General features: G+C 39.6%; 1 protein-coding gene across 1 annotated transcript; it reads left to right on the top strand.

Moving 5' to 3' along the window:
* The first annotated feature begins 34,198 nt into the window (after positions 1-34,198).
* LOC140070978 (mucin-5B-like) lies at positions 34,199-63,944 on the top strand. The gene is made up of 51 exons (XM_072118150.1): positions 34,199-34,356; positions 37,003-37,134; positions 37,283-37,345; positions 37,673-37,934; positions 38,022-38,136; positions 38,225-38,315; positions 38,868-38,974; positions 39,362-39,578; positions 39,804-39,929; positions 40,126-40,243; positions 41,889-42,027; positions 42,167-42,274; positions 42,935-43,004; positions 43,094-43,231; positions 43,314-43,478; positions 43,815-43,909; positions 44,606-44,732; positions 44,979-45,234; positions 45,363-45,409; positions 45,571-45,671; positions 46,210-46,361; positions 46,454-46,592; positions 46,681-46,791; positions 47,302-47,481; positions 47,563-47,802; positions 48,083-48,239; positions 48,353-48,481; positions 48,656-48,800; positions 49,706-49,749; positions 50,072-50,272; positions 50,355-54,032; positions 54,136-54,395; positions 54,726-54,900; positions 55,485-55,735; positions 56,090-56,273; positions 56,368-56,581; positions 56,843-57,021; positions 57,236-57,305; positions 57,545-57,645; positions 58,138-58,169; positions 58,669-58,846; positions 58,937-59,041; positions 59,559-59,599; positions 59,691-59,816; positions 59,905-60,003; positions 60,404-60,523; positions 60,611-60,709; positions 61,119-61,238; positions 61,396-61,435; positions 61,765-61,882; positions 62,892-63,944. Exons 1-51 carry the CDS (start codon positions 34,296-34,298, stop codon positions 63,139-63,141), a joined length of 10,476 nt encoding a protein of 3,491 aa, XP_071974251.1. The 5' UTR covers positions 34,199-34,295; the 3' UTR covers positions 63,142-63,944.
* The last annotated feature ends 8,145 nt before the right edge of the window (positions 63,945-72,089 follow it).

Raw genomic sequence — 72,089 nt, 5'->3', positions numbered from 1 at the left:
AGTTCAACGCAGGGGGAATTTGACGAGCATATGCAAAAAATAACACAACATATCACCGATATGGAAGATAAAATTGCGGAAACAAAGAAAGTCAAGTTTCAGAGAGATGAATATGATTATGAGAAACAACAGGTATATGAATGGGGGCGTTGGGAGAGACTTCCACAGACTCCTCGCTCTATCCTGAGAAAACCCTACAGGAGACGTCAACGGGATAATATACAAAGAGTAGGCTTCGTTTCCTCTGACCAGGACTCTTCTGAATATTTAACACAAGAATCAGAAACGGAACAAGGGGATGGAGCCCCCAGAGCTGCCTCATATTATAAGAAGAAAAGAAACAGGAGGCCATCAAAAAACGTAGAGGGGGGCGGAAACACCGAAGGAACAACTGGCATCCCTTCTTGGACTCTGAGAAGCAGGAAACCGAAATAGGTGACCTAGATGTGGTAAACCTATCTAATCATGTCCTCTCCCAAGATCAAGTTAGACTCTTATCGTTGGGACTTAATTTTGTCCCTGACAAGGACTTTGACATCTACTCAACTATATGTGATATTAACAAGTTTATTAGAGACCTAACTGTTAAACGCCACTTTTTCTCTGTTGATGATTCTGATGTGGGTCCACAAAATCACCAAGTAAGTGCTAATGAATTTATACCTTTTACTTTTAAAGATCAATTCACATTACTGAATTTGATGAGTCTTGGTGATGATGACATGTCCCAAAAATACGAAAGAACTACAGGGGACTTCAGAGTAAAGAATCCGAGGTTTTACCCTGTAAACTCTCGAGCCGATTGTATGGACCTGTTCCAGTTGAGGATGGAACGCGACCTAAAGAAATTAAAAGAGCATACTCTTCGTAATGAACCCAGGTCGCATAACCTTCCACCTCCACTCAAACAGGCGCTGACACAAATCACTAACTGGCATGATATCATCATTAAAATGTCGGACAAGGGGGGGTCAGTTGTCCTGATGGATAAGGAAATGTATAGGGATCAAATTTTGTTATTACTCAATGATCCCGACACCTACCGAAAATTGCGGGAAAACCCGACTAAACATTTTAATGATGAATTTAGGAAACTGTTGGAGGAAGGCATTAGCCTAGGGGCACTTACCAGGGGTCAGACTGAACAGATTTATGTTAAAGATCCAGTGGTACCCATTATCCATGCCCTCCCCAAGACCCACAAAGGGTTAATACCACCTCCCATGCGCCCCATTGTATCAGGTATCGGATCCCTAGGTGAAAACTTGAGTAGCTGGCTTGACTGGGTACTACAACCCCTGGTACGACGGGTTCCTGGTTTCCTTCAGGACTCACGCGATGTCCTGCAGGCATTGGATGGTTTACACTGGGGTGACAATTTCCACTGGCTTAGTTGTGATGTGGTGTCATTATACACCTCTATTCCCCACAGTGTAGCTCTCAGGGCACTCCAGTTTCATCTGGACAAATACACCAAGTATACCCTTGAGTTTAAAGAATTTGTCATTCTAACCTGCCAGTTTCTAATTACACATAACTATTTTATGTTCGATCAGACTTTTTACCTACAGACCAAGGGGGTTAGCATGGGGGCTAAGTTTTCACCATCATTAGCTAACTTGACCATGTCTTGGTGGGAGGAGCTTACGATCTACTCCCCTGATAATCCGTTCCTTGACTGCATAGAGTGGTATGGCAGGTACATCGACGATATTTTGATCGTCTGGCGTGGAGGGGTACCTGCCATACCACTCTTTGTTGACTATTTGAACGACAATACTGTTAACCTGAAATTCACATTTGCCACCCATCCCAATGAGATTTCCTTCCTTGATTTAACACTCTCGGGTACCTGTGGGCATGGTGTTGCCACTAAAACATACCGCAAACCCACGGCTGGCAACACTATTCTACATGCCAAATCCCAACATCCACCACATACAATACGAGCCATTCCAGTGGGGGAACTGACAAGGGCCAAGAGAAATTGTACCAATGACACTACATTTCATACGGAGGCGATGAGTATCTGTAATAGACTTAGGAATAGAGGGTATCCCAAATGGACATTGAAGAGAGCCTGTGGTCAGGTTATTAACAGGGACAGACGTAGCCTTTTGTATCCACAACAACCTACCTCAATTGAAAATCGAAATCTTGCCCCGGTTCCAACGTTGGTTTTGCAGTATAGCCCCCAATTTAAGGCTATTTCCAATATTGTCCACCAACATCTGCCCCTACTTAAAACAGACCCCAGTTTGGAAAGGATTCTAGAGGACGGATGCAGAATTGTCTGCAGAAGAGGCCAGAGTTTAGCTAACATTTTGTCTCCTTCCCTCTTTTCCACCACAATGACTCCAACCTGGTTGGCTACACAGGGCTTTTATAAATGTGGTGCATCCCGTTGTCTGACGTGTAAATTTGTGATCCATAAAAAGAAATATTTCGTTTCCAGCGACGGCGAGAGAGAGTTTCCTATTAGGAAACTTTTGAACTGCAACTCAATAAATGTCGTGTACATCATACAATGCAATACATGCAATCTAATGTATGTGGGACATACTACCCGCAAATTTAAGGTTAGATTTTCAGAACACTTACATGACATTTTGAACCCCACGGGACGTAATCTATCCGGAGCATCACAGCATTTTGTCAGGGTACATAATGGTGATACCCACACACTGAGTACATATGCTATAGAGAAGGTTCATAATAATATCAGGGGGGGGAACATTGGGGCCCGCCTGGCCAACAGAGAGGCGTATTGGATTTTTACCTTGAGTACGTCCTCCCCTCAGGGTTTGAATATCAAAAGGGAACTAATGTACCACTATTTTCCCCTTGCTATGTATTGACAGCCTTTTACGTTCCTCTATGAATATCAATATTTAATAAGGTTATGCATGCTGTTGTCCTAAGCCACATTTTAAATACTTTGTATACTTATTGTTTTTATCTCACTTACAGACCTGTAACATGATGTGGGGGAGTCTCCTCGGCCACGCCGCGTGGTCTCCCATGGTGGCCGCCCGGGCCTTCGTCCTCGTGCGGTTTTCTGTGGGCCTCCGCTGCGATGCCGATAGAAGACCTTCCAAGCCCCATTGAGTTATAACTTCTGCAGGTTATGCCACCCTGATACCCGGCACTTGACGCAGTTGTGCATTGCTACGCGACCGTCGGCTGGTCATGTGATCGGAGACCATGTGATTTGGACGTGTCAGCTGATACGCATCACATGATCCAGCCGAACGGCAACTATTGAAGATTGCACGAAATGTATGGGGCAAATTCTTGCTTTATTAATATCACTAACGCCGGTCCAATGAGGTATTTCATTTTTATTGTTCACACCATGTTATACAGGTTCCGGTACATTTGCTGTCTGCTCAAAGGGCGGCACCGGATGTAACGGAGCTCCACCTGGGGGGCGTTACTTTTGAATACTTGATTGTCTGTATCACTATATATATGTGGGTTTTAAACAATGTGTGTTAGCCATGATTAAGGGCAGGTTGCCTGCCTGAAACGCGTAGGCCTTGTGACCATCTGTCTGAGTGGATCTACTTTTAAGATGGAATTTGAATAAAGATACCTGGTGTTTGAAGACTGGCTGGACCGTATACTTCTTCCGTTTCGTAAGTTAACTTTCCAGTGAGTATAGATATGTTCTTTGATTGATTTCCAGTAGTTTTGCGAGTGATCGCATTGCCATAGGCCATGCCAGAGGTCTGTATTTGGTTCTGAGCACTTCGGGCATGCTGTTAGCCTATCGGGTTTGGAAGGTGTCTTGGGTATGTTGAAACATAGTAGGCGTGATGTAAAATCCTAAAGAAGGTTTCCCTCCATTGTTCGCTCGCCACACATTTTCTGACTTTGGCCCATCCCTTCATGCTACCCTCATAGACTTCCCTCTCCGGGAACTTTCTAGACCAGCATTTTCCCACTTGTAATTGGGCCCCTTTAAGTAACTGTGCTTTTATACTTGTGTACAGTGAGGAAATGGATCGAATACTCTGTGGGGTCCCCATGAAGGATGTAAAGGAAGTCTCTGAAGCCTCTTTTGTTACATCAGCTACTCTTTCCCTGAGAAAATGGTGTAGTTGGTGGTGTGTAAATGTGACGCACCCAGTCAGTGTGTATTTATCCTGCAGCTCCTGTTCCGTCAACCATTGTGGTTCAGTCTCGTGGAGTAAATCTCCTACCTTCCTAATTCCCTTTTCTTTCCACGGTCTGTATAGAGCGCTTTAAGTGCCTGGAGTGAATTCTTTATGTCCCCATAGGGGCATGTGTTTAGTTTAAAGAGGAGGAAGGGGAGAGAGTATAGTTTGCACACGTCTTTCCATGCTATCAATGTGTCTCTCAATACTACCGAGGCCTTTGCCATTGTTGGCCATTTATTGTATTTTGTGTGTAAAAGTGATACTAAATCATGTGGCGCTGCGAGAGCTGATTCTAGTTCCACATTGGAAAATTTGTTCGTAGTATGGACCCAATCTATTACGTGGCGAAAGAGGCTCGCCAAGTTATAGCACCTTATGTTGGGCAGATTGACTCCCCCCTCCGATTTATCCAGCATAAGCTTTTGGGCTGTTACCCGGGGTCTCTTCCCCCTCCATTTGAAGGACTGGAATGCTTTCATGAGTTTGTCTACATCAGAATGCTTTAATAATATTGGTATGGTTTGCAGTGGATACAGGAGCCTGGGGAACGAGATCATTTTTATTAGGTGACATCTACCCAACATTGTGAGTGGAAGTTGTTGCCAGCGCATTAATTCTGCTAGAATTTTCATAATGAGTGGTGGGTATGTTATATGTGCATGTGCCCACTTGATGTCAATGTTATCAGGGGGCCAGTCGGGCCCTCTATGGTGCGCGCAGAGGTCAAGAGCTTCACTTTTTGTTATGTTTATATGTAAGCCTGCAAAACTCCCGAATTTTCCTATGTGGTCTAGTACCCTTTGGAGTTCTTGGGCCGGGTCAGAAAGAAAAAGAAGTATGTCGTCTGCGAACATAGCTAGTTTCACTTCCTGGTCTCCCACCCTTATACCTCTGTATAGGTCTGTGTCCTCTAGTACTCTTGCCAGTGGTTCTAGTGCTAAATCAAAGAGCAGTGGAGATAATGGTCAGCCTTGGCGTGTGCCCTTTTGCAGTTTAAATGTGTCCGACAGGAATCCCGGGGTGTGGATGCGTGCTTTGGGATCATTATATAGATTTCTGACGAATCTGTAAAATTTACCTGAGAATCCAAATTTTTCCAGTGTCCTCCACAGCCAGGGCCACCTGATGTTATCGAAGCGTCTAGTGTCACTAAAACTGGATGTTCCCCCGGCTGTGGACTGGACTTCTTCTTTTATTGTAGCCCAAAGAGACATCTACAAACAGGTTTGCTCTCCCAGGAGTCTCAGTGGTTGCACACTCAGCAATCTGAAACTTTTCCCCCATTCTACGTGTCTGTGGTGTGATAAACTCTCTAAGAAATTGCTAGCTCTGATTATGGGGCCTATCAATATTAAAAAATATGTTGTTCAAGGGCGGATATTTTCAGCTCCATCCATTAAAAATGAAAGCTGGGGATTTTCCTTTACAATAATATCTTGGTTGTCCTCATTGTCACTTTACATACTTTCAGCTACTCTAATCTCAACTTTTACCCAGAGAAGCCAGGTATTCACACTGTTACCATGTTGTTCTGCAGGATACACATACATGTATGACTCACACAGCGGCTGTAAATACACATTTTTTATAATTAATTTGTTTTTATTGTATAAAAGTCAGCATAAAGTCAGTGTGTCACGTATTATATTGTTATTGTATTGCTCAATATTTTTTCATCTTTCAGGTTGTCATGACAGTGCTACTGTATACTGAACCATTTTATCTTAGTGCCAGGCAGCGAGTGATAGATGAAAGTAATTTGATCCCACCAAAAGATATTCACAGACCAGAGATGGTTAACTTTTCAAGAGCTTTTCCCACTTAATTTCTAAAGTGATGCCATTAATTCATAACCAGCAGTGGTCTTACACCCTGACACTTCCCAGTGCTTGTTATAGTGCTATTTAGAGAACCTATCAGCACATTTTTCATAAATACAGCTAGTGGCAGGATCCCATAGAGCCCTTTATACTAACTAACACCTTCTTTTAGCTAAAAATTGTGGCCTCCTTGGGCTGACATCATCACAGCTCCTTTAGCACCTTAACATTAGCAAACTGTATCCCATGCAAATATATGTTCAATAAACTCACAACAGTCTGCTTGGAGACATGGAGAGGAATAGAAGTCTGTTGGGGCATGCTGTGATTTCATGTGATATTTGCATGGTTTGCTAATGTTAGAAGGCTAAAGGACTTGTGATGATGTCACCCTTGTCCCATGACTGGGACTGCCGCATGTTGAGAAAGCATGGGAATAATTTGCTGGATTCAGCCCGAGGAGGTCACGCCCACCTCAACTCGCTATAGATATGCCTGGATACTAGGTAAAATTAACAAATAAATTATATGGGAATTTGAGGGGAAAAAAAATTTGCTAAAAGAATGGAATCTGTTGGTTAATAGAGCTCTATGGGAACCTGTCTCTAGCTTTATTTAAGAAAAATGTGGTGACACCTTCCCTTTAAGCCAAAAGAAAACTACTTAAAGGTCTATTGCCAAATGTTTTCAAAGTTACTACTATACATTACTATACATAAAATTTCAGTTTCCTATGAAATATAATTTACAAAACTTGTAAGAGACTAATTTTAAACTGAGTTTATAGAAGAATCAGTTTCTACAGATTTTGTAATATCTATGCTCATTCAGATTTCAGCACAGCTGACAGGAGATGCACAGCTGACTGTGATTTTGTACTTTCTGTGTTTGCTTTCTGTCCTGCACTACTCAGAAAATTGCCTTATTTCACTCTTGGTTGCCTTAATTCATATCCACCACACCCGTCTGTTTCCAGTTAACTTTGTTTTGGGCTGCAGATGGTTAAGTTAACTGTGATGGGCAGATGTGTTTTACTCACATTTCTCCCCAGCTAGTCTTGTTTGCCTGGATGTCAGGGGACTGGTTAAATCACTTTCTGGATTGGGACTCGGATATCTCATTGGAGGATTGTCTTCCCACTTCCCAGAGCATATTATAAGCATTTTTTGGAGGATACTAGTCTTTTCTGGACTTACATATTTTGTGATCTTCTTCCCCCCTGCTTGTCTTCTAACCATCTGATTCTGTACTGCATTATCATCTTGGTTCTGATCTGTATCTGTATGTGTTTTGTCTGTAACACAGGAAGGGAACCTCAACTGGTTATCACCTCTTGGGTAGGATAGATAGATAGGTAGAGAAAGATGGGTGGGTTTATCTTAAGGTCTGTCCATTTCTAGTTTTTCCTCCTCCATCTTATTATCTGTTTCCAAGAGTTTTTAAAGAAATTTACAAATGATCTGTTGGATAGGTCAACAGCGCAATGTCGGGTGGGATCCGACAGTGCCAGCACCATGAATAAAGTGTTGAAACCTGGTGACATTCCTGGCACCTTTCTTAATAGTTTTGCATGTTTGTGATAATAAAATAATACTTTTGAAAAAAAATAGATGCAAAAAATTAATTAAAATAAAAAATTGGATCAAAAATAACTACCACGTATAAGCCGACCTGAGTATAAGCTAAGGCACCTAATTTGAACACAAGAAAACTGGGAAAAACTATTGACTCAAGTATAAGTCTATGGTGGGAAATGCATTGGTCACAGCCTCCCCTGTATATAGACAGCAAGCACATGCCCCCCAGTATATATCAATCTGCACCTTAGTATTTAGCCCCCCCTGCCCCCTAGTATGTAGCCATTAGCCCCCTAGTATATAGCCAGTGCCTGCCCCTTGTATACCGCCAACAGCCCCCTTTTTTATAGCCAGTGCCTCTCCCCTCGTTTATAGCCAGTGCCTGCTCTATCATATATAGCCAACGCCTGCCCTCTTGTATATAGCCAGTGCCTGTCCCCTCATATATAGCCAGTGCCTGTCCCCTCATATATAGCCAGTGCTTGTCCCCTCATATATAGCCAGTGCCTGCCCCTTGTATATAGCCAGTGCTTGCCCCCCAATATATAGCCAGTGCTTGCCCCCCAATATATAGCCACTGCCTGCCCCTTGTATATAGCCAGCATCCCCCTACCCAGCATAAAAGAAACAAAAAATGCTAAACTCACCTTTCTGACCCCCTGATTGTCCTCTTCTGTCTTCAGCTCCGTCTTCGGGTGCCCTCGTGGGGCCGTCGCATATACCATGACATCAGCCGCTTGCTGACATCATAATGTGTGCAAATGGCGGTGCACACACTATGATGTTGCAAGCTGCTGATGTCATAGTGTGTGCAACGCAGTGCAGGGAGACATATAGACGGAGCAGGAGCTGGTGAAAGAAGAGGAGATACAGGGGGGTCGAAAAGGTGAGTACAAAGTTTTTTTCGTAGATTTGAATATAAGCCAAGTTTGGGTTTTTCAGCAGTTTTTTTTGGCTGAAAAACTCAGCTTTTACTCTAGTATACCATAGTAAAGAAAATTTAGCTTTTTGTTCATGGGAAGTGCCATTGTATGAATGTAGACCGAGCCAACTCATATTAATCACGGAAGCGTTGTATTTGCCAAAAACTGTATCAGCTTATGTCAAGAAAAGCCCTAAGTTCATCTACGTCAGGAGGACATTTGTTGAGTTTGGCGTAGTGACATTTTTCAGATTTGAGATGATTCATCTTGGAATTTTTATGAACCCTCAAGAAGCCGTATTACTATTTTACTACTCGGAAAACATGTAAAAGTTTTATTAAATCTTTTGCTCTAGAACAAAGTGTTTAACTTAAATATTTTAAAATCTGTAAGAGAAACCCCCTTTTATGGTCATTGGAGTTTCCTAGACATCAGTGATTGGTTTTAACTTTAACTATGCTCTCCTTTATTGCTATATTCATGTCTAGTGTTAATATCTATAGTATGGGATCTGAAATAAATGCTGTAAATCTGGAATCTTTGACCTAATAAACCACTACAAGTATGTTGTGAAGCAGGTTTAAACCTTGCAGATCATGTTCCGTTTTATGGCCCAGAATAATAGCATCATCCAGGAAATCAACTTTGAAGTGAGATGTAGCAGGATTTTATAAAGTCATGGAGGTAGAGAGCTCCACACTGAAGTCAAGCTGTCCTATCCGTCTGTGATTAGTATAATTCCTGAGACTTATGGAGCACCGGTGAGTGTGTGCCTTATAGTCATTTCTAGTAAAAGAGGTGTCCTGAAGAAAGGAAAGCTTGACTTCAGTACTTAGCTCTCAACTGCATTGACTTTATGCAAACCGTTTAGTTAGCTGCTTGAAAAGATGGTGGTAGTGATTTATAAGATCACTTTCTGCCCAAAGGTTCCCTTTTAAACAACATGGAAAATTGCATAATTGATTTTACTGGACAAAAATATCCCTTCTAACCTGCAAATTAGCCAGTCCCAACATACCCTACCCGACCCATTTATTTTGGTGTTTTTGACTGTTTTGGTTTTCTTAAAACTCTCATTTTCAATCATCGTGGGAAATTTATTAAGACTGGCATTTTGAATGACAGTTTTAAACCATTCCCACCTATAAATATGGAGACAGCTCACAGGCAGAGCCCTCTCCATATGGGGTGGGTGTTTGCTACATATTGCAGCAAAACCCACTGTTAACACTTTGCATCCGCCTAGCACAGTGGTGGCGAACCTATGACACAGGTGCCAAAGGTGGCACTCAGAGCCCTCTTTATGGGCACCCTTGCCTTCACCCCAGGGTAGAGTTTGCCAGACAGGACTTAAGGCCTCTTGCAGTCCCAGGCAGCTCAGGACCCTAGAAGGAAGCTACAATGATAAACCAAACTTCTTCTCCTTCTTTCTACTGTATTGGTTACCTCAGATGCCTATACAATTTAAACCTGTGAAAGAGCAGGGAGTCAGAAGTTACTGCTTAAATTGTCGCAATGACACTTTACAAAAAAAACCATGGGTATTGGTTGTAGTTTGGGCACTCGGTGTCTAAAAGGTTTGCCATCACTGGCCGGTGGCTTCTTAGCTATGATTGTTGCTCCCCGTTACAATCAAGGACTTGTAATTTCAGAAGATCTGTTCCAATGTGCCAGTTGCACATTATAACAGATCATGTACAAAATCTCCTTATACCACCATTCTGTATTATGGCAGTACAGTATATGGTATTATTGATCAGAGAAACTAGGATTACAGGACACCAGGCCTGAAATATAGTAAAAAGTCTTTTTTTTTAAGTTAAAAAAAAAATTACAAATCACCTCTTTACACTAGAACGGATATAAAAATAAATGGTAAAAATCATAAACATGTCAGGAATCGCTGCATCCAAAAAGTTCCAACCTATTAATATAGAAAAACAGATATTCATAGAGGTGAACCCCATAATAGAAAATAGCACCCAAATGTCCAAAAACCACTTTATAGTTATTTTGCAACTCATCAAAATTTTAATAAAAAGTGTTTAAAAAGTTTTACAGTCGTACTAAACATCATCATGTCCTGCAAAAAGTGACATCTTAGAATGAAAAGTTATTAGCATCTGAAGATGGCAAAATTAAGACATTTTTTGTACAAAAGGTTTTAATTTTTAAAAATCCATTTTCACACAATAAAACCTATAAAACATTTTATCCAGTCATCGTACCAACACAAATAGAGGGGAGGTGTCACTTGGAATGAAAAGTGAAAGGTGTGAATACAGAGTCCACAAGAAAATGGTGCAAATTCATTTTTTCACCAATTTCACCACATTTGGATTTTTATTTACGGCTTCCCAGTACAGCCATGGAATATTAAATACCATCACTGATTTTTGAAAATAGGGGAGCAAAAAAAAGAAACAAAAAAACAAAAAGGGCTAAAAATTCCCCCAGTCTGCTATAGTCTCTTAGTAGAACTTCATTGATTGGGACATAGGAACAGGTCTGAACTGGCAGAGTGTTTTGGTGTAGTCTCCACCCCACTTCCCACCCAAAGTGGTTGCGCGGATCGGACAAGCCAGAAAAGGTGGGGGGAGGGGGGGGGGAATTTATGTGCATTCTTTGCCAGATCTGGCAGTCCCTATAAAGAATCTCCCCCATTGTGTCAGGATAATAAAGGATACATTGCTTGTGTGACTTCTAGTTGCTCAGTCCATACACCACTATGGAGGAATATAGGGCTGATAAGGGAAATGAAATCTGGCAAAAGCCCTTTATGTCAATATTGATAGGAGATAAGTTAATAGATAAGGTATGAAATGTTACCAACCATGAATTTAACTCAATTCCACACCTCCAGCATTAATAAAGGTGCAGTCCAAATAAGGTACAGGCAAAGAATTTACAGGTGTTGAATATCCACTTGCACTTTAGTTTAACTCTTTAATAAGCATTGAAAATGAGAACTGCAAATACAATTATCTTGGATTACAGTGCGTGTCCTCCATTGCACACATATTCAGTCAATCTACTTATGAACCTGTTTCATTTTCAGCATTCACAATTTTCTAAGCTTCTGAAATCTCCCAGCATTCCTTGTTGGGACAATAACTATACTGCCCTGTGTACTGTGAGAAACATTGGTATTGTGTTGTGAAAAAGTGTATGTCCCCTTTTGGATTCCTTAATCTTTTGGATGTTTGTATCACTTAAATGTTTCAACGCCCCACAGCCCCTGTTTCCTAATAACTGGTTGGACCCTTAGCAATCACTTACCAACATTGGAGAACTGAACATGAATCATGTTTTAGGGTCAAGCCACAACATCTCAATTGGATCAAGGGTGGAGCGTAGAATAGGCCACTTCAAAGTCATTATTTTGCTTGTATAAACCCATCCAGTGGTGGACTTGCTGTTGTGGTTTGGATAAATGTCCTACTGGATAACCCATTTGCACTTCAGCTTGAGGTCACAAAAAGATGGCCCAAAATTCTCCTTCAGGAAATGTTGGTAGACAGCAGAATTAATGGTTCCATTTATGAGAGAAAGCCTTTGAGGTTCTGAAGCAGCAAAACAACCTAAGGCCAACACACTACGACACCACCATAAAAAAGAAATTGGGAAAATATTGTTGCATGGCAGAGTTCCAAGATGAAAACCACCACTGAATAAAAACAACAGAAAGACTTGTCTCAATTTTGCTAAAAAAAACATCTTAACAATCCACAATACTTTTGGGAGAAGACTCTGGACTGATAAGACAAAAGCTGAATGTCCAAAGTGATGAGTCGTACCGAACCGCAATCTTTGGGTTTGTACCAAACACTGCAGGATTAGGCCTGCAGAACATGGTTCACCCAACCTTCAGTAACATCCACAATCACTTGGTGACCGACCACAGGTGTCCGGATTCCAACCAGGTTTGGCCAAACATGCCGGGCATGAATACTGATGGTCTGGGGCTACTATGCTGGAACTGAGGTACATGACGGGAGCAAGAAAACAAGCTGTGAACATGGGAGACAATGAATGAGATGGTGACAGGGGATAAGCCAGGGCCATTATGTACAAGGCACAATGTCCCTTTACATATAATCAATGGAGAATAATTGTCATAGAGCAGTGGTGGCGAACCTATGGCACGGGTGCCAGAGGTGGCACTCAGAGCCCTCTATATGGTCACCCTTGCCATCACCCCAGGGTAGAGTTTGCCAAACAGGGCTCAAGGCCTCTTGCAGTCCCAGGAAGCCCAGGACCCTTGAAGGAAGCTACAATGATAATCCTAACTTGTTCTCCTTCTTTCTACTGTATTGGTGTCCTCAGGTGCCTATACAATTCAAACCTATGAAAGAGCAGGGAATAATAAGTTACTGCTTAAATTGTCGCATTGGCACTTTGCAAAAAATATGTGGGTTTTGGTTGTAGTTTGGGCACTCAGTGTTTAAAAGGTTTGCCATCACTGTCATAGAGGATAGGAGAGGTACAATATTAGTTACAACTGTTTTTATTACAGGCCCTGTTTTTGGAGTCACAGGATCCAGTCTTTGCATTATTTTCTATAAATAGATTTTCAATCAAATCATGGCGGAAAAGATTACTATTTTTCTTTTTTCTGATTTATTTATCTGACTAGGAGCAGTCTTACTGCTCTGTACCGAAATGTAGACTGAAATGTCAATATGAAAAATGCATAACCAAACAATAGCTTATTTTTCCATCCAGTTCTAAAGTAAAATATTTGGATTAGCCGATAGTTTTTATAAAGATTACCTGAGGTTTTCCAGGAAACAGAGAAGTTATTTTATTTTCACTCACAAAAATCTCTTAATGCACAGAATAGGAATAAATACAGTTCCGTATAAAATAAGTTCTTTAGGTTTGGACTTCAGTTGAATTTGTACATAAGTTGGAAATGGTATATTTTATAATTGTAGCTTGTAAGTTAAAAAAAAATGTTGGATTTTCAAAATTTTGTGCCGTCATGGGAACAAGGATTATCAATAAAGCTTCATTGTAGACACCTTTTAGCTGATCATTGCAGCCTAGGACTAAAGTAAAGCACTCGGAGATCTTCACCAGAGATCACAGTGGTCAGAGAGGTCTGTCTGTAACTAGGGGTCGTCTGTAAGCCTGTATATGATTGCTAGGGATCCAACCACTAAGTCCCTCCAGTATGGAGTCTAGTTCCTTGAATGAAGCATTAGTACAATGGGACTGTACACTTTACTAGGATATTCTCAGCTGTTCCAAAAAGGTAAACGGACACACACCTATTAGACAGTAAACATTAAATCAGTTTTAAAACTCAAATTAAAGGCTTTGTACAAGAAAAAATGAGTTAACAAATTTGGTACTAAGTTCTGTAGTAAATTAAGTTGCACTTCTTTTGCAGTGATCTTTTCTTATCATTCAGAAACACTCATCAGAGTTTGAGCTTCTTCTACATTCAGACTTTTGGATGTGGAGTAGAGATGAGCGAGTATACTCGTCCGAGCTTGATGCTCGTTCGAGTATTAAGGTACTCGAAACGGCTCGTTGCTCGGACGAGTATTTCCCCTGCTCGAGATCGAGCATTTAATTAAACAAACACAGTGAAGAACAATGAAGAATAGAATAAAAACAGTGAACACAGTGAACACAGGATCATTTAAGTGAAAAACACAGTGAAGAACACAGTGAAGAATAGAGTACAGATGTTCGGCACATCTGCTTACTTGTCGGAAGATACACGCGGAACGGCAGCAGGGAGACATCGCGCACCAGGGAGACATCGGGCGCAGCAGGGAGACATCGGGCGCAGCAGAGACACATCGGGCGCAGCAGAGACACATCGGGCGCAGCAGGGAGACATCGGGCGCAGCAGGAAGACATCGCGCGCAGCAGGGAGACATCGCGCGCAGCAGGGAGACATCGCGCGCAGCAGGAAGACATCGCGCGCAGCAAGGAGACATCGGGCAGCAGGGAGACATCGGGCAGCAGGGAGACATCGGGGAGACTTCAGTGGAAGAAGAGGAGCGGATCCCGGGACAGGGTATCTCCCGACAAGTAAGCAGATGTGCCGAACATCTGCAATCTATTCTTCACTGTGTTTTTCACTTAAATGATCCTATGTTCACTGTTTTTATTCTATTCTTCACTGTTCTTCACATCTGCTAACTTGTCGGGAGATAATATACGCGCGGAACAGTGAAGAATAGATTGCAGATGTTTGCATACATCTGCTAACTTATCAGAAGACATTCTTTTTCAATTAAATAACACATTTTATTCCCGAACCATGGTCCCTTTGAAAAATGCTCGAGTCTCCCATTGACTTCAATGGGGCTCGTTATTCGAGACGAGCACTCGAGCATCTGGAAAAGTTCGTCTCGAATAACGAGCACCCGAGCATTTTAGTGCTCGCTCATCTCTAATGTGGAGTGTTCCCTATCACTGGTCACATGTTCTCTTAGGCTTCAGGTGGCTTCATCAGGCTTCTTAGGAATTCACACAGCATGATCTCAATAGATAATGCCAGAAGATTATAATACATGTTTCTATGTACTCTCCATTCCATTCTATGAAAATATAGGTAGACTGTAGCTGACAACAGATCTTCCTTGCAGTCCTCATCACGTTATTTGCATCCACCTAATGGACACGTTTGTGACTGCAAAAAACGTGTGCTACGTAATGTATTTATTAATGTCTATGGACATGACGCATGCCAGAAGTGGAAAAAAAAAACTTATTTGTTTTTAAAGTGTTAAAACGGATGCAAACTAATGTGACATATATGATGTATTTGTCAAATAAATGTAGACGGATGACTACAAATGCATTCCTTTTTGGTCAATTTTTAAATGTATACGTTACAGCATCCTTCAGGCAGACGCAATACTGTAAATGTGATGTGAACCCAGCCTTATAGATCAGTGATGGTGAATCTTCTAGAGATCGAGTTCCCAAAATACAACCAAAGTCCACTTATTAAGCACAACGTGCCACAACTTTTAATTGTATCATGTGGAAAGGTATTAAGGAATAAATCTAAAAAAAATGATATTGCTCAATTAATGTATTAATGAAAGCGCTTTGGTTTTGTTTCCTTCATGGGACGACAATGGCCAATTACTGATCTCAGAAGTCACATGGCAGACATGTCTTATGAGGCATTTGGGCATATGCCTTATGAGACTGCGCAGAAACGTCTATATGGCACAACAGCACAGGCTATAACAATAACAAACTTCCCAAAACAAATTACAGATTATGAAATAAAATGATTTACAGATGATTATGAAACGGAATACGGCGAGACTAGACCAAAGCAAACAGTGATAATCAATATCTCGATATTCCTCTGCATAAAACGTATTTTCTACATGTAGTGCTCAGATGATAATGGAATTACGGGATCTTTATCCTGTCATCCATGAGCTGGAGCGTTAGAATCTGGGTTGTGGGATACATGTGGGAATACCTTTCTGTGGGAACGATCCGGCAATGCGGCATATCCGGATCCGGCATATCCGGCAATCTCTGTGTGTCCAATAACGTGTGAGCTTTTTCCCCCAAAAGGATAAAACTACATAGTGTATATTTCTATTATATATCATCATATGTAGGACATACTTTGATGTCAATAACATCAGTGATTTTCTCCAGTGGCTCTTGAGATTATGTAGTTTGTGGTCTCATCACTACAGTATTGGTCAAGTCCAGAACAGTGAATTAAAGGGGAAAGTATGCTAAGGATAGATCAGCTATATCATACTGGTAGGGGTCTGACACCCAGCACCCCAAGAATCATCTGTATTGCTAAACTAAGACTGTTTCGTGTAGCAGACAAAATTGGAGTGACTAAATTGCAATTTTAATAAATGGGAAGTGACTGCAGTAACCTGGTCTGACTACTACATAGAGAATGGAGCTGTTTGATTCCTACTATATTTCCTATTCTGAGCTGATCTGTGCGGTTGTTGACTGTTGGACTCCCACATATGTGATATAGAGAACCTATTCTCTGGACCCATAATAAATATTTTTATAATGCTTAGTGTCATTTATTTCCGTTTTGTTTTAAGAAATGAATTTATAACTTCTTCAGACCAATTTGTTTTCCACAACCCTTTTCCCCTTGTGTGGTATAAGGGTTTTATTTATTCTGTGCGATGTGGAATCCTAGTTATTGCTATCCACATAAAATCTGTATTTTTATGACCTGTTTGCCCAGTTTTGCTTTCCTTGTCCCTTGTTCAGTAGATATCTCCTGCTGCGTTTGAGAATGTGTGAACTTTGTGTGTGCAAAAGATTTATCTCTGATAGTGAATGTCAAATACTGGTAGTCACATACAAGGATTATCTGAGGCAGAAAATAGCTCAGAGTCTACAAGTTGCAAAGTTTTATGGCAGAACATTGTTATTTTTCTGTTCCATTAGCAATAAATGAAAAGGAACAAAATGTTTAAAATTAAACCAGTTTTAGGCACAAAGTGTGGCAGACGGAGTAGATTAATGAATAGCCCAGGGTTGGTTCTATAAACTCCCAGACTACTTCTGGTAACAAGTAAAACTGGGTATAAAACTGAAAGAAGTACTATATATATATATATATATATATATATATATATATAAACATATATATATATATAGTATAAGCCGAACCAAATATAAACCGAGGCACCTACTTTTACCACAAAAAAACTGGGAAAACCTATTGACTCGAGTATAGGCCTAGGGCATTGGTTACAGCCACCTCCAGTATATAGCTATTCCCCAGTAGACAGCCGGCTGCCTGCTCCCGTATGCAGCCTTCCCCAGTTTGCCCAATTTATAAAAAATGAGAGTTGATAACCCACCTTCCCGGGGCCCCCTGCAGGTCTTCTGTGTGATCCATCTGGCAATGGCAGGTCAGGGCACCGCAGGGCCGGGAGCTGGTGATGTAGCAAGGACTTGCCGCTACCGGGTGGATCGCACACAGAAGACCTGAGGGGGGGGGGGGCGCGGGAAAGATGTATTATTAAAAACTCGGCTTATACTGATTTGATTTAGTATGTAAGTATCCAGGATTCTCTGGCAGATTTTATCTACCCCCTCTTGCATCTGGGAGGAGATAAGTCAGTTTCTATAGTACTGTTCAGATATAAGTAGCATGTAGTACAAGAAGTAACTTACAGAAGATGATTTGCTCCTTCAAGTGTAGAACTCCATGGTGACTTCTCCCGTACGTGACTAATTGCTGCTGTAATTACCCCCAGGTGACTTCAGATCTGTGCAGGGCATCTCCACACTCCCTCATAATAATTTTTATATAAAAAGAGATCACCAAAATAAATAATCATCTATATTGTTGAAAAAGAAAATTGATAAACCCATAAATTTGGTCTGGGTTCAATTAAAAAAAAATATAATCGAAACCATGAAAAATTGAGAACTGCCCATTTATTATTCAATATGGGGGGCAAAATTTATTATACATGTAATATATAAATTAATATAAATTTTTATTCATTATAAATCATTTGGAAAAATTTAGATCATCTCCATAATCCCCTCCCCCCCATATAATTCATAGGGTTCGTCAAGGAAAACTATCAGACATTTTGACTGGTATGAAGCATTCAGACTTCTTTGTACCTCCCAGCAGTGTGAATACAGGAATATGTTTATGAGGAGCAGTGCATAAAGTTAAAAGGTTAGAAAATTTACTTTTAACTTCATGCAAATGAAGTTCAAGGGCTCTGTAGGGGTATTACCAAAGCTCTGGGCTCTGGCTATGAAACACCCCCTGAAGCCCTTGTAACAATCCCTACCTATGCATAGAGCTAATACTCTCCGCTACCCAGCAGTGTGAATGCTTCAAAATAACTGGTATTCATTTATTATGGGCTCAATATATTATTTGGGCGTTATGGGGGGGCAAACTCAGCGGAGCTTTCGTGCCGCTGTAAAAAACAGGATCACCGACTGGACAGACGGCAGCCCAGGATGCTGGTAAGGATGCGGAGGTAAGTAAATGTTTTTTTTTGTATGCAGCCTCCTCACGGCCACATTCAATTTTAGTGTAGTTAAAGTAAGGCTGTAGAAGGCACAATACAAAGTTTTTAGTAGACATTTTGACTGCCAGTAATGAGAGTTTTAGAATATTTCTTGCTCGTGACAGCTAATATTTTGTTGTCGATACCACATTTATAAACAATCCTGAGCTATCATTGCTAATATCTGCATGGACACATAGGTTGGCACGCAATTACCGTGTATTACTTCACCATCAACCCACTACAATGGGCAGTTATTCAGAGATTAAGTGTTATACAAACAATAATGTATTTTCGTGACACGACTTCTGCGTGAGGATGACCCAAATCTCAGCGTTGATTAACTTAGCTGTCTAAATATTTTGCAACACCTTTAAGGTCGGGTTTCCTCATTGCTGAGCTCATGTCGGTAAAAAGGAAAATGATGAGCCTATGGCCGGTATTTATGTTGTGCTTATGTGTTTAGGAAGAACAATGACATCTGTCAGTAAAAAATGTAGGTATGTTGGCCAGATAACAAAAAGTTCACTCGGGCATCTACAAGGAGAACTACGTGCCTGGAGGCAATAACTGTGATTGACAATGAAGGAAAGACCAAGAGCAAGATAAACAGAGTATAATTCAGCAGACATATTAGTAGAATTAACACCTTAAAGGGTTTGGCAATGTTTAGGAAAGTTTAAAAAATTAAGTGGGTTTGAGAAAAATATGAATGTGAGAAGACTAGAATTGTTTTCAGATAGAGGGAGAGGGGGGGTGAGAGTAGGAAGAAGGATTTATTTATTTATTTCATTTTTTTTTGTATTGAGGAGGGTTGAGGCTTGATTTAAATAAAGAAAAATAAATTGACTTCAAAAATGATTGCAATGTTAAATATGGTTTTATATGGTATATCTTATATATTGTTGGATTGAAAATGAAACTTCATGTACAATTATTTTGTATTTTGTAAGTGTAACGGGTCACACAGACAACGGAACTAAAAGTCTCTATGGGAAGAGTCCGGAGGGAGGAGTCTGTGGACCAGTGGACCCTCTGGACCACTGCAGGAAATGGTATGAGGCCTGCGGTGGCAGCCAAGGTACAGGGATGTGCAGGAAACAGTCCAAGCCTGGGATGACAGCAGCAACACAGAGGAACACTGGTGACACTGGCACGGACTGCAGACACCGCTGGACTGGAACCCTGGGAGGCACAGCAGGAAGCGTATGGAAACGCTGGAGACAGGAGACACGGAGGCGTCTGGAAACGCTGGAAGACAGGACACACCAGGAGCGTATGGGAACGCTGGAGACAGGAGACCCAGAGGCGTCTGGAAACGCTGGAGAACACAGGAAAGCGTCTGGAAACGCTAATGGGCTTTCTCTACCACAGGAACAGCTCAGGGAAGCCTGGCATGGAAACCATAGGAGATCCTAGGAGAAGATCCGGCAGGGAGTGAAGGGAGGTGCCGGATTATAAGGGCAAGCCGGATTAGCAGGAGCCAATCAGGAGGACGCCGTCCCTTTAAGGCTTGAGAAGTCTGCGCGCTCTAGTGGTGAGAGCGTGCGACGGCAGGCAAGGAGGCGTGCGCCAGGAGCCGGAGCACAGACAGGAGCCAGGAGAGGTAAGTGAGGGCAGGGAGACGGGGACCGGCAGGCAGCGGAGCACGGGTGTACCCGCGATCCGCGACATGGATCGCGGGAGCACCCGCGACAGTAAGTTTATAATAAAAATTTAACTTTTAAAGGGAACGTGTAATCAGAAATGGACCTAATAAACCACTGCTGGTAGGTTACCAAGCATCTTATCACTTTCTAAATCATGTTTCTTTGGTTGGCCCAGCATGGTTACATCATCCAGAAAATAAACTTTGAAGTGAGATGTAAACTGGTTGTATAAAGTCAAGTAGGTGTAGTGTTTAAAACTGAAGTTAAGCTCTCCCTGTCATCATGCACTGGAATTCTGGAGATTTGGTTAGTAATGTTTTTGGATGGAGGACTATCATCTACAGTGCAAGAGATGTTTTGAGGTGAGGAGAGCTTGACTTCAGTGCTGAATACTCTTCCTCCTTGACTTTGTATAACCAATTTACATCTCACTTCAAAGTTGATTTTCTGGATGATGCCATCACACTGGGCCATGAAAGAAACATTATCTGGAAGATGTTCAATTGCATGACAACATACTGGTAGTGGTGTATTAGGTCAAAATCTGCTGACAGCTTCCCTTTAACAGGGAAAGTATAATATGATTGATCCTATAGATCACACACTTACCTGGTTAAACTTTCCTAAAGGTGGCCAATCAGACAAGGCTTTAATGATCTGTTGATGTATCTGGATTCCAGCTGCACAACGTATATTTTCAAACCAGGTCCTTTTAGGCCCTTCCATGCATCCCTGACTTGGAGATGGTGTAAAGGACGAAACGATCACTGGTAATTGCGATTATAACCTGATTACTTTATTTTTTATTGTGCTACCTAAAAACTTTGTGCTGTTGTTGAGGACTTGTTAAAAATTAACAATTTAAATATATATAATTTAAAAAAATACTTTTTATAATGTATTGTACATTTTTTTAATTAGATTTTCCAATTTACTCGAAATGAATGTTATAAATGAAATCTGTATTCTGTGCTGGCCCTTTTTATAATATAATATCAAAGCAACCAATGCTGCCATGTTTGGCATAGTGTAAGTGTGGGATTTAAAAAAAAAAAATGGGGGAAATTAATGTGTACAGTGCGCCAGATTATTCAATACTGGGACAGGGTCATCAATAATTTGGCGCCCCCTGCACTGCTCAGGAAATGTGCACAATCTTTTTTTTAAAAATAGAGCGTGTCTTACAATTCTGTCGAGTTGGAACACTAAACCATCCACATGTCCTTATGGACCTGTGGTTTAGTGTCCGGAATCGCCCTGTATGAGTTACAAGGTGTGGGCAGTAATAAAAAAAAGAAACATTAATACTTACCTGCTCCGGAGCTCTCTGTGCTTGCGTGGTGCAACAATAAAGATGGAGTAGTACACCTCGGCTTCACTGCGCATCTGAAACGCGTCTAGAATATACGTCTGGATTGCAGAGGAAGCTGTTTTACAGATAACTCCATAAAAATAATTCGAGCTTCCATCTATGTAAACGGAATGTTTCATTGTCAATGCGATCTAACAAGTAAGAACACGCATGTACAAGGACGATCTGGGGACGCCGAGCTCAGCGCTTCTCTCCATCCTGTTTGGAATATATTGTGCTGCCGCTCCATGGAGGCAAGAGAAAATGAAACCCTATGATTGTCACTATTACCACGACTATTACCAAGACAACCAACGTTGAGTAACTTTTCATCAACATATTTGAGGTGTAGGACTGTTTTTTAAAATAAGACCTTTTCCAAACAGTTCTTGAACATTATTGTGCCACTGTTCCCATAAAATACGCCATTGGAGAAGAAATATACTCTACTTGGATTGTGTGGGACATAATTGTACATTCTATGATACTATATTGCTTACCGCTTTTAAGCTAGAGGAGGTCATACATCATATATTCGGCAACATCTATCATCCCCATTGTATATTGACCATTGGGTACCGCAGTCATTAGAGCCCTTTGTGACCTTGTATCTGTAGCCTGATCTGCATTGCAATAAGTTTTATATGTTTCACGACCCCAATCAGTCAGAATGTCCAATTTTGTGTGATTAGGACTATACATGCGTGGTTCTTTGTGATAAATGTGCTGCCTTTGCATTTTTGTGGAAGTGTGTGCTCAGCAATTTTTCAATATAACATACTCATTGTGGATTATAATATAGGAGGTTTGGGTGGAAGCCCTAGCCCAGGCCCATGCCTTTTAGGGGGCCCATGGCTACCCAAACCACTCACCATTTTATACCACCAATAGTGCTCTCAATACACATGTACAGATGAGCCATTTCAGGACCTTTGTAGGTCCTCCAAGGTTCCTAAAAACGGAAATTGAAAATGGGCAAAAGGTATGCATCCTTCATTCCCCAAGAAGCTTCTAGTATCAGAATTCTAGAATTAGTAGGGGCTATACTATTCATACAGCCCAGGGCTCTTGGCAGTCTTAATCCACTCCTGGCCTCAGCTGTCCAAAGAGGAAAGCTGAGAGAGAGAACAACGAGGACACCCTGTTTTGAGGCTGTGGGGTGCAGGTAGGTAAATAATAACTAGTAAAGAGTTGAGTGAAGCAAGTGAAGTAATGAATTTAGAGCACCCTAATAGATTTTGGACCAGAAAATGAATAAATGAGAAGGCGCCGTTGCAGAGCCAAGAGGTTAATAGTGGAAGTTTCTGGATTCGTTACTAACCTCTGACACAGCACACGGAACTATGCCATCATGAAAAAACCTTGCATTCTTCCGCTAAGGAAACTTATCGGTCACATTATCATGGCATTCTCCTGTCAATGTATCACTAAACACACGTGTCGATTGAAATCTAGACCTGGAGGATGTTTCCTTTGAAATTCTCTTTCTGACATTTCCTTTAACAAAATGTGATAATCCATTATTCATGCAAAACCTGTGGTGCGTCATTTGTAAACACAGAGTTCTGTCTGTGGTGTATGGATTGGACTGCAGAACTGATGGGGAAACTGTCATTTATCTTACTATGAGATATGGACCTACAGTACTGCCCTATGCCTGATCTGCTTTACCTGCTCCCCTACCCTAACCATGGAGTGACAGTGGTATTGTGTGTTGCCCCATCACTAATGCTCTGAATAGATCATTACTTGTCAAAGCCTAAAAAACCACTGAAAAACAACTTTGGCAACGAATAAAGATAAAAATTAGATAAAGAATATTCACAAAGTGACGCCCTTCGGTATCATCATTTCGGTATCATACTAATTTACTGTAGATTCACATCAAATTTACATTTGTCCTCAGTTCATCTATGGAGGAACCCTCTTAACCCCTTAATGATGCAGCCTGAAAAGGCTTTAATGACCGGGGCATTTTTATCAAATTTTCGTACACGGCTGTTTAAGGGCCATAAATTCCTTTTTATTCTGCGTTCTACCGTTTTAAATTTTTTGCTCCTTCTATTTTGCGACACATTTGAGACTGCTGAGTCTGTAGAGCCAACGACATGACCACTTCTACTCCTCTCTGCATCACCCAGAGGTTCTAGAAAGAAGGGAGTTGCGGTTTACTACCACTTCTCCCTTCTCCTTAGATACCAGGTCCTGCTCCCAAAGAAAACTGAAAATGGTACTGCAGACTCCGGACCTGCACCCACTGACGTCTAAAGTCAGACAGCGGTACGTAAAGGGTTAAAGGGCGTCTGTTATGGCGATTGCCTTATATTTTTTCCCTCCATGTCCAGAATAAAAATAAAACAAATGTATTTACTTATCTTGGTCCGGAGCTCTCGGCAATAGAACAGTAAGTCAATGAAACTGATGAAGTATGCCATGTGTACACACACATGTGCATTGAAGCACTAATGTACTAAGCCAGTTTCATTGACTCCCGACACATTAGACAGGAGTTCCCTAAAAAGTTCTCTCTAACTTCTGATGAGCGTCTTTTGATCTGTAAACCTTTTTCACTCATGGGATGGTAATCTGCTAAATGGTCTCTAGTTCTCGTTCTTTCTTCTGAACATCCTTTGCTCAAGCTGTCGGGGTCCCGAGGTATTTCATGTACGGTGAGTTGGGGGTTTGGGGTTTGTCTCGGCCGTATTGGAAGTTCAAAATTTAAAAATGTTTAATAAAAAATTTACTTGAAATAAATTTGTAATTGTCAGGGCAATGATTGTTCACACAACGGCACAATGTTATGCCCAACTTTGGCAACTTGCACATAGGCAGAGCACAGTTCTACAACCTAAACAAAAAAGACTGAAGCTCAACGGCTACGGTATCAGCTCTTTTTGTGGATGGCTTTTTATTGTCTCACAAGAGAAAATATTGAGACTTCACCCAGGAATAGACTTCTCAATCAGAACTTCAGCTGTGGTGCTTCACTTCCCTTCCACATATGAACGAGCCTTCAAGTACTCTTATACTGTAGGGGAAAATGCATACACATTTCATAGTCCATAGGGGTTAAAAAACTTTTTTAATAGTCAGGTACTCACATTCAGAAAAAAGTGGTATACAGCATATCTAAAATCCCATCGATGTACAAACTCATTTGCATATTTATATTTAAAAAATATTAGTAGTTTATTCCTAAGATGTGTAAGGAATATTTAAATTTTTATTATCAATATGCAAATACATTTTTACATCAATGGTCAAAATACATTTTTACATTATGCAAGGTAACTTTGATGTATGTGAATTTTTGTATAAATGAGGGGAGTTTCTTTGGCTTGTCATGACCAGGAAGGAACCCCTGGCGAAACCTAGGGTCGGGCCTGTATGAGTGGTCATTGCATCGATTTGATATTAGATATACTGTATACCACTTACTGAATGTGAGTACCGAATTGTTAAAGAAGTTTTTTTTAACCTGTATGGACTACGCTATGTGTATGCATTTTCCCCTACAGTATAAGAGTGCTTGAAGGCTTGTTCATATGTGGAGGGAAAGTAATGCACCACAGCTGAAGTTCTAATTAAGAAGTCTATTTGACGGTGAAGTCTCAATATTTTCTCTTGTGAGACCATAAGCGATCCAGAAAAAAGGTGATACCGTAGCCGTTGAGCTTCAGTTATTTTAAAATTATTTTGTGCTTTTAAGGATCTGATCAGAGGGACTGGTTCAGGACTGTGAGCTCCAGATTTTGAATATTCTGTATTGGTATTGCGGACAAATGATTTTAAATGCAGAACTTTAGTTATACAATCTAATAGGGGAAAAAAATCTTCCATGATATGTTTGGAAAGTATGAATTGGCAAACTTGCCTCCACAGTGACGTGTGGGAAGACTATCCTGTACTGAAAGATATGAAGAGACAATGGGGCACATGCATCATTGTAATTCTGCTTTCCATAGTTTGCTGCTGTCGGCACACTTGTGTGTTCTTATGTAACTCATTCTGAGATACATTAGAACAGGTGTAAGTTTGTGCATTTTTTTAAATCTTTTTTGGCGCATTTTGAAACATATATGGAAGTATAGCTCATTTGTACTTCCATTTAATCCTAATTTGTCCAAAAATAGGGAGTGAAAAAGCCACAAATATCTGTCTTACAAATATTACAAAGATACTTTAGGAACACTGCAACAGACACACACCGGCAAACTTCAAATACTCCCTAAAAGGTGCAAAAAACAAAACAAAAAAAAAAAAAAAAAAAAAAAAAGATACATGTCGCAGCAGTATATATGGTGTTCGGATCAAACATGGCCGTCATATAGTCCTTTTAATGGACAGTACACAGTTAAATAATACTTATCCAATATATTCTCACCCTCAGTTATATCCATTATGCACTAAGTATTGAATGACTTCCTTGTGTATAGTGATGTATTATCTAATCACTTCATCAATATGTAGTATAATAAAAAAAATCAGGGTAAACACGTCTGCTCTGTCATTGCTATCATTACAAAACTATAACAAGTTGAACAGGATAGAATAATGACAGATATATACATATATATATTATTTAAGTGATCATATTGTAATATCTATCACCCTTTAGGACCACCATTTCACATATACAGTTGCCTTAAGGCATCTGCAGTAGTGGTACAACTTGTGATAGTATTGCTCTTGGGCCTCAAAGCTCAGTTTGGAGTAGTGACCTTTGAATCAGTTCCTCCTTCTTGGGAAAAATAAATGAAGCAGGAACTTATAAACTGATACAATTCTGCAGCTTGCAGTGAGTGTTGTATATTATCGCAGTGCTAGATTCATGGCTCTGTTGCTTTGTGTATCTGCATAATGTACCACATGCTGCTTTTGCTTCTAAATGAGTTAATGTGCAAGTGCGAGTTAAAAAGGGAGGGATTTTCAGAGAGACATTGGTGCTGCTTCTAGTAAGTGTTGTATCTTATCCCAGTGCTAAATTCATGACTCTGTTGCTTAGTGCAGCTGTATGTGTCCCATATTTCTCCTGCTTCAAAATGTATAATAAAATTAAACGAGCATGAATTTACACTGCTGCAGCTTCTAGTGAGGGTTATATCTTATGCCACTGCTAGATTTTTGGCTCTGCTGCTCAGTACAGCTGTATAATATGCCACATGCTGTTTTTCTTCTAAATGAGTATATGTGCATGTTTTAGATGCAGTTAGAGGTGCAGAAATTTTAACAGAAACAGCTCTGCAGCTTCTAGTGAGTGTTGTATTTTATCCCAGTGGCAAATTCACAGTTCTGCGGCTTAGTACAGCTGTATAATGTGCTCTATAATGCTTCTAAATATGTGTAAGTGCATATTTTGGGTAGAGTTACAGGAGTAGGCCTTTTGAATAAATATAAAAAAACGTTTTTGGAAATGCAGAAACCACATAATCAGAAAAAATATTTAACACTTTAGGGACCAGGCCATTTTATTTTTTTGCGTATCAATTTTTTACTTCCTGTCTTTAAAGGGCACCTACCACCACAAATCTACCTATAAAGGTAGATCGGGTGGTAGGTGGATCAATGGGACGTGAGGATAGCCCTTTTAAGGGCTAATCCTCGCGTCCCCGCACTTTTTTGGAAACTTTTATTACCCTAATATGTAAATTTTGTTATGCGGAGGTTACACGAGGCGGCTACTCCACGCCCCGGTAGCCACTTTACCCCTCCTACTCACCATCTTCGGCGCGCAGCTGCTCGTAGCTGCGCGCCCTTGTCCGACGATCCTGCCGTCTGCGCATGCGCAGAACAGCAGGCCCGCGCCTGTGCAGCCCCGGCTTCGGAGCAGTGACCGCGCAGGCGCGGGCCTGCTGTTCTGCGCATGCGCAGACGGCAGGATTGTCGGACGAGGGCGCGCAGCTACGAGCAGCTGCGCGCCGAAGATGGTGAGTAGGAGGGGTAAAGTGGCTACCGGGGCGTGGAGTAGCCGCCTCGTGTAACCTCAGATGCGGCTACTCCACGCCCCAGTAGCCACATAACAAAATTTACATATTAGGGTAATAAAAGTTTCAAATAAAGTGCGGGGACGCGAGGATTAGCCCTTAATCCATTGATTCACCTACCACCCGATCTACCTTTATAGGTAGATTTGTGGTGGTAGGTTTCCTTTAATCACAAAATAACTTTTTTATTTTTCTGTTTAAAGAGTTCTAGGTGGCCTCGTTTCTGCCTAACAAATTGTACTACCTAGTGACATGATTTGCAGAACATTATGACGCTACAGGTTCAAGTAAGTGTTATACCTTGTGCCAGTGCTAGATTCAGGGTTCTGCTAATTAGTAAAGCTGTTGGAGGAGCTGCAGCTTCTAGTGAGTGTTGTATCTTATCCCACTGCTAGATACTTGATTCTGTTGCTTAGTACAGCTTGTATAATGTGCTCCATGCTACTTCTGTTTCTAAATGAGTGTATGTGTATGTCTGAGATAGAGTAAGAGGAGTAGGACTTTACCCCGAGACAATTTAGCCGTTTTTAGTGAGTGTTGTATCTTTTTCCAGTGGCTTTGATGCTTTGTAAAATTATATAGTGTGGTATCAAAAATTTAAAAGATTGATGAGTGATCTTGATGGGTTAACAAACAAGGGAAGGTAATTCTTATGCATGTTCCATTTTGTGGAAAAAAACATTCTGTCCTGGTTTGGGCCCACACCCTTCCGGAACACAATGGAGTTTATTAATATTTCCACTATTGGAAGGTCAGCTAAACAATATATACACAAAAAACAATATCACCACAGATGTGAGTACATATTTGCTTTATTATGTGTGTATATGAGTAAGGATCTGTATATTTTCAGTGGCGATACTTTACATTGCAGCATGATCCAACAAAGAAACCACACAGCGAAAATGTGTTTTCCAGCCTCATCACAATTTCCTCCTGTGAAGTTTGAAGAACATTAAGGGTAACTGGAACGGAGATTAGTAAATGTGATATTTTAAACGGGGGCGGTGCCCAATAATTGATTGGTTGTTACGAGATAATGATAAAATTGGTCATTTATTCATTCTGTTAATTATTTATATTGAATAAATATAAAGAAACCGTTTTTGGAAACCACATAGTCAGAATTTCATCACTGAACAATATTTAACCCTTGAAAGGACATCTACCACCACGATGAAAGACTGTATGACAATGCGCCTGAAGGGCTCCAGGCTCCATTAACACCTATGGAGCCTGGAGGCCCTTAAGCTCATTTGCATACAATCCTTCATCCTGGTAGTAGATACCCTTTAAGGACCAGGCCATTTTTGTTAGTTTTTTTTGCGTCTCCATTTTGCACTCCCAATATTTAAAACTACATTACTTTTTATTTTTAAGTTTACAGAGTTGTAGATCACATTGTGCTTCCTAGTGACATTTTGAGGACTGTTCATCCTTTTGTTCACTTTTAATTAAACTTTTTTTGCAAAATAGTGAAAGAGTGGCGCTTTGGGCTTTTTGGGGCCATTTGAGGGTTTACCTTCAAGAATAATCATTCTTATATGATGATGGATCAGAACTTTTGGGATGAGGCTATACCAAACATGTTTATGATTTAATTTGATTATTTATTTTAGTATAAGTTCTAAGAAAATGTGAGCTGTTAGAATTTTTTTTTTTACATTTTTCATTTATTTATTTAAAATTTTTTAGACCCCTCAAGGGTATGTTATCCCTATGGGGTCTGATTGCTAACACCGTATACTGCAATATTACAGTATTGCACAATATGGAGAATTTGCTATGGCTTTATAACAGTGTGCCTCATACAGACTCCAGGCTGCCATGGGAATGAATTGCTCCCCGATGACATCACGAGGAGCAACAATTCCATTTCAGTTTATGGCATCAACATATTGCCACTATATATCTGCTGCAGGTGACAGCTAAATGGTTAACACTCATGATTAGTGCCAGCACCATCCACGGGTGTGAGCAGCGAGTGTTTGCTTCATAATACAGCCAACACCCACCATATATGAATATGGCTCAACCAGGGAGCCCTCTTCAAACATCCGTTACGGCATTATGACTTACATGGGTGTAAAAAAGCGTTAAGGAAATTTATGAGGATCGCTCAGCAATCCTAACATCTCTGCTTTAGAAAATCCTTTCTTAGAACTTTTATTTGCACTTTCTGTAGTACCTTTTACTTTATTAATACATTTTTCAAAGAAGAATTACATTAGAATGCATCTCTTCAACTATTATTCATGGGAGTACCTACCAGAGTTACCGGCATAACAGCTGCTATGAAGCCCATCAATAAATGGGACCCATATCAGCTCAGAAATAGGGAGCAGTTAAAGGAAACCTACCATCAAAATACATCATATTAAACCATGTACATGTAGATCCAGGCGCTGTGAAAATCCTTCTAAAATCAACTTTAAAAATTATGCTAATGAACCTGAAAGGCTCCTGAGGGTGTTGTTAGCAGAGCTCCTCCATGCTGTAGGAGCAAATATCCGTCTCCCACTGTGTCTTGAAGCTTCCTCTGTTTTTTAAGTAAGGAGGCGGTTGATAACAATTATAATATGATTACCACAGTCTTGGTCCCTGGATCTATGAGTAAGTGTCCCTGGTTTATCATGATGAATTTTAATGGTAGATTTCCTTTAATAAAGAAAGCATGCACAATTTTATTTAGATTGATTAGGTTTTCTTACATTATGACATCACTCTTTTACTATCTGAGCACTGTGACATCAATATGTGTATAAATAACACCACTGACACAAAATTACTACTGACAATAGATGATGTCACAGCTTACCTCCTCCCCCTTCTCCCTGTACAATGACCTCTATATAGATTACACTGACCCATCATTACATCACTACTGACAATAGATGATGCCACAGCTTATCTCCTCCCCCTCCCTGTACAATGACCTCTATATAGATAACACTGACCCATCATTACATCACTACTGACAATAGATGATGTCACAGCTTATCTCCTCCCCCTCCCTGTACAATGACCTCTATATAGATAACACTGACCCATCATTACATCACTACTGACAATAGATTATGCCACAGCTTATCTCCTCCCCCTCCCTGTACAATGACCTCTATATAGATAACACTGACCCATCATAACATCACTACTGACAATAGATGATGTCACAGCTTATCTCCTCCCCCTCCCTGTACAATGACCTCTATATAGATAACACTGACCCATCATTACATCACTACTGACAATAGATGATGTCACAGCTTATCTCCTCCCCATCCCTGTACAATGACCTCTATATAGATAACACTAACCCATCATTACATCACTACTGACAATAGATGATGTCACAGCTTATCTCCTCCCCCTCCCTGTACAATGACCTCTTTATAGATAACAGTGACCCATCATAACATCACTACTGACAATAGATGATGTCACATCTTATCTCCTCCCTTGACAAAATAAAAAGATAATAAAAAGAATAGTAAAAAGTGACATATTTCGCTATATAGTTTAAGAAAATTGTATATATATCACCTTTAATGGAGAAGTGTACTCACTTTTGCCATTTTGATCCCTTCGATGGGTGTTTTATCACAATAGTTTCAGTACTTGAAATAGCATAGGCCAAAAGCATTATTACTACATTAATGACCATTATGTCTACCGCCCCATAGGCTACAGTAGACTCTCTGGTGATGTTGATCAGTTGCTGTGTCTAGCAATTATTAAAGCAATTAGTAGTTGCAAAGAAATCAGATCGGCCATTCAACACAGTACAAAGCCTACATTTATTTCATAGAAAACTCATATTACATGGATTTCCCTGGCGAAGGGACCTTTTCCTGATGTCACATCTCTATAGTAATGTACTATGTACATAGGAAACCCATTACCATAAACTCTAATGTGAGTAAAGAAAAATATCTGCAGACTTTTAACCCTCAATGTTCTGGTTACTACCAGTAATACTTGGATTTAGTTTGCTCACCATTCCATCAGGTCATCAATAATTTTAGACTACAAAACCCCTGGATCACCTACTCTACTAATATGTTTCCAAAATGTCCAAAAAAGCAGAGTTAGGCTACAGTCACACACACTTATGGGGGACGTATATACAGCCGGCGTATATACCGCGTATATACGTCCCCCATAGCCGGCAATGGCAGCATGCTGTATGGGAGCAGTATGGTGCCGCACGTGTGGACATGCCCTATCATTCCCCCTAATACCATGTGCTCACCCCCTCCTCCTCTCCTGGGCGCTGACGCGTAGCCTTAGATGGTAATCAAACTGAATGGGTGCGTGCAAATCCGGGATAGACTAAGATAGAAAAATGTGATTGTAAGTCCTTTACTCTGTTGGAATGTCTCAATCCATGTACAGGATCCTGATAAATATTGAACATCTATATATCTTAGGCCACATTCACACGAACGTATGAGGGACGTATATACGGCAGATGTATACACGGCGTATATAGATCCCCCATACACTACTATGGCCTCACGGCGCCATATGGCCGCACCTTACCGTTTCATAGCCCGTAGAAAGATAGGACATGTCCTATCTTTCTCCGGAATACGGCACCATTCACCGCGTATTCCTATGGAGAGGGGCAGGGGTGAGCAGCGCCCCTCCTCCTCTCCCGGGCGCCGATGTATGTTCGCCATACTCCGGTTCGGCGGGCATACATCGTGTGATTGTCGCCTTATATTATAATATATTATGGAGCAGATGTATCTCAAACTTGCAAATTGGACCAGCATTTTTCCTTCGAGCAGTTATGAATTTATTAATACTTGGGCTAAAAAAAACACACAAAAAAAGAAAATAATACACATAAAAAGATACATCTGCCCCTATGAATTATCTATCATCAAGCTATTATCGATCCCGGATCTATCAATCATCTATCAATTATTTATCCAGAATCAATCAATCAATCATCTATTTATTAATTATTTATCTATCTATCTTATCATTTCTATCTATCTACCTATCTGTCTGTCTGTCTGTCTGTCTATCTATCTATCTATCTTATCATATCTATCTATCGATCTATCTATCTATCTATCTATCTATCTCACATCTATCTATCTATCTATCTATCTATCTATCTATCTATCTATCTATATATCTATCTTCTATCTATCTTATCATATCGATCGATCTATCTATCTATCTATCTATCTATCTATCTATCTATCTATCTATCTATCTATCTCACATCTATCTATATATCTATCTTCTATCTATCTATCTATCTATCTATCTATCTATCTATGATGCAAAAGAATGTAAGCAGCACTCCAGGGCGTCAGGTGTCAAAGGTGAAGTAGATGAAGTTTATTCCATGTTTAAAGGTACAGCATAGTACAGCAGCAACGTTTCGGCTCAGAAGAGCCTTTATCAAGCTTGATAAAGGCTCTTCTGAGCCGAAACGTTGCTGCTGTACTATGCTGTACCTTTAAACATGGAATAAACTTCATCTACTTCACCTTTGACACCTGACGCCCTGGAGTGCTGCTTACATTCTTTTGCATCATTTGTATCTGGAGGATCCGTAGCCCGATCTCAGTGAGCTTGCACCCACCTTCTTCTCCTCTTTTTTAAGTGTGCTGTTTGTAATTTCTACAAGTATCTATCTATCTATCTATCTATCTATCTATCTTATCATATCTATCGATCTATCTATCTATCTATCTATCTATCTATCTATCTATCTCACATCTATCTATCTATCTATCTATCTATCTATCTCACATCTATCTATCTATCTATCTCACAACTATCTATCTATCTATCTATCTCACATCTATCTATATATCTATCTTCTATCTATCTATCTATCTATCTTATCATATCTATCTATCTATCTATCTATCTATCTATCTATCTTATCATATCTATCTATCTATCTATCTATCTATCTATCTATCTATCTATCTATCTATCTATCTATCTTATCATATCTATCTATCTATCTATCTATCTTATCATATCTATCTATCTATCTATCTATCTATCTATCTATCTATCTATCTATCTATCTCACATCTATCTATCTATCTCACATCTATCTATATATCTATCTTCTATCTATTTATCTATCTATCTATATATCTATCTATCTGTCTATCTTACCATATCTATCTATCTACCTACCTACCCATCTATCTACAAATCATCTATCTATCAATCTATCTATCTGTCTATATATATATCCAATATCTATCAATCATCTTTCTGTATCCTCTATGTGGATCCCATCGATCTCGTATCTATCATCTCTCTATTATTTATCCCATATCTATCAATCATCTATCTGTTGTATGTATCCTGTATCTATACATCTTCTATCTTCTATCTATCCCAATGTATTTACTTATTACATTTGATGTTGGAGGTGCAGTGCATCACATATAACAATACTACCAGTCAATCACCTGAAGACATTTCTAACAGAGACATATCATATACTAACAATGAGTGGAGCACTGAGTAATACTGAGCAGAGGATAATCCTAATCTAAAGACCATCAGGGTTATGTGTGAGAGGCATGTACCTAGCCAAACATACGCAGGCATACAGCATACAGTCCACACCTAATTCCAGCATCCTCCTGTGCACCTGTAGTAAGAGGAAAGACCTGCGGCTCCTCCCAGGTTACCTGTGTGGAGTAATCCTGGCACTGTGCCAAGCTGCCTTTACAGGTGTATATAAAGATCACCACAAGACTGACCAACCCGTTCCCTGCCTACCCTCCACTAAACTGGTCACAGCTACTAAGAAGATGGGAACCTTCCGGAGGGTCCCGCTGTGGATCCTACTAGTCCTCCTGAGCCCTATAAATGGTAAGTATTCTGTCTTTTCCCAGGAGATTGCAAACACATATTCCTTAACATTTTAGATATTGCATTTTTATCAATCAAATTCCATTTGTTAGGATTATGGGGTAGAAATCCTGATATGATACATATCACTTAAGAATTTTCTAAATTTGAAATTATTGATGTGTATATGGTAGTGTCAGTCTCTAATACACAGATTCTGTATATGAAATGATCAGGGTTATTATATATATTTTTTATTATGGATCACAGATATATTTTTATATCATTCCAATTCAATTTGTATCAGATAATATCAATTTCATTTCATTGATTTTGACAGATCATCATATTTCCTTATGTACTTTCTCCATTGGCACTGTATATGACCTGATGTATACATCGTTGTGCTATGTGTTCACAGTTAGTTTGTCTTTTGTGATAACATTTTTTATATTGCATCGTGTCTGCCATTAAATCTTTGTATGGTTATAAAGCTACGTGTTATAAAACACGGATAACTTTATTGCCTGTGTGCAGAGATTGTAGACTAACCCTGTAGGAGTATTTATAGCAAAGCTGAGGATAAATATACGCCCTTCTTCTAAAAGAGTATCTAAAATCCCAAGAATAGAAAATCCTAAGAATAGAAAAAAAATCTCAAAGGAAATTTACAATCAAAATCCATCATGAAAGACCAGGGACACTTACTCATAGATCCAGGAACCGTGACTATGGTAATCTTCTTATCCCTTCTAAAAATCAACATTTAAAATGATGCTAATGAGGTGGACCCTAGCCCCTCATTATCAGGCTTAACAGACTCTTGGATTGTGTCTTATCTTCCCCCTGCTTCCTCAGCACTTGTACAGTGAAGACTACTTGTTATAACCCTAGTGCTGAGATAGCAGTGGAAGGGTGAGAGATTATTATATCCTGTAAAGCCAGATCACCATGGGGCTCATTAACATAATTTTAAAAGTTGATTTTAGAAGTAAAGAGGCCACGGATAACATATATAAAACAAATACCACAGTCACAATGCCTGGATCTATGAGTAAGTGCCCCTAGTTTATCATGATGGATTTTGGTGGTAGATTTCCTTTAAGAAAAAGAAGAATAAATCTTTACAATGCAATACAATGGAGGTTGATGTACAATATTCTGTTTCTTTCTGACATTGGCCATATACTTTAAAAAGCTGTGTTCATCCAACAACTATTCCTTCTGACTCTAATAACACACATGCACACTCAGCAGGGTCATTTCTATATGTCCTGAATGTAAAAGGGTCAGAAACTGCTGTCAAACATTTACATTGACAGCTCATCATTCCAAGCATGTCCAACATTCTGATCTCTCTCTTCCCCAATACCTACCGTAGGGCGAGAGGGATCCAATTTTCATATATTATGATTCGCCAGTCATCACCTATGTGTGTATATCTTTAAAACACTATGACAATACCAAGAGAGGCTCCGCTTTCTGCTTCTGTGTACATAGTATGTAAACTCTTGCTAAGATCTCAATGAAAGAGAGTCTCGTGCCTGACAGTAGGAGTCGCGAGCAGATGTGATGACAACTCGCTGGAAAACAGAAATGTGATATTATCACTGTCTATATAGAAAATGGTCATAGGAAGGAAAGTCCTATAACCCACAGTGATCAGCAGGAGAAATACTGTTTTTATGTCTAAATTTTTATGCAATTTAGTTAATGAGTTGTGAGCACATTACACATTAGTATTATTTTTGAGCCATTGATTCTTGCATGTCATCTACTGAAAATATTTGAATTTTATAAATAGATCCTTAAATGATGTACTTAGTAAGATATATCACGGCTTTAAAGGGGTTGGCCACTTTACCTTAAGTTTTTGTAATGTGTATGTAAGTGTTGGGGGCAGGATATTAGGTAATTTACCAAGATACAAGCAGTCCCCTGGTTACATACAAGATAGGTTCTGTAGGTTTGTTCTTAAGTTGAATTTGTATGTAAGTCAGAACTGTATATTTTATAATTGTAGCCCCAGCCAAATTTTTGGGGTCTTCGTGACAATTGGATTTTAAAAATGTTGGGTTGTCATAAGAACCAGAATTAACAATAAGGCTTAAGGTCCAGGAAGGGAGATTGGTCATGGAAAGTTCCCATCACCCTCGATCCCATTCAGCCTGATGAGATAGAAGACATTTCTTCCCAAGGAACAGTGCAGAACTTTTAATAGATGGATATTGGTATATATGACCTACTTTCCTGTCCCCCACACTTACACACACATTACAAAAACATGTAGTAAAGTGGCCCTTTAAACTCCATTCCAAGTAATGAGTTAGGTTTGAAGATAGGACATGGACACTTGTACTCCTTTATTGAATATATTTCATATTTGCTGGAGCCAAGATCGGCATCCAAGACCTTAGCAAAGACTTTCCATGACTTTACATGAGGCGCAATAGCAATTTAATTGTAGAGGTTGATAGTGTTATAACATATTCATAGTCTCCATTTCTCAATTAATCCTTAGGCAAACATCAAAATCTGTGTTGAAAGCTTTAATAAAATTCTAATTTAGTATTCAGGGTTTTAAAGATACCTTTACCTTTTGTGTAAAATATGTACTCGGTTTCAGTTCCCCTTAATAAAGTATATGCTTATTTTGTTTTAATATAGCCCAGGAATATGCAGACTACACTGTAGATGAGACCGTTGACTACACCGTTGATGAGACATTGCAAGGACAGGCACAAGAACAGCAGCAACAAGTTCAACAACAAGTAAAACAACAAGTCAAACAACCAACAAGTAAGTGCCAATTGTGTATTGCATCAAGCCACTATTAACAGGACTATACTATTTCCATTAACAGATATGGTAAATATAGTGTATAAATGAGGCTGATATCAAACATTATTCATTGCTTTCCTAACATTTTAACTAATGTTTTTTACAGTTTTGTTAACTGGACCTCCAAGAGTTTCGATAGTCCCAGTGCAAGCAACCACTGTAGTAAGAGGTAAGTCACTGAGATTATAGTAGTATTATAAAAAGTATGGTAAACATTGTCATATCCCTTCCTATCTCTGCCTATAATACATTATTTATTCAGTCTTGTATGCTATACAACATATATAACATTTGGTCCTATCTCAAATTGGGAACTTGAGATCACTCCTGTTTCTTAAGATTTTGGATAACGGTTGTGGTAATCAGATGCCCATTCAACCCTTCCCATGTAGCACTTTCCACTCACTCCCTGTGTCCTCCTTTTTTCTCGAAATGCAAACCTTGACAGTAGTTAAACAAAGTGTATCTGTATGCTAACAAAGTTTCTTACTTGCAGCTATCAACACAGCTCACAACAACAGAGTTTGCAGCACCTGGGGAAACTTTCACTTCAAGAACTTTGATGGAGACAGATTCTACTTCCCTGGTACTTGCAACTACATCTTTGCATCTCATTGCAAGAGCACGTATGAGGACTTCAACATCCAAATCCGTCGTACCGTGGTGGACAATGTTCCAGTCATTGACAAGATCAGCATGAAGCTTGATGGACTTGCAGTGCAGATCAATCACAACACTGTCTCTGTAAATGGGGAAACGTGAGTTCCTTTCTGTTCTCCATTGTATCATTAAAAAATAGACAGGTCATGTGTTTCATTAACTGTTTATCTCCGGTTTGTTTCCAGTGTTCAGCTACCATTCACTGGTTCTGGCATTCAGGTTGAGAAACATGGTGTATATCTCTCTCTGACCTCCAAGCTTGGCCTGGTCTTCATGTGGAACGATGATGATAGTCTCCTGGTAAGAATATGGACTTGACATCTCTGAATATTAACATATCTAAGGTTTATTTATAAGATTAACTCTTATTTTTGTATTTTTTGTACAGCTGGAACTGGATGAAAAATATGCCAACCAGACCTGTGGTTTATGTGGGGACTTCAATGGAATCTCAATCCACAATGAGTTCATTTCCAACGGTTAGATTTTATATCTTCTTTGGCAAAATAATTTTATCAAATGGAGCTTGTTATATTGTTGTCTTAATCCACCTACTATATTCCCACAAAAATGTTCTGAAAATGGATCAACTTTATATATTGGTAGATGTCCAACATCCTTTAAAGGAGAGCTACCACTATGATCAAAGTTTGTATACGAAACACGCTTGCATGCTGGTATGTGTCCCCTCTGGCAAGATCTTCCATTTTTAGGTTCTGATTCCTTTATCTTTCCAACAAAGGGCTTTAAAAATTATGCAAATGAGCCTGAGGGGCTCCGGGATCCATATGTGTTAATTGAGGCACATTTGCATACATTTTAAAGCCTCTTTTGTAAAAACAAGGGTATAAGAAGCTAAAAGAAGAGCAGATCCTGCCAGCTGGGGCACTCACCTGCATGTTATTGTGCTTAGTTCAAATCCTTAACCCTGGTAGTGGACTTTCGTTAAGTAAGGTTTTTCATATGAATACTATGTTTCTTCTAACAAAGAAAAAACATTTGGATTTACTTTATAATATTTTTCCCCTCAGGAATCCAAATCACAGAATCTCAGTTTGGAAATCTACAGAAGTTGGACGGTCCCACTGAACAGTGCGGTGATGTTCTTCCTACACCAAAGAGCAACTGCACTGATTACGTAAGTAGAAACCTCTTGTCTCTTGACTTTGAATTATACCAACTCCTCCTATTATTTCATGAATCTCCTATATATACACTACAGAGTCATTGTCCACTTAGGATAACCTATATACATATGTATATTTATATGTTCTGATGAGGAAATTAAATATCAAAGTCCACCCTTTGGGAGCATTTCTGTGAGTCACAGTATGAAGTCATTGTGGTCTTTGGGGATGTTGCAGATGTTCATCCGCTATTCAGAAACTATATGTTTCTAAGAAAAAAATCATATTGTTGGTTCTCATTCAACAACATGAAAAACTCTAAAGGAATTTATATGAAACAAGAAGTCAATTGCATTGATTTTCAGAAGTCTTCAATTTCCTCTATTTGTTTATGATAGGAGAACATCTGTGAGTCGGTTCTTATGGGTGCAGCATTTGCAAAGTGCCATGCACTTGTGGCTGTTGAGAAATACATTGAAGCTTGCGTTCAAGACCTGTGCAGATCTGAGGGCAACCTCACTGCTGTGTTTTTGTGCACCACTTTTGCCGAGTACTCAAGACAATGTGCTCATGCTGGAGGTGAACCAGAGAACTGGAGAACGAAAGATCTGTGCCGTAAGTATCTTTTACATTCATGTTTTTACAGTCCAAGGTTATTGGTTTAATAGCGACTAGACATAATTTTGTGGAATTTTCTGCTTCATACTAAGTTTTGGAAATCTAGAGTGTTCACTTTTTCACATTTTTGTTATAACAGTGGAAGAGGCTCCATGGTGGAAACTCTGACCTTACTCATTAGTGATGTTTCATTTACATTGATCTAATGTTCCTTCCTTTCAGCTAAATCATGTCCATACAATATGCAATACCAGGAATGTGGATCACCATGTGCTGACACTTGCACCAACCCCGAGAGGAGCACTTTATGCGAGAACCACTGCCTAGAAGGTTGCTTCTGTCCTCCAGGTATATATCTTCTGAGAGTTGGTAAAACAGTCCCCTTGAACCTTCTTTGAATGGTCCCAATAAGAACACTGGTAAAGTGACAACATATGCAGTAGTCTTCTGAAAAATATCTAAAAGGGTTCTGAGGAACCTTTTGAGATGTATAGAGCCTTTCTGTTCCCGTAGAGAAATCATGCCATTTTGCTATTTCCTATAGGAACTGTATTTGATGACATCAACAACTTTGGTTGTGTCCCACTTGAAAAGTGCTCATGTACCTTCAATAGTAACAGCTATGCTGCTGGAACATCATACAGTACAACCTGCAGCACTTGGTGAGTATAAACTATGACTTTAACGGGAAAAAAATTACACTAGTATTACCTAGTGCTACCTCAAATCATTATTCAGAAGGTGGGACTGAAATAATCTACAGGGCCAGATATAGGTTCAAAATATATCAGATGAATCAATATCAGTATCTTCATAGTCATACTATAGAGCTGGACTATAACCAAAGTATCAGTAAAAGTGCTGCCCTCTTACCGACTGGGTGGTGTATGAAATGAATTGTCCGCCAATTCTAATATTAGCCAGCACTCGAAATAATAATAGCAACACCCTTCCTTCAAACATTGGGTGATTAAGTGCAAACTCCCCTCTTTGATTAATAGATAGGTGATATGACATTGAGGGCTTGTAACAAATCACCACCCTGATATGCATTGTTTGCGGCTAAACTCTAATCTTTTGAGTATTGACTTTGGTTTAAAGCGATAAGAACTTGTTCTTGGAGATTATCCACATTGCTTTTTCCGCTCTACACATTTTGGAAGAAGGCCACCTTTAACCACCAACATGTTATGTACTACGGAGATCTAGCCTGCCACTTACACAGGACAGTGCTTTACTTTTCGATATTTTTGTTGCAAATTTTTTTACTAGAATTGCTATTGTTTTATTCGGAATGATAACAGGATATATAAAGAGTGAGCATAAAAATATAACTGTGCCTTACTTTCTGAAGTAATACCTTTTCTAAAGAAGTACTCCCTAAGCTAAACATTCATTGTTTTTCTTCACTTCACCCCTCAACCTAAAGTTATATATATATATACCGGTATATATATATATATATATATATATATATATATATGAAAAGACTGTGAGAGATACATATCAGACACTTTCTTGATTGTTTGTTTTCCCTTTTCCTGTGGCCTCCTGTCAATCACATGATGCCTCAGCGGAGCATCTCCAGCCAGTACCACCTCTAGAGGACAGCATAATTATCCTTCTAAAAAGATACTATAAATAAACGGTCCAGTAGTGGGTTATAACATAAGCAGTTTGGGCCGTATCCCGGGCGCAAGCCTTCTAGGGGGCCCATGGCCACCCAAATCACCCACCAAATTTTATACCAAGAAGGACCTTCACCTATAAAATCCAAATATATCTGTTCCTTCTCACAATACACATGGACACATTTTAGAATCTTTGAAGGTCCCTCATAGGTCCATAAACACAGAAGTAAAGCTTACAGAAATGAATCCTTCTCCATTCCAGGCTTGTAGGGGCTATAATGGCAGCCCAGGGCCCATGGCAGTCTTAATCCACCCCATCATAGTCACAGAGGCCACCCTGTCATCTCCTTCATTACTACTGTGTGACAGGAGTGTGTCTGATGATCAACGGTGTGTGTGATAATTAACGATTAATAGGAATTAACACCTTCCCCTCACATGTAAAGAAGCTTTGTAGTACAGTCCATATAGGTTTATTAAACATAATGGTACCTGATGCCTTAGATATAATGCCCGCCTTAAAAAGTAGAAAGACATATCTCTCTCAGTGGGGTTGGCATGGGATTACATTACACAACCAGAAAGAAGGATCAAAGACAGAAAGCAATAGAAAAATAAGGAAATACTGGTTGTATTCATAAAATATTGTGCCTTAATCCTGTTACTTATTACACAGTGTCTGCTCTGGAGGAAGATGGAGTTGCGATGACCTACCTTGCCCTGCAACCTGTTCTATCGATGGAGGATCACACATCACAACTTATGATCAAACTCATTACAACATACATGGAGACTGTAACTATGTCCTGACTAAGGTAAGTAGTTCTATGCTTATGTAGTAAGTGTCCCTAGTATCAGTTTGGTACATATTTAGCTATGTATATATCATGATATACATTTTGTCAAAGTTCCTTTATTTTGTTTGACACTGAATTTCAATGCCCCCTCTTATAGGACTGCAAAGGAAGTGCTTTCACCGTACTGACTGAGCTGCGCAAATGCGGATTAACTGAAAGTGAGACTTGCCTAAAGAGCGCTACCATTATCCTCGATGGAGAGTTAGTAAGTGACTTATATAATCTGCTCTTTTTTTTACCTACAACCAATATTTATAATTTGGTAGTATTGTTGCTACAAATATTTCACGTTGTTGCTACCATATTATTATGTAGGAGATATGTTTTCTGTTACTTCCCCGCTAATCCACTAATTGTTAAAATTAAAGGGATATTTCAACTATTTTAGTTATGTACCGTAAATATAGTGGTGACATATTCTTCCACGTTGTACATACATTTTTATAATGCACACTCTGCAATGGTGCTCACAATCTGCGATTGAAATTAGGATATTGGCAATGTCTTATTGTGTGTCAGAAGGCAAACACATCAAGAACATACAATCTTCATGTAGATGTTGCCTCGAATTAAGGCACTGCCCATATTTTTAGGTTATGGTAGGTCACTCCCAGAAAGCACACCAACGGGAGGCCCCAATTTTAACAGACTAGGGCACTCTTTTGAGAAGCATGGCTATGTATGGTTATCAATGTCATGTGAAGTCTCAGTCCCAATGTTCTTGTGATCAGTTGTGGTTCCCACCATGTAGGACCAACAGTAAAATAAGTGGCAGTATTTCCTAAAAAAAAGCACCTTCTGTGGAATAATAACTTATCTCCATTACATTGTCCTCTTCTTTACACCTTTTTTGTCTTCTTAACAGATCATTGTCATCAAGCCCTGTGGCAGTGTCTTCATAAACAGCATCTATACTCGGCTCCCGTGGTCTGCAGGTACAAATATAACATTGAAATGATGTGGTAATAAATGATAGTCAACTGCCATGGATATTTTTTTCTAATTATCCCCCTTTTAATTATAGCCAATGTCACCATCTTCAGACCTTCATCATTCTACATTGTTGTGGAGACAAAACTGGGAGTACAAGTAGTGGCTCAGCTGACACCATTCATGCAAGTTTATGTGGTTATGAATCCAGCTTTCAAGGGTCAGACATGCGGTAGGTTTGTTTTTTCACCAATGAGGGCTTTTTTAGTGCCTTTATGAGAGACATTCTTCTTATAGACGTTTTTTCTTCTCAGGTCTTTGTGGAAACTTCAATGACAAACAGTCTGATGACTTCCAGACCATCAGTGGAGTCATTGAAGGTACTGCTGCATCCTTCGCCAACACCTGGAAGACTCAGGCCGACTGTGCAAATGTTAAGAATGTCTATGAAGATCCATGCTCCCTCAGTGTTGAAAATGGTAAGACCTGTGAAAAATAGCATACATGCATTCAATATTGTAGAGAGTTTCTACAATACTTGTTTCTTTCACTTGACACATCTCAAGAAGATAAGTAGGAGATTACCATCTTAGGAAAAAAATTGTGATATTCTGTAAGATAATGGATGTGCTGGAAGTGGGATAACTAACAGATGTGTTGTGACTTGCAGTCTGTTGAAGGTTTTGCTACTGAATTTTTTTTTACTTTTTTTTTAATAGATAATTCAGTCTTAACGTTCCTTATATTTAGGTAACGTGCAGGCATTCTTTTAACTATTGTAGGACTATGATGCCTTTTTTATTTGTATTATACAGAGAAATATGCCCTGCATTGGTGTGGTCTCATATCCGATCCATCTGGTCCATTCGCTGCCTGTCATTCTATAGTTGATCCAACTGTTTACCAACAAGTAAGTTCATTTATTATTTAGGCTGAATATTTCTTTAATTTAAGTTCACATTTGCACTTGAGCCTCCGCCATTAAGTAAAATCACTAGACGCCATAATAGTCAGTGGGGGAATTTATTAAGACTGATTTTTAATATTCCCCCACACAACATGCACACCGTGCTATATACACTCTGGCCTATACACACTTGGGACGTAATCCCCACCTGGTCAAACCTGTTTAGACCAGTCTATAGTCTTTCCGACGGAGACTACAGAAAATAAGACCCAAAAATGGTGTGTGGTGCAGAATTCTGTTAAAACTGTTGAAAAGGGGGCTTAATACATGTCTTGTCCACCTGACATCTGTCAGAGAAGGCAAGGATAATTCCCCATAATGGTTTTGTCTGGTATCATTGGTGTCTATTGCTTCTCTAAGCAAAACCAACGTATTGTTACATGGTCAACACAAAGTCTCAATGGACGCAACTTGTCCCATAGATCTTCTCTATCAACACTCATCTATGACGTATTGTATAGGATTTGCCAAGGATGTCCCTCATTTGGGTGCATTTTTGTTTTTGGTATATAATATGCTATGTCATGCCTTTTATTGTTTACAAAATTGTAGGACACAAAATGCTCCAATACAATAAGAGGTCTTGCAAAGGATAAAGCAATCACTTATAGTGACTGATAATGGTGTGTTTCTTCTTAGAACTGTATGTTTGACACCTGCAACTGTGAGAAAAGTGAAGCATGCATGTGTGCATCCCTTTCATCCTACGTCCGAGCCTGTGCTATCAAAGGAGTGATAATAACCGGATGGAGAAGCACTGTTTGCTGTAAGTCTCACATACTAAGATGTAGAATGAATCCAAAATCAACTTTTTCCTGTAAAAAACTCTTTCCAGGAACTTGCATTTACTGCTTCTGGTATTTTCCTTTATTGGGATGTATACCGACATGTGACTTTTAAAATTGTCCCTACTTGATTCAGAGTACTCTTACCTTTCCATGTATCATATCATAGCATTATTTTTGTGAGTTCCATTATATCCTAATTCAAGCAATGTTTTACTCCTCTCCAGCTACACCCATGCACAACTGCCCCAAAACACTGACCTACACCTACTCTACCAGCACCTGCCAGCCTACATGCCGCTCCCTCAGCGAGCCTGATGTCACCTGTAGCATCAAGTTCATCCCTGTGGATGGTTGCACTTGTGAAAAGGGCCACTACATGGATGACAGTGGCAAATGTATTCCTGCTGAAGCTTGTCCATGTTACTTCAAGGGCACTGCCGTGCCTAATGGAGAGGTTATCCATGAAAATGGTATCATGTGGTGAGTGTGAAAAGAGAAATATCTGGGTTTTGGACATTGGTTATCTCATATAGATATATATATATATATATATATATATATATATATATATATATATATATACACCATGTTTGTTTTTCTATTTATAGCACTTGCACCCAAGGAAAACTCACCTGTATCGGATCCCCTCAACCAGGTAACTATAGCAATTTGTTTTTGGGTCTACCTCCTGGTATCCAAAACCTTGCACATTCTCAAAATTTCACAAACCTATTTCCCCTTTCTGCACTACTTATTTATTATGTTTCTAATGTTAGATTTTTTTCCCAAATTCCCATATATTTCTTGTGTTTTCAGCATGTACTGCTCCTATGGTTTACCTGGATTGCAAGGATGCTTCAGTGGGAACTAAAGGTGCCGAATGCCAGAAGAGTTGCCAGACTTTGGACATGGCTTGTGTGAGTATTCCTGACAACTTAGATTAAGGCACACAATCGGATTATACCAGAAATAATTTATATGAATGTTACTTAGAACAAGATATGCCTGATTTCATCCTCACGTACATGATTGACGGCGGTCCAACTTTTTGGACCCCGACTGATTACAAGAAAGGGGGTCCTTAATTTTCAAGTATGAATGACACAGTGGTCAATAATACCTACTGATCCATTGCTGCAGAATTGCTGAAGTGGAGTTCTGTATATCACTGCATAGGTATAGGTGTTAAATTAAAATATTCCCTCTACCTCCAGTCACCTCCAGGTGGCGCAAACTGGTAACTGTCTTATAATGGAGTTAAATGTACAATGGAAGTGGTATAGTGAAAAAGTGGCTTCCACAACAACTACAGGATATCAAATTCCTGTAAGATCAGTGAAACTATAAAACTTTGTACCCTAGGATATTGGTTCATTTGCTAAATGTGTGCAAAGTATGATCTATATTGTACCATACATTGTTCTTTAACACCTATTTATTGTTTATGTCTTACAGTATAGTGCAAAATGCGTGTCCGGCTGTGTGTGTCCTGCAGGACTGGTCTCAGATGGTAAAGGTGGTTGCATCAAGGAAGATCAATGCCCATGTATTCACAATGATGCCACATATCAACCTGGCGAGAAGATTAAGATGAAATGCAATACCTGGTATGAGAATTTAGCTCTACTTAAGTATTAAATAGTACCAAACCTAAAGAGAGTGAGAAGAGCAAATTCCAATATCTTCTGTATTTTACTAGTACCTGCAAGGATCGAATGTGGCAATGTACCAATGATCCCTGTCTGGCCACCTGTGCTGTGTATGGTGATGGACATTACATTACCTTTGATGGAAAACGTTACAGCTTTAATGGAGACTGTGAATATACTCTTGCCCAGGTAAATATTCTATAAAGGATTTATTGTAGCTACTGTATATACTATACAGCCACTTACATTACATTGAATTTTAAATGTTGATTTTCAGGATCATTGCGGCAAAGGAGGAAACAGCAGCACCTTCAGGGTCATCACCGAGAACATCCCATGTGGAACCACTGGAACTACTTGTTCAAAGAGCATCAAAGTCTTCCTGGGGGTAAGACATTCATATATAAGAAAGTCCAATTTAGAGGGTTGTCTAGATAGGAGAACTTGTGTCCATAATTCTTATAGGGGATGTCATAATGTAGGGACTCCAACATGGCATCTATGAAGCAGAGAGAATCTCGTGCTAATGGATATGGCCCATCACTGTATTGTAGTTGAGGCGTTTATTACAGTTTTTTTTGTGAGTTGATCTAGCTAAAGATGACCAGCTTCATAAGAAACGTGATGTTGAGCTGTGTTATGCTAAAATCAGCTACACAATTGTGTCACTATTGAGATTCTGCCTTCTTTAAATTTGGTGAAAAAAAAAAAAAATCCGCGTATGATCATCTGTTACCACTGCAGTAAAAATGCAATGCCAACCAGAACTTCTTCTAGAATTTCTAGAGGTTAGACTGCTTGTGCTTTGAGCTGGTAGCCATCTGAAGATCTGGGTTGTCTTCTTGATGTCTAAAGGGAGAAGTTCTACATGAACTAAAGTTGAATTTTCTGTTTGCAGAGCTATGAGATTATCCTGACTAATGAGCGCATCGATGTAGTACAACGAGGCATCGGAGGCGTTCCTCCATACAAAGTCAGACACATGGGCATCTACCTTGTCATTGAAACTGATAATGGGCTCATCCTGATGTGGGACAGAAAGACCAGTATCTTCATCAAGATCAGCAAAGACTTTGAGGTAAAACATTGCTGGACATCAATCATAACATAAGTCAATAGTTTTACTATATACCATAAATTATATACATCAATTTCACAGGGTCAAGTTTGTGGTCTGTGTGGTAATTACGATGGAAACGGTAACAATGACTTCACCACAAGAAGTATGTCTGTGGTCGGAGATGTTATGGAGTTTGGAAACAGCTGGAAGATTTCATCAACATGTCCTGATGCCAAAGAACCCAAAGATGCCTGCAGTGCCAACCCATACAGGAAATCCTGGGCACAGAAACAATGTAGTATCATCAACAGCCAAGTCTTTTCTGCCTGCCATGCTCAGGTATGTGTTTGGGTTCTTCCTAGGTCCCTCTTATAGCAGAACATGAAAGACTTAATGGATACTAAGTGCCCAATCCTTTGTTAACACTGAAAGAGGGGTCTGAATGGGAGTAGTCACGGAGCTTAGTCGTTGTGTGTGCCGGGCATTATCTCAATGGAATTTAATAACACACCATAGAAAATGGGGGACACGCAAAGCATAAAGCACAAATAAATGATTTATAAATTATATTATATAATTTTTCTTCAGAAAAATAACATCTTTTGTCATTATTTTGAAGGTTGACCCCTCCAAGTACTATGAAGCTTGTGTCACTGATGCTTGCGCCTGTGATTCTGGTGGAGACTGTGAATGTTTCTGTACAGCAGTGGCCGCCTATGCCCAGGCATGTGGAGAAACTGGAATCTGTGTCACATGGAGAACCCCAAGCATCTGTCGTAAGTATCCCGAATATACCTGATGCCATGACCTGAGCAAAGTCCTAAGTGTTCAATTTAGCTTCATTTTTTATAATATGTTTATAAATCCCAACTATTCTTTTGTTCTCCAGCTCTTTTCTGTGATTACTACAACCCTGAAGGAGAGTGTGAATGGCACTACAAACCTTGTGGAGCTCCATGCTTGAAGACCTGTAGGAACCCAAGTGGAAAATGTCTGAATGAGCTCACTGGCTTGGAAGGTATGAGAACATCTTGTTCTTACTGTAGTAACAATTTGGATTTTTCCTTGTAAACTGATCACAGATAACTGAACGTTAAGAAAAGAAACAACCTACAACCGCACACTTTTCCATACACATGTCCTATGAAGCCCTGGTGTGTTTTTGATCTTAACATGAGTCCTGTCTTCTTAGGATGTTACCCCAGCTGTCCAGCAGCTAAGCCATTCTTCGATGAGGATGACATGGAGTGTGTGGCACAGTGTGGTTGCTATGATGACGAAGAAAATCATTACAAAGTTGGACAGCTTGTACCTACCAAGGAGAACTGTCAAATTTGGTAAGTGGGATGATTTGCAGGTCATCGATTGTAAAATATAGTAATATAAATGTATGAAATTGTACTGAATATTACTATAAAATGGAGAATTATTAGCTTTAAATCATATAATGGGGGTCATTTACTAAGGGCCCGATTCGCGTTTTCCCGACGTGTTACCCGAATATTTCCGATTTGCGCCGCTTGTACATGAATTGCCCCGGGTTTTTGGCGCACGCGATCGGATTGTGGCGCATCGGGGCCGGCATGCGCGCGACAGAAATCGGGGGGCGTGGCCGAACGAAAACCCGACGTATTCGGAAAAACCGCCGCATTTAAAAACCGAAAATGTGTCGCTTGGGGAGCGCTCACCTTCACCTTCTATGGGATGGTGCATTCCGGGGCGTTAAGATTATTTTCGGCGCTGCAGCGCCACCTGGTGGACGGCGGAGGAACTACCATCTTAAATCCCAGCCGGACCCGAATCCTGTGCAGAGAACGCGCCGCTGGATCGCGAATGGGCCGGGTAAGTAAATGTGCCCCATTGTTCTTTACTTTGTTGCTCCAAGAAGATTTAGACTGTTAAATCTGTGATAATATCAAGAATGGGGGTACCACGTCTACCTTTTCCGTGGAGCCAAGATGAGAATCCATATATTGTTTCTTTCTATGGGACTGCAGACATGACTTTCTCCAGCATTTCCATAGATTGCCTTTAGTAGCAATGCCAATAATCAACCAACCTACCAGTCAAATAGAAAGGGAGACCCCTGTTGGCATAATTGTAGTTCCCAGGCCTTGTATTCTACTTATCAGACAACAATTATACATCTGGAGACAACCCCTTTAAATATCTAAAGTAATGATGTCATCTATGTATGTATATGCACTATTACATCACCTAATTTGACACTTTTTGTCAACAGCTCTTGCAGTATGTCAGGAATAGAATGCAAGTACCATAGAGAAGGTATGTTTTACTTTCTGTATAAGGATAAACTAATGACATTACGTGGCTTTGTGATTAATTTTCTGGGCTGATCAATTTCTTTCCATAAATTAAAACTGACAAGAGCTGTGATTTTCAGATATGTCCCTTTGGAGTACAATAATATTCTACTTGCAGTCACCACTAGAGGGTGCTTAAGAGCTGACCCAATACTGTGTATACCTGTTCAATTGACATAACAAATTGCAGTAAGCTCCTAAGATGCCCCTAAAGGTGGTTGCAGTTATAAAGAATTTTGTCATGGATTTCATTTAATACATTTCTTTTCATTCTCTGTTCATAGCATGCCAATGTGAATATGAGGGTAAACTGTACAATTACAATGATGTTATCTACGACACAACCGATGGCATTGGAGGCTGCATTACTGCTATCTGCAAGGAGAATGGCACCATTTACAGAGATATCCATGAGGGCTGCCATGTATCTACACCTTCAACAACTTTCACCTTCACTTCAACACATCCTTCTACCACTACTAAAGGTATAGTTTAGGTCTGTCCAATATTTGATGTATACATTTGTATAAATTTTTTTCACTCAATATATACCATTTTGTTCCATAGAAACCTCAGCACCTCAGACTACAATTTGTGTTAAAGAGGTCTGCAAATGGACAAGATGGTTTAATGCCAGTTACCCTAAAATAGGAATGGAAAATGGAGATTTTGACACATATGAAAATATAAAGGCCAAAGGATTTTCCATTTGTAGTCATCCACAAGACATTGAATGCAGAGCTGTAAGATTCCCTGACACACCACTATCAATGCTTGAGCAAAATGTGCATTGCAATGTATCATTTGGACTCATCTGTTTGAACAAAGAACAGCTGCCACCCATCTGCTATGATTATGAACTCAGGGTATTGTGTTGTAGCTTTGAAAAGTGTGATACTACTCCAACTACAGAACCTACAACTACAAAGGAAACTCATACAACCACACAGCCAACCACCACAGAGACCACTCATCCTACAACAACACCAACTCCCACCACAGTAACGACTACAACATCTTCTCCAACTACCACAGTTAGCACAACTACATCTACCATTCCAACTCCAACAGGGTGTCAACCCAAATGCACATGGACAAATTGGATAGATGTCCATGTACCAGGTGTTGGTAAAGATGAGGGAGATTACGAGACATACCAAAATATCATAGCAGCAGGACACAAAATTTGCCCAAAACCTGATGGTATACAATGTAGATCAGAGAAATACCCAGAAATGCCACTTGGTAAAATAGGACAAGTAGTCCAGTGCAATCTTACTTTTGGTCTGGTTTGCAAAAATGAAGATCAGGAAGGTGACTTTAAGGTGTGCCTCAACTATCAAATAAAAGTTCTCTGTTGTGATGACTACAGTCACTGTGAACCATCCACAACAACAACTGCATTATCAACTACAACTCAAACAACAACACCTTCAACTACAACACCTGAGACAACTACAACTCCAGAGACAACAACTAGCACCACTACAACTACAACAACTGAGACAACTACAACTCCTGTAACAACTACAACAACTGAGACAACTACAACTCCTGTAACAACTACAACTACTGAGACAACTACAACTCCTGAGACAACTACAACTCCTGAGACAACTACAACTCCTGAGACAACTACAACTCCTGAGACAACTACAACTACTGAGACAACTACAACTCCTGAGACAACTACAACTACTGAGACAACTACAACTCCTGAGACAACTACAACTACTGAGACAACTACAACTCCTGAGACAACAACTAGCACCACTACAACTACAACTACTGAGACAACTACAACTCCTGTAACAACTACAACTACTGAGACAACTACAACTCCTGAAACAACTACAACTACTGAGACAACTACAACTCCTGTAACAACTACAACTACTGAGACAACTACAACTCCTGAGACAACTACAACTCCTGAGACAACTACAACTACTGAGACAACTACAACTCCAGAGACAACAACTAGCACCACTACAACTACAACAACTGAGACAACTACAACTCCTGTAACAACTACAACTACTGAGACAACTACAACTCCTGAAACAACTACAACTACTGAGACAACTACAACTCCTGAGACAACTACAACTACTGAGACAACTACAACTCCTGAGACAACTACAACTACAATTTCAACAACAACTACAACTCCTGAGACAACTACAACTACTGAGACAACTACAACTCCTGAGACAACTACAACTACTGAGACAACTACAACTACTGAGACAACTACAACTCCTGAGACAACTTCAACTACTGAGACAACCACTGAAACTACAACTGAAGTTGTAATAACTAGAACATTTACAACACCAAAACCAACTTCAGCTAAAGTAGTGGTTAAAACTACTACAGCTCCAACAACAACAGAAACCACTACCACTACAAGTACAACAGAATTGACTACAACAGAGACACCAACACCTACAACGACCACAAGCACAACAACAGAAACTACAACTGTACCTACAACTATACCAGGCTGCCAACCAGAATGCAAGTGGACAACATGGTTAGATGTTGATGTTCCTACATCTGGCATTGATGGAGGAGATAAAGAAACCTTTGAAAACATAATCTCAAAAGGCAAACATATATGTAAAAATCCACAAAATATTGAATGCAGGGCTGAAGATTACCCTGGAATTAGTATAGATAATATTGGGCAGAAGGTCCAATGCGATGTTACTGTAGGATTAGTGTGCAACAACAAAGATCAAACTGGAAAAGTTAAGCAATGTTACAATTACCAAATAAAAGTTTTATGCTGTGATGACTACAGCCATTGCAGTACAGCTCCTCCAGTAACAACACCTACCACCACTTCAACAACCACTACCACTACAACTGAAATACCTACTACTACCACAGTTATTCCAACAACACCAGTGCCTACCACCACAACTACCACACTACCTACAACAACGACAACAGAACCAACTACAACTGAGACTCCAAAACCTACTACAACGACCATATCTACAACCACACCAGGATGCCAACCACAGTGCAGGTGGACAGACTGGATAGATATTGATACTCCTACATCTGGAATTGATGGAGGAGATAAAGAAACCTTTGATAACATAATTTTAAAAGGAAAACAAATCTGTAAGCATCCACAAAATATTCAATGCAGAGCTGAAGACTTCCCAGATATCAGCATTGATAATATCGGACAAGTAGTTAAATGTGATATCACAGTAGGGTTAGTGTGCAACAACAAAGATCAAACTGGGAAAGTTAAGCAATGTTACAACTACCAGGTAAAGGTTCTATGTTGTGATGACTACAGTCACTGCGGCACCACTGCACCAACAACAACTGAAAAACCAACTACGACCACAACTACTCCTGAAACAACAACTACAACAGAAACCACAACTACAACCACCATAACAACAACTGAGACTCCAAAACCAACAACAACCACAGAACCCACTACAACTGAGACTCCAAAACCAACCACCACAACCACAGAATCTACTACAACCGAGACTCCAAAACCAACAACTACTACAACAGAATCAACTACAACCGAAACTCCAAAACCAACAACCACAACAACAGAATCTACAACAACTGAGACTCCAAAACCAACCACAACAACAACAGAATCCACTACAGCTGTATCTACAACCACACCAGGCTGCCAACCACAGTGCAGGTGGACACACTGGATAGATGTCGATACTCCAACCTCTGGAATTGATGGAGGAGATAAAGAAACCTATGAGAATATCATGTCAAAAGAAAAACAAATCTGCAAGCATCCACAAAATATTGAATGCAGAGCTGAAGACTTCCCAGATATCAGCATTGATAACGTAGGACAGGTAGTAAAATGTGATGTCACTGTAGGGTTAGTGTGCAACAACAAAGATCAACTTGGAAAAGTTAAGCAATGTTACAACTACCAGATAAAGGTTCTATGTTGTGATGACTACAGCCACTGTGGCATCACTTCTCCAGTAACAACAACAGAAAAGCCAACTACTACCACAATTACTACAACTACAACAGAAACCACAACTACAACCACCATAAGAACAACAGAATCAACAACAACTGAGACTCCAAAACCTACAACAACAACTACAGAATCAACAACAACTGAGACTCCAAAACCCACAACAACAACTACAAAACCTACAACAACGACTGAGACTACACATACTACAAAATGTTTCTGCCATGTTGATAACAAATTCTTCCTACCAGGTATGTAATAATTTAACATATTGATCATTAGAAGTTCTCAACTACCACCCCTACCTGATCTATTGAAATTTTCAATAATTTGATTTTTTCCCCCTCTTTTTAGGTGATATCATCTACAACAAAACTGATGCAGCAGGCTGCTCCTTTTATGCCGTGTGCAATGACTTTTGTGAAGCTGAAAGATTCAATGGGCCCTGTTTACCTACAACCACCCCATCAACAACCACCACTGTTAAACCCACAACCACAACAACTACAACTACAGAAACAACTCCCTCAACTACACCTGAGAAAACAACTACCACAACTACAACCACAACTACAATCGTCACAACTCCAGCAGAAGGTTGCCCACCCAAAAAGGTGATTAACATTAAAAATAAATATATTTGTCAAAGTTAATTTATACATTTACATTAATATTAAATATAGAGAAACAGGGCTTCCATTATTGTTTGATACTACATCTCAACACTAAGCAAAGTTTTAGGCTGACTTCAAAACGAGGCACGGTCTATTTTATAGAGTAATGCTTTTCCTGGCCAAAAAAAATCTGATTTTGAGTGAAGGACACAGAACTTTGTTTTAATACAAATCTCTCTTTAATTTTAAAAATCCTCTATTAAAATGAAATCACTGGACTGGACCGAATTATCTCTTAACAATATATTTCTTTGTATTTACATTCCCCAGACTAATGAAACATGGATTATCAATAACTGCACAGTGGCCACATGCCATGGAAACAACGTTGTCACAATTGAGCCCGTGAAGTGTCCTCCATTGAAGTCTCTGAGCTGCGCCAATGGATTCCCACCTGTAAAAAGGAAGAGCGCAGATGGATGCTGTGAACATTATGAGTGCGAATGTAAGTATTAAAAACAAATGAGGTTAATAAGACTCTGTGCACAATAGGACTCATAATGTAGCCATGTCAGAAAAAGACAAACCTGTTTTCAGTTTTATTTTCCAATTGAGCATAGTTCATGAAAATTTCAATAATTTTGTGCAAGGAATACATGCCTTTAGGGTTGGCTCCAGGTATCAGTAGTCCCCTGGGCGACAGAACCTCAGTAGACCCCTTTGCATTTAACTCACGTGGTGGCATTAAAAATTCAGAAACTAAAACAGTCTGCTGTTCCCCAAAATTTTCCCAAGTTTTTAGTACCAAACAGCCCCCTTATGGTTATTTTATATAAGCCCCCTCACACCCTATGGATTAATTGGATACAGCCCCCTTCAGCCCCATTGATTCCTTATGTACAGCCTTATTTAGGCCCCCCAGCAGCTCTGGCCCAGGCACTTATCCAGGTATGCCTAGTGCTGGCGCCGGCCCTGCATGCCATCATAAAAACTTTATAGCACCAACAAACAGCAGTATATACAGATGTGAGGTTTTTATTATTACTGCAAATGACCAAAATTTGATTGTTTCTTTTTGATTCCTAATAGGTGTGTGCAGTGGATGGGGAGATCCTCATTACATAACCTTTGATGGAACCTACTACACTTTCCTGGACAATTGTACATATGTTCTTGTACAACAGATCACTCCCAAATATGACAATTTCCGTGTCCTCGTTGACAATTATTTCTGTGATGCTGAAGATGGTTTATCGTGTCCACAATCTATCATGATCTACTATAAATCCAATGAAATTGTCTTGACACGTATGATGTACCAAGGAAGAATGAAGAACAGGGTAAGAGGCTCCAAAGTCCTACTTTATTTTACGATGGCCTTCACAATAGAATTTTGCCAACTCAAACCACTTCTATTACGCTTTCACTGCCAATTTTATGGCATGTAACAAGGCCCATTTTCATCAGTTTTGGTATTTACTGTAATCTTCGGAAGAAAATAGCAGAGATTATAATTAATTACTCTGCATTTCCACAGTCTAAACTGGTCTCACTTGGTGGAGATCACTTCCAGATCTACTAAAAGGACGGAGTACCTTAGTAGATCTGGGCTGCAATCAAAAGAGGGAAGGATCTTAACATCAGTCTTGATACATTCTGAATCCTACATAACAATTTCAATCTTTTGTCTACAGATCAGGTTCAACCAAGACTGGGTAACACCAGGCTTCACCAAGAATGGCATTACCATAACCAGTGCTGGCATTAACATGAATGTGGAGATTCCAGAAATTGATGCCTTCATTTCATTCAGTGGAATGATCTTTGTTGTCAAATTGCCATTCAACAAATTTGGTTACAACACTGAAGGACAATGTGGTATGTGATTTTAACATAAATATCTTCATTTCCAGAAAAAAATATGATTAAAACCAAGCACGTTAACACATATTTTATGTGGTTAAATTAACAGGTACCTGCTCTAACAACAGCACAGAAGACTGCAGAATGCCAAGCGGTGAGATCGTTAAAGACTGCTCTAAAATGGCTTACCACTGGAAGGTCAATGTAACAGACAAGCCTTACTGTAATGTGCCCCATGTGCCCCCAACTCCGCCACCTTCTGGGCCTACCACACCACCTCCAACCTGCCCACCATCTACATTGTGCGATGTCATCTTAAGCGAGTAAGTTGAAATACACTCCTTTCTTCCTAATCTGCTTTTGAATCTGAAATATTTTCTGAATTCCATTTTGCAAGTAAAAAGCCAGAAGCTTACTGAGGTTATGTAGAAACTGTATGGAGAAGGGAGGGTAACAGTAAGTCACAACAGCTAGGTATTCAACAACTTAAGGAAATGGAGCTGAGCTGTCAAAGAACATGAGATCCCTGAAATATAGTAAATTAAAAATACATGATCAATATGTCTTTATTTCTACCTTCATAGTGTTTTTGCTGAGTGCCACAAAGTCATTCCACCAAAGCCTTACCATGAAGGTTGTGCCTTTGATGCCTGTCGCATCCGCAATGACTCAGTACAGTGTTCCAGCTTGGAAATCTACGCCTCTTTGTGTACTGCCAATGGAGTTTGCGTCGACTGGAGAGACAAGACTAAAGGACATTGTCGTAAGTGTTTTTCACTTCTGATTTACAACCAGTGAGGGTTGATACAAAAAATGAGTCCAAGTTCAAATTGGTGTTTTTGGCTGAACTGACCAAACAGATTACAATCCTTGTTTTCCATGTTTTACTCCCTGATGTATATTTGGTTGTAATAGTATTGGTTGTTCATGTGGTAACACCAGATATACGGTAATTTGCTCTTTTTCTCTCAATGTAGCATACAGTTGTCCTGCTGGAAAAGTATACAACGCCTGTGGACCAATCCATGCTAAGACCTGTGACAGCAAGTAAGAATCCCTTTTATAACATCCTATAACAGTCCTATAGAGTTGAATGGAACACCACTCCATTCAACAGGGGGACTTGAGGCACCACATTTTGTGTCATTGCACATCACCCCTTTGTTTAGGGTACAACCCCTTAAATAAATACTTTAAAGAGCATAAGCAGTATGTCCCCTAAGAATGCAAGTAACTGGTAATCCAAAAGAAATATAAATATGTATATTATTTTGCTGTCATTATAGGGAAGTTGAAAATCTCAAGGATGGACAAACTGAAGGCTGCTTCTGTCCTGCCGGATCCACACTGTTTAACTCTTACACTGATGTCTGCGTTAAGAGCTGTTGTATGTATCCACATTCTAAAATGTGTATAAAAAAGTTGTAGGCAAAAATCAATCCATAGAACATAAGGTTTAGTCATTTTAAGGAATTCTTTTCTTTTAACCCAAGTTTACATATTGCATAAATTTGGCCAAACTCTCAAAATGTATCAAATGACAGTATATTTTTTTCATACTGATTTGGCACATTCAGGGGTCATGAGGGACAGTATAGTGGTCAGTATGGCAAATGGAGCCAAGGGAAAACAGGCAAACATATTTTTATGTTAATACATGCAGGTGACATCGTGACCAAAGATCTTCTTAGCTACCAAAATATCTGGTTTTAGATGCAAAGTTGTCTCCTGGCTGCCATTACAAAGAGCAGCCATGCAGCACAAATAGGCGAACTAGTAAAAGATTATTTACATGCTAAAATTTAGAATCAATTGCAACATATGCTTATGGGATATTTTGATTAAAAAAAAATTTACATGATTTTTCAATTTCTTGCAGCCTGCGTTGGCCCTGAAGGAATGCCCAAAAGCGTAAGTCGAACTGACAGTTAATAAAATATGAAGAAAGTATGCCTGGAGGGCATCTATTACAGTCAGGAACTTGTAGTCAGTTGTTTTGTTAAAAGGGTTATCTAATAGAAAAGAAAAAATCTTCAATGTTCAAACCTTAGACGTACTCATTGATTTTGGCTGCAGCACCCCCACAGGGACCATTTACATCAATGGTCTTTATATGTAATTCAGGACAAGATGAGTCCTTCAGAGGCAGACATGCTCTTTGAAACCTCTTTTCATTTTGTCCAAGGGAAAAGGATCCTGACCATGGCACCCTACCGGCCATTAGCTTCATGAATTCCCCAAACTTGACAACTCTTTGTTTATATTTGACTTTAATGGAGAAACCATCACATTGCTAGATCTGCTTTCTCCCCCTATTTTTTTTTAAAGAATGCTAAATACGCTTATAAATTGAAACTACATTAGTACTAGTATATACTATACTGATAAATTCTACAACTTGCGTCCATAGCCTGGAGAAACCTGGACAAGTAACTGCAACCAATGTACATGTGAGAAGAACTCTCTTACCGTCCAGTGTCAGCCACTGACATGCCCTCCACTACAAGAGGTATCTTGTGAGAAGAATGGAATGATTCCTAAAGAGCTGCCGGATCCACACCAACCATGTTGCATGAAGAGAGAGTGCAGTAAGTGGCATATGAAACCATTATTGACAGTATCATTTTTTTAATGATTGTGAAACATTTATTGATATGGAGTGGACCATCTCTCCATAGCCTGCAATTCCAGCTATTGCCTGCAGAAGGAGAAGGATTGTCCCCTTGGATTTGAAGTTGTCCCTGTACTTTTGGAGGGTGACTGCTGTCCATCATTTACCTGCAGTAAGTACAATTGATTTTCATATACTATATAGTATATATTCAGTATGTTTCTATATACCTGAACGTATTCAATACTGAAGATAGGGGCAGATTTATCAAGCTGTCTGAAAGTCAGAATATTTCTAGTTGCCCATGGCAACCAATCACAGCTCAGCTTTAATTTTACCAATGCTCATGAATATTTCAAAGCGGAGACGTGATTGGTTGCCATGGGCAACTAGAAATATTCTGACTTTCAGACATCTTGATAAATCTGCCCCATAGTGTCCCATGGAGAGTATGCTATGAAATATACTCATTGGTCAGTTTCTTGCTGTGCTCATCATAGTCAACCTGGTCATGGTGTGACCTTCAGAAAGACACAACCACCATACGATGGTCCAATTAATCCATTAGGGTGGGACTTTTCACAATGGTTGGATGACACACAAGAAACCACATTTTCTTCCATTACTTATGATGTAGAGAGGACTAAAGTATATGCTATACTAATATGTATCTCAATCTTCTACAACAGGAGCCATGGAGGTCTGTGTATTCCATGAAGCCTTGTACAAAGTAAGTGCAACTATTAAACCTGTCTGACATGAATGATAACATTTTTGGATGGATGAAACATTGTATTCTAATTGTTTGCATCTTTTAACAGCCTGGACATGAAATCCCACGAACCAACAATTCATGTGAAGACTGTATTTGCTCAGATCATAAGGATCATAACGAATTTTACCTGGTTCAATGTGCACCAGTCGAATGTAACACACATTGTGAAGCGGTCAGTTCTAAACTTCCTTCCTTATACGGTATCTTTGTATTTGATACTGAAAATACCCATATTTTACCAGTTATGTTGTATCTTTCAGGGAAGTGAACTTGTAGATTCTGAAGATTCCTGTTGTGGCATATGTAAGACAGTAGCATGCTCAATAAAACTAAAGGACAACTCCACCAGGATTTTGAAGGTACTTTAGAATACATTTTACTTTTTGGGTTTTGTATCTCTTCTGGCATCATGAGAAGAAGTTCACTGCATCAAGATTGATCACTGGGCTTAATTAAACTTATATTGGTCCCTATAATCTTTATTGAACTCTACCTAAGTGTGCTCAGAATTTCCATAGAATTATTCCCTTCTGGGAAAAATCCTCAGCAAGGTCTACAAGGATTGTGTGTGCCCATATAGTTCCTTACCATGTAGCTCCAGTCTCTTCAGAGGGGATCTAGTTCTAGACTTCCCGGGAAGGCACTTGAAACTTTTCCAAGACCTTAAATTGCACAATTAAATCTGGCATACATATTTGTAAGTGTTAAAGGTTATTTATTAATCTTCGTACAAAATAACATTTCTACATATATTCACAGCCTGAAGATACATGGAGCCCATCCGATGAACCATGTGTCAGCTATGAGTGCCACATCATTGAAGACCAGTACGTGCCCGTGGAAGTCAGAAGAACATGCGCAATCGAAGAATGTGAAATTGTATGATTATTTTAATATCACCACTTAGATACACAATAATATTTACCAGAAGACGTTGTGGACTAAACAAAGGATTGTTTTTTTCAGGGCTACGTTTATGAAATCCAACCAGGCGAATGTTGTGGAAAATGTATAAAGGATGCCTGTGTGGTCCACTTGAGTGACAACACAACAAGAATTATGAAGGTATATTCAATACTTGTAGATCTTGCTTTTTTGTTCCATTTTTTACCATTGGATAGCTATTTCAACAAAAGGATTATTACAGCTATATATATGTGACTTCACTATAGTCCAATTTTGTTTCCTGGTTAAATGATCCCACTAGTGATTCTTTGGTTGTCGTAGGTTCTAACAGGTCCCAGGAGGCAACCCCATTTAGTAACATATTCCTATCTAGTTCACCCTGTTCCGACAATATTCTTTATCAAAGGATACAAATTTCCAATAGCCACACATTCGGATTAAACCCCTGGATCAACAACCCCAACTACCGACTATGCCTTGCAATATCATCATTACTATATTTTATAGTAACTTCTCATTTCTGAATGTATAAATACGTTATTATAACACTGTTTAAATTCTTTTTCAGCCTGATGAACAATACATTCCACCAGAAGACAAGTGCACCACCTACACCTGCTTAAGCACTTACGACGTTGTGAAGACAGACAAGAAATGCCAACCTTTCGATCGTTTCAAGTGTATAGAGGTTTGTTCATCCACGGTCATTTTCATTTCAAATTTTGTCCAAAAAATTGACATTCCTACAGTAATGTAGGCAAATAATGTTAGTCTTCTTAACTCATGGACAATGACGGAACTCCTTTCACTCACATTCATGTTCTGATTTATGTTTTATTCTACAGGGTACTATTAAATCTGATGGCTGCTGTGAGTCTTGCGAACGTAAGTGCATTTTTGTCATTCCTAGTAGTTGTAATAGCATCTAAAACAATAAATAGCATAAAATGCAGAACAGAGCTCTACATAATATAATACATAATAGGAGGACAAAGAAAAGTTGACCCACAGGAAGAGATAAAGCATTCCATGATAATTTGACAGATTTCATTGCATGATATTATAATACAAAGTATAGGATGGAATTCCAAATACACACTAGCCGTGCCTTGTAACTCATTGCACGCCATAACAATCAATGCAAAACCCATAAAATTGGGAAGCACAATGGAATCCACTAATGCACTCACATTATATTGACTTTTCTATTAAAGTTGCCCTGAAAGGATGTTCTGTTCAGAAAAAATCCCAACATATCAAGACCAAAACTTGCGAATCAGACCAGGTTGTGGAACTGTCCTACTGCGCTGGAGCTTGTATGACATCATCCAAGTAGGTTTCCCTTCTATTGTTTTTCCGTAACTTGTCCTTTCACATTGATATCTTTATTGCTAGGAAACATACTGAAGATCTTCTCTACTTATGTTCTTGGCTTGACATGTTATTTTGAAAAGCAGTAAACATAGGCCCGCATTTATTAAAGTATTTGCACCAGTTATCTATATGACTTTGCACTTGAAAGAACAGGCAAACTGCACATTTATAAAGTATCTGCTCCGGTTTTGTGTTGTGGTTACACGGTGTCTGACAAGAGAGTAAAAATGTGCATCTAAAGGGACTTGTTAGTGCTTAGTAGGATCGTGGACCACAATTCTGTTCGACTTGTGCCACAATTGTGTCTGCAACGCAATTCTGCAGCATGAGCAAAGTGCAACAAAAAAATATGGTGCATTCTGCAGGGGGCGTTAGATTAATGAAGAACGTGCACCAAAATTCATGAATCTGTTGCACACTGCTCACTCTACAGGCAAACTGCACACTCTACTTTTGATAAATGTAGGCCATTATATTCACGTAATATTTTTGGTGAACGTTCTTATCAAAGCTGGACTCAGTACATCTTTTCTTCTAGAATTTCACATTTATATTCTGCTAGGAAACTTGAATTTTAGAAAGTTAAGCATTGGGCACATCCTGAAAAACAGTATTTCGAGCATGGTTCATCCAGCTACTGATGGTCCTTCTAAAATTATGTTCTTTAGCTGAGCCACTTCTCAAAACAACACTATAGTTTGTCACAAGGTTCTTATCATATAAGTATCTCTATGTGGTCACAATAATGTGATGGATTGAATTGGTCTCATTAAATATTGGTATCCTAAATCACACTACTCCTAAGCTAGTGGTGGACACATCTTGTGATGTTAGGAGAGGACTTTTGGTCACCTTTAGTATCAATACTTGGCTTTGAATAATATTGGGCTATAGTGGAACAGACCATGGATTTCAACTAGATGAAACAATTTTTTGACTTTTTAAAAACTGTTTTCTCTTTGTATAGGTACTCTGCTGAAGCAAACACAATGGAGCACGAGTGCAGCTGTTGTCAGGAAGTGAAGACCAGCAAGCGGGAGGTAAACCTGAAATGCCTGGATGGAACCAGCACCGTCTACACTTACATCTATGCAGATGAGTGCGGCTGTACCCACACCGAATGTACCAGTGAAACCCAGACCTCCAGCTCACAACAACAGCAACAGGTCCAGACTGAACAGACTGATGAGGAACAGCTGACGCAACAAACCAACTAAACGAGAGGATCACTCTAGCTAGAGGAATTACACTGAATCAGAACTTTAATATGAACAATGACTAAATATTGTATGTAACATCCAAATACTCTGGAAAACACACTCTACCAATGGGCTTCTTATGATCCCACTCCGCTTTATGACTGCCAAGATTTACTCAGCAAAGCCTCCAACCCCTGATCTTTTTACATTATGGGACTTCTGCATATTGCTGGGCTTTTGTCAAAGAAGATAACTATTGAGCTTAAGATTTACAACCCTTGAAAGTTTGTACAGTAACAGTGTGCAAGCCTGTTTTCCAAAGATTGATTGAATTTGAGAATATGAATGATCATATTTTAGTTATTCTAAAAATATATATTGGAAGGTACCCCATATATTGATTAAAGCTAGTTTAGAGGACATGATATCTATATATAGTAGGATGTCCACAGGGAATGTTACCCCTATGGTCATTGAAGGTTCAACCTCAGGTCCATATAAGCATTTCATTAAATGAAGGCAAATCTATTGCTGCTCTATGTCGCCCTGTTTACAAAATCAGGTGAATGTAGTTCATTTCTAGCTCATAGGACTTTGTTATTTTGTTGCTTTTTGTATGTTTTTTTTTTCGTTTTTTTACACAAGGATTTCCAATTCTTGTTTTTCTAAAGCTATGATCTTTTGTCTATTTATTGTCTGGTTGGAGAGTTTTCTGATAAATATCTATTTTCTTTTGTTTTGTGCCATTGGAAGTAGAGATACGTTTCTTGTGATTCCAGAGTATATGATTTCAAATAAAAATCTTTTAAGCATTTTAGAAATTTGCTGTTTTTCTATGTTTTCAATATTAGCTATTTAACATCTTAACTTTAGGGACCAAACGGCAAGCATGTTCATAAGAGCCTGAAGAATATTCGGTTATACATTTTGATAGGACTATAAGTACGATTTTGAAAAAGATTGCCGTGTTTGCAATATACTAAAACTAGAAAGGCATGAATTTGGAACTTGAAAAGCTTCAGCAGTACACAGCAGGACATAGAACATGATGGACATGAGGGACCTCAGGATATTTGGGGCCCTGTTGAGGTATAAGTAGTAGCTGTAAATATAGGGGCACCTTTACTTACCCATCCCGTTGCGTCCGCCATTCCGGAATGTCCGACGAGGATTCGGAGCTGCTGCGATTCACTAAGATCGTGCGTCCAATTTCCTGCATGTGTCGCTTCCCCGCTCAGGTCCGCCGGAGATCACCATCTTTTTCCTGGTGCATGTAAGTGCGTGTCCTGCAACACAATTTTGAAAGTTAAATTCCGCAGTTTGTCCAAAACAGTCGGGTTGTCCGGCGGCCACGCCCCCTATCTGTCGCATGAAAGCTGGCGCCGATGCGCCAAAATCCGATCACAGGCGCCAAAAACCCCAGTGCAATTCAGGGCAAATCTGAAATATTCGGGAAACCCTACGGAAATGCGTCCAACGGAAATGTGCCACACAATGTTTTGATTACATTTTAACCCCTACGGGACGCAGCCTCTTTTGGCTTTAAGGACGCGGCCCCATTCTTCAAATCTGACCTGTGTCACTATAAGTGGTTATAGTTTTGGAACGCTATGAGATATCCAGGGGATTTTGAGATTGTTTTCTCGTGACACATTGTACTTCAAATTAGTTTAAAAATTTGGATGAAATCTTTTGTGTTTAGTTATGAAAAAAAACAAAATTTGGCAAAAATTTGGAAAAATTCTTTATTTTCAACGTTCTAAATTCTCTACTTTTGATGCAGATAGTCATAGCTCCCAAATAAATTCATAACTTACATTTCCCAAATGTCTGCTTTATGTTGGCATGGTTTTTTAAGATTCCACATATTTTACTAGAATGTTATGAGGCTCAGAATTTAGGTATCATTTTTCACATTTTTTGTAAAATCACCAAAACCCGTATTTAGATGGACCTGCTCAACTTCTAATTGACACTGAGAGGCCTAAATAATAGTGAGACTCGTAAATTACCCCATTGTGGAAACTACACACCTCAACGTATGAAAAACCACTTTTAAGAAGTTTGTTAACGCTTTACGTGTTTTATAGGGGTTAAAACAAAATGGAGGTGCAGTCTCCAAATTGTAATATTTTTTCACAATACACCCATTTTGGGTGGAAAATTAAACATTTACAATGGATTAAATGAATAAAGGCTCCACAAAATTTGTTACCCAATCTCTCCCGAGTACACGGATACCCCATATGTGCTGGTAACCTGCTGTATGGGCGCACGGCCGGGCATAGAAGGGAAGGAGGCGCCATCCAGATCAGATTTGCTATGTCACATTGTACAGGCTATAATTTTTTTCTTTTTTTTATTGTGGACCTATAGGGGCTTATTTCTTTTGCCACATGAGATGCACTTTTCTGGTACGTAATTTGGGGGAATCTATAGGCTAATTGGTGAGATTTTATTAACTCTTTGTTGGTGGAGGAAATGAAAATCATCACTTTTCAGGAAGATTTTTATGGGTTTTTTTTTTTGGCTGTTTACCATACCATAAAAATAGTATATTATTTTTATTCTATGGGTCGCCACGATTACAAAAAGACCTCATTTATATAGATTTTTTATTTTTTCCCATTTTTACTGAATAAAAAGTAATTTGGCAAAAATGTTGTTAATTTTAGCATCACCGTCTTTCATATGCATAACTTTTTTATTTTTCGCCTCACAAATCTGTTTAAGGGCTTATTTTTTGCGAGAAGGATTGTTCTTTTTAGTGGTCTTATTTTAGAGTGCATAACATTTTTTAAATCCCTTTTTAGAGCATTTTTATAGGGTATTAATTGAAAATGATCTTTTTTCTGGAGCTTTTTTTTGTTTTGTTTTTTACGGGGTTCACTTTGCGGATCTAATAACGATTCTGTTTTATTATACAGATTGTTACGGACGCAGGGATACCAAATATGTGGGGGTTTTGTGTATTTTATTCAATTGTACTGAATAAAAACCAATTTGGAGAAAATCTTGTTCATTTTAGCATCACCATCTTTTCATATGCATAACTTTTTTATTTTTCGGCTGACAAATCTGGTTAGGGGCTTATTTTTTGCGAGAAGAGTTGTTCTTTTTAGTGGGCTTATTTTGGAGTGCATAACATTTTTTAAATTACTTTTTAGAGCATTTTTTTATAGGGTATTAATTAAAAATTATCTTTTTTCGGAACGTTTTTGCGTTTTTTTTCTACGGCGTGTACCGTGCGGGTCCAGTAACGATTCTGTTTTATTATACAGATTGTTACGGACGCGGCAATACCAAATATGCGGGTTTTTTTGTGTTTTTGTGTTTTTTATACTTTATTAAGTGTTTTTATGGGAAAGTGACATTTTAGGGGCTTATATTTTTATGTATTTATTTTTTATTTATTATAATGTGTAGTGTTTAGTGTTTTTGCATATTTTTACTTATACATACTTGAACTTGAACCAGTGATGCTCTGATCACTGGTTTAAGTTCAATACACTGCTCTACAATACTATTTTATTGTAGAGCAGTGTAAACTGTCTGAGCAAGCTTGCGCATGCTCAGACAGTTTACAGTCAGACCCGGAAGGGGTCTGGCTGCCATGGAGACCGGGCAGCTCCGGTGCACATGCCAGTCCTCGGAGCTGCCCAGAAGTGGATCGGATCCCCCGGTAAGCGGCACGGGGGATCCGATCCACAGCGCAAACACCCTTACACGCCGCGGTCATGTTTGACCGCGGCGTGTAAGGGGTTAACACCCGCGATCGGAGCCGGCTCCGATCGCGGGTGTTAGCGCAGGCTGTCAGCTGTACTAGACAGCTGACAGCCGCTGCTTCTGGTACCGGCTCCGTTCGTGAGCCGGTGCCAGAAGCAGGACGTTATAGAACGTCCCCGTGCGCTAAGCATCTAGCCCCGGGGACGTACTATAACGTCCTGGTGCGCCTAGGGGTTAAGTAAAATTGTTGATAAGGTAGTACTATTGGGCAGCGATAGCCTGAAGAGGGGTTTTCTGTTCAGGCAAGTGGTTAAAGATGAGGAGGGAAATAAGCACATGAAGCAGGCATGAACATTGGAAGGATTACTAGGATTGCAACTGGCCTTGACGAATCATCATTTCCAATCTGTAACCCAGTACCATAACTGCTGTTACATGTTTTGATGATGACCTAGCAGCCATTCCTAGTAGGAGCCACTGTTCTCTACCCATGAAATTACAAAGCAGAGACACCATTTCTGAGAAATTTTGGCAGCTAATTATCATCCTGTATCAAAGCTGAGCGCACTCTATGAGTTACCTTTTGGTTGTGGAATTCATTAAAGGTGTATTCTCCCTGATAAAGTTGAGGTCCTGGGACTTACCTTCTGATATAATAATCCTGTCCCATATTAGAGTTTGGCCTCAGCCAGAGTATACCCCAGTGTAGCAGGCCAGAATAACCCCAACCCAGATTATACCCCGGTATACTCTGGGCTAGCTTAGAGTATACCCCAGGGTATAATCTGGGCTAGCTCAAAGTATTCACAGTATGCCGTGGCCTAGGCCAGAATATACTCCCCCCCCCCCCCCCCCGAGCCCAGAATATATCCTCCTCCCACCGACCTGAATATTTACCCATAGGGATAAACTCTATACCAAGAGGTATTATATAACCTAGGTCCTATCCATCCACACCTTAATGTTATCACTTCACTGGTTTTCTCACCTTTATAAGTTAAAGTTTTAAGAAGTTTTCTGGTTCATGTCTATTGTGGGTCTTTGTCGTGGCTTCTCACGTCTAGCACCATACTGTACATGGGGAAAAGAGCATAGGGCATGCTGCCACGCAAAGCTACGCTAGGTTCTACCTGGTGTAGTTTTGCATAAAAACGAGTGAATGAAAGTTCACAGGCATTTCAAAATTATGTCGGTATGGGGCGGGAAGCACCTACTATGCCAGCCACGCGCCCCTCTAAACCCCCTTCACCCCCTCATAGCATGAGGGTAGCGCAGTGCTGTTAAAATCACAAATTCTTGCACCAGAAAACTGGTGTATAAGTAGTGATAAATCTCTAGAGATAATCTCTAATGAGCACTTTTTTGTAAAAGCAATGTGATTGTGATGTTTATACCACATTTACGTAAGTGCTACGTGAACACAATATTACACTGCATTCACATACTTTTCGTTTACATAATGTTTACATTGCGTCAACATCACATTGACGTAAACCGTGTTTATATAACGTATATACTCGTGTATAAGTCACGTTTTTTAGCACAAAAATGTGCTGCAAAAATGCCACCTCAGCTTATACATGAGTGTATAAAAAAATAAACTTAGATACTCCCCATCCGATGCTCCTGCGGTTCCGTTTCCTTCTTCTCTTGGTTCGTAGCAGAGTGAAGAGACGCTGCCACTGGCCTGCCATGTTAATAGGCCTGCCCGGGAGGCACGGACGACTCAAATGATGCATACTGATCATTGCCGCCATGGCCATAAGGTTAAGGGGTCCCAGCGGCCTCGGAGGCATAGATGAGTTTTAATCTATTTATGCCGTGCCCCTAGGCCAATCCCTCTATATCGCTGCAGCTGCCTGCCCCTGTCTGCTGCACCTGGCCCGTCCACCACTGTGTCCAAGCTGTCTCATCTTCTGCCTGAGGCCATGTGATGTCACATGACCTATATCCCTATGCAACACTAAGTGGAGGTCCTAATCGCCAAAGCAGAGAGGATGCATCTTTTGGTAAGTATATGTGTGTGTGTGTAGGGTCGGCTCCAGGTTTCAGTAGGCCCCTGGGTGGCAGAGCCATACAGTTAACTCACATGTCAGCATTGAAACTTCAGAAACTAAAACAGTCTCCTGTTCCCTTAAAGCCCCCTGAATCTCTTCTTTACAATCCAAGCTCGAGTGCATCCATCTAAGGATACCTCCAGGAACCAAGACCCGCATTCGAGCTTGGTTTGTTATGAGAGTTAGTAATCAGCATTCATTAATCGGATCTTGTTTCCTGGCGGTATCCTTAGATGGATGTACTTGAGCTTGGATTGTAAAGAAGAGATTCAGCTGTCATCATTTGTTGCCACCCTGCAAAGTGAAGATGGTCTTCTCACTGCGATGTATTGTGTTTGATCTGGCTGATTTCCCCAAATAATTGGAGGAACGTTGATAGCAAAGGGTAAACTCATTTGCTTTTCCTTTTATTTTCACTGTCTCAGGGGATTTACAACTTGAGCACCTAAAGTCCACTACCAACTCGTTTTTTTTCCGTATTTAACATAAGCTATTTGCATAACACCATGCTACGTTACGATTTATAGTCTCTTGCTATTCTGACTCCACGTCATGACAGACACATCCTACAACAACTGTGAGAACTTCTCAATGAAACACGACAGACTAATTTGGCGAATGTCAGCTGTGTATACACTAAAAAGAAATGGTGCCAACACTGTTCCTTGTGGGACACCTATACTGCACATAAGCGTTCTATGGCCTAGGAGTTAAATAATCAAGAACCCATCTGATAATTTTAGCATTTATGTCAATGTCAATTTTAAGCATAAGTGTTCGGAAGGATGGTATTGAACGCACTACTTAGGTCAAAGAACATAATGCATTCAGATGAGTAGACCTCCTCCAAATTAGTATAAATTATATGAAACAAGTCTATCAGGGCATCCTCTACACCTATGTCTTTCCGATAGGCAAACTGTATATGTGTATGTATGATGTCTATATACTGTATGTGTGTATATGCTATATGTATGTAAATGCAGTATGTGTGTATATGGTGTGTTTATACTGTATGTATATATATAGGGTGTGTATATACTGTATGTCTATGAAGTATATGATGTATATATACTATATGTGTTTATAATGAACAGTACAGACCAAAAGTTTGGACACACTTTCTCATTCAAAGAGTTTTCTATATTTTCATGACTATAAGAATTATAGATTCACACTAAAGGCATTAATCACAGTTAATTCATACTTCAATAATTTTTATGATTCCTGTATAACATCACCATCTTGTGTTCTCCAAATACGCTGCATTGAGAAGTTTCCATGTGAATTTTAACATACCACTGATAGAGCACTACCTAGTGTTCATACATTATACTACACTGCATTATATAATGTACTGTAAAATACTGTATAATATATAACACATTGTAAAAGTGAAATGTTTTTGTAAAGTTTTTTTTTTTACATCGTAGTGCCCCTATCCATCATAAGAGAAAAAAGGAAATAGATCCTCTTTTTACACAACCTTAGGCTACATTCACACTACAGTATGGGGGACGTATATGCGGCCGATATACGTCCCTCATACACTTCTATGGGCTCGCGGCGCCCTATGGGAGCGGTACGGTGCAGCACACGTGCGGCACCGTACCGCTCCGTAGCCCAGCGAAAAGATAGGACATGTCCTATCTTTTCCCGTATTACGCCGCCGCGGCCACACATCGCTATGGAGAGGGGCGGGGGTGAGCTGTGCTCACCTCCTCCTCCTCTCCCCGCACTGCCGTGTGCCTGCCGTGCTACGGTGCGGCAGGCTCACGGCAGTGGGAATGTAGCCTTAGGCTGCATTTATACTGCCGTATAGGGAAACTTATATAACCTGGGTCATGCATATATTCTTATACCTGCATTGACCCCTTGCACTGCAGCACATCCCCCGCTGAACTGTTTCTGGTTAATTGAATACTACAACCTCAATTACTGGGCTATTGCTGGTTAATTAAATACTGCTGTTCCACCTGCTGGACTTTTACTGGTTAATTGAAAAGATACGTGATCCAGTAAAACAAACTGTTTTGGAGTTATCTTGCTTATTATCTTCAGCCCTGTCTGAATTCTGCTGGCTATATACTACTGGGGGCAGTGCTGTATACTACTGGGGGCAGTGCTGTATAATACTGGGGGCAGTGCTGTATACTACTGGGGGCAGGCTGTATATTACTGTGGGCAAGCTGTAAACTACTGGGGGCAGGTTGTATACTACTGGGGGCAGACTGTATACTACTGGGGGCAGACTGTATACTACTGGGGGCAAGCTGTATACTACTGAGGGCAGGCTGTATACTACTGGGGGCAGGCTGTATACTATAGGGGGCTGGCTGGCTACATACTGGGGGGGGGGGGTCTGTGACCAATTTCCCACCCTCGGCTTATACTCGAGTCAATAGGTTTTCCCAGTTTTTAATGGTGTCAAAATGGCCACAGATTTATTTAAATCACAGAACTAAAATACTTAGAGGAGGAGCCAGGTGAAGTGCAAGGGGACTAAACTGTGAGATCCACAGCTGACTGACACACAGCACCCGGCCAGACACCAATAACGACATTACCATTAAGACATCCTTCAGGCTGGTCACTTCCAAAGCTCAGCCTGAGGTTTAACATCCTCTCTTAGTTAAAAAAAGAGTCCACCTGCAACTTCCACCCAATTTAATTTTTAATTAATACCCTTTAAAAAATGCTCTAAAAAGTGATTTTTAAAAGTTACGCACTCTAAAATAAAGACAACTAAAAAGAACAATCCTTCTCGCAAAAAATAAGCCCTTAACCAGATTTGTAAACCGAAAAATAAAAAAGTTATGCATATGAAAGTCGATGATGCTAAAATTAACATTTTCGCCAAATTACTTTCTATTCAGTAAAAATGGGGAAATAATGTAAAAAAACTATATAAATGAGGTATTTTCGGAATCGTGGTGACCCATAGAATAAAAATAATATACTATTTTTACGGTATGGTAAACGGCCCAAAAAAAACCCACAAAAAAGTTCCTAAAAATGGATGATTTTCATTTTCTCCACCAACAAAGAGTTAATAAAATCTCACCAATTAGCTATAGATGCCCCAAAATTATGTACCATAAAAGTGCATCTCATGTTTCAAAAAAATAAGCCCCTATAGCAGTGGTGGCAAACCTATGGCACGGGTGCCAGAGGTGGCAATCA

The sequence above is a fragment of the Engystomops pustulosus genome, chromosome 7 (assembly GCF_040894005.1).
Source record: "Engystomops pustulosus chromosome 7, aEngPut4.maternal, whole genome shotgun sequence".
In the NCBI taxonomy this organism is placed as follows: Eukaryota; Metazoa; Chordata; class Amphibia; order Anura; family Leptodactylidae; genus Engystomops; species Engystomops pustulosus.
Note: the sequence above shows the minus strand (reverse complement) of the source record. Positions and strands in the feature narration are given on the sequence as shown.

Excerpts from the sequence above, each read along its gene's own strand:
- LOC140070978 (XM_072118150.1), top strand. The coding sequence starts at position 34,296 with ATGGGAACCTTCCGGAGGGTCCCGCTGTGGATCCTACTAGTCCTCCTG. Across the intron at positions 47,482-47,562 it reads AGATCAGCAAAGACTTTGAG|GGTCAAGTTTGTGGTCTGTG; the intron begins GTAAAACATTGC and ends TCAATTTCACAG. Across the intron at positions 56,274-56,367 it reads CAACACTGAAGGACAATGTG|GTACCTGCTCTAACAACAGC; the intron begins GTATGTGATTTT and ends TTAAATTAACAG.